This window comes from Notechis scutatus, chromosome 2 (assembly GCF_049901735.1).
Source record: "Notechis scutatus isolate UNSWTSFEM ecotype Mainland chromosome 2, rNotScu1.2, whole genome shotgun sequence".
NCBI classification, from domain to species: Eukaryota; Metazoa; Chordata; class Lepidosauria; order Squamata; family Elapidae; genus Notechis; species Notechis scutatus.
The window spans coordinates 212,682,457-212,754,545 of record NC_142010.1 but is presented as its reverse complement, the minus strand read 5'-3'; the positions used below and the strand labels follow the sequence as shown (position 1 = coordinate 212,754,545).

At 36.1% G+C, this 72,089-nt stretch overlaps 1 long non-coding RNA gene and 1 pseudogene across 1 annotated transcript; both read right to left on the bottom strand.

The window, feature by feature from the left end:
- Window positions 1-12,911: 12,911 nt before the first annotated feature.
- On the bottom strand, window positions 12,912-56,014 carry LOC148132502 (uncharacterized). The gene is made up of 4 exons (XR_015747354.1): window positions 55,843-56,014; window positions 16,222-16,367; window positions 14,156-14,213; window positions 12,912-12,978 (listed from the first exon to the last, which is right to left on the bottom strand). It is a non-coding gene; the product is annotated as an uncharacterized LOC148132502 (long non-coding RNA).
- A 7,610-nt stretch (window positions 56,015-63,624) lies between these two features.
- On the bottom strand, window positions 63,625-63,725 carry LOC113417707 (U6 spliceosomal RNA; annotated as a pseudogene).
- Window positions 63,726-72,089: the final 8,364 nt, after the last annotated feature.

Here is a 72,089-nt window from a genome sequence, read left to right as displayed (position 1 = left end):
TTCCAGGAGGGTCATTTTTTGCCTTCTCAAGAGTCCAGAGGCTTTCCTCGGGCCTCTGGAAGGGCGAAAATGGCCTCCTTGGCCTCTGGAAGCCCTCCAGAAGCCAGAAACAGGCCAATTTCCCAACTTCTGGAAGGCTTGTTTTTCCGCCTCCAAGAGCCTCGGTGTGGACCCTGCACTTGCATTGAAAATGGGCCACGTGGAGACTCTTGGAAGGGGAGGGGCAGGGTGGACAGGGATAGCTGGTCGGTTCAAATTCCAGTTCAGTGAACCAGATACAAATGTAACATCCGGTTTCCCCAAACCGGTCCGAACCAGGAGAATCCCCTGGTGTGACCTCATCTCCTTCAGTTTTTTGTGGATCTGAATTGTTTTTCGTATACCATGGCATGCAGTCTGTTCTCATTGGTTCAACTTGTCTGGCACTGGCAAACTATGCCATATGGCTGGGATAGCTCTGCCATGAATCCTGGCAAGTAACATAATTAAAGACCTGTCTGTGCTTATTTGAGTTAAACATATTGTTCCACAAATTACACAAATTACTTCTGCATGGAATAGGCAGAATTATAGAATTATAAGCAGATCTAAACTGATCCATACCTGGTTACTCTCAGGAGGATGTTGTCTGTGTCCTTGTTTAGATGACCTACTTAATTCTCAGCAACAAGACATACCTAAGCAGAAAATGTCTTGTGGTGATTGAATTTCATTTCTGAAAGTAGGAATGCTAGGAGTAGGATTACAGAAAAAGTACTGCTCTATATGTGTCAAGTTAGAAATCAGTCCAATTTAGTTCAGTAAGATTTATTTCAGGTGGGCATAAATTTACAGCCTCAGAAGTGGAAGCTTTTTTGTGGTTAATGGCTGACATACTTATCTAATATTGAAAATAAACAAGCAAATAATACTTACACTTAAAATTTGGGGGAACAGAGAGTTGCAAAAGACTGGCACCAGCTCTTTTTTATTTAAAAAGAAATCATACTTGATTTTTTTTTAAGTGACATAGTTTAAGGTCAGCACCATAGCATTTGCTCTTCACTTCAGAAAGGCAAGAGTTTTCATCTATCCATTTTCAACAGTTAAGACCAAAGGGACTTTAAAAACTGCAAAAAGGAAAGTCAATTGCAGACTATCTACATCAATCTAAAAAATAAATTGGACTTAGGTGAAATAAGATGGTACTTCTGAAGTGCTGGTTCAATTGATGTTTATTTCATGGACAGAGTTAAATAAATATATTTCTACTATCCTTGAAAATTATTGTCAAATATTATCTCAAAAAATAGGAAGACTATGAAAAGAATAGTTAGGCATTTAAAAGGTTATTAAAATCCTAAGCCTTGTAACCATTTGGATAAATATTGGCATCCTTTCAGTAATTATAGAAGTCTTTGAAAAACTAATCCGAACTCCATGTATTATGTTTATCCCGTACATTCATATTCTAGACAGTGATAGTTGGCAGAAGATGAAGGAATTTTAGTACAGAGCCAGAAGTTTATACTTCTTATGCTTTGACCTCACAAAATATTTTAAAACAGAGACCTTGGGGAAGAAACAGGTTATGCCAGACAAGCCCTTGCAAAAAGAAGTGCAGAAACATTAAACAAGCCAACAGTGGAGGGAAAAAAAGATGCTTCATAATGTTTCCATCTAAACATTTCAGCAGAGAAAACATACACTCATTGTACTAATAGGGGAAAATCAAATGAGAGAGTAATAATATATTTTACTTATGTTGTTATTTAATGGCATGCCAGTTTCTCAGATAATCATGTTAGTTGGAACAACATCGAACATCACCATATATTACTTTCTCCATATTTATAATTATTATCAGGGGTGGGATTCTACCAGTTCACACCTATTCGCTAGAACAGGTTGTTAACATTCTAAGCAGTTTGGAGAACTGGTTGTTAGAAGAAATTACTGGCCTAATCCTGTAAGGAAGGCAGGAAGGAAACATTCTGCTGTTGCTTATAGAAACTGCCTCTCCATTAACCCTTATTACATTCTTGGCAGGACTAGACTTCCTGTCTCAGGAACGTCTCTGGAGTTTTTCCCCCCTCCTTTGCTGGTACTTTGCTTGTGTGGAGTGACCATTCAAAGTTACAATGGCACTAAAAAAAGTAACTTATGACCATTTTTCACATTTATGACTGTTGCAGCATCCCCACAGTCATGAGAGGCCAGGTGAGGAGATGCATGCCTTGATGTGAGTGATATTGAGTTGGCCACATTCAGCCAATAACATGACCACCAAGCCACATGTCCAGTCACATGACCACCAAGCCACGCCCACCACCTAAGCCACGCCCACAGAACCAGTTGTTAAAAATGTGAATCCCACCCCTGATTATTATCCATGGTTTGTATGTGTGTGCTTATCAATAGCTATACCTATCTCCATGCATATACTGATGGATGTAGCTAGCAAGGTGTTATACAATCAGCAATGAGGTTTTTTTTGGTGGGGTATCACCATTTCAGTGGTTTCACATAGTTGTAACACTAAAAGCCAAGTCTGCTGAAAAGATTGATTATGAAGTTCATCTTCATTTTCCCAATGGGTTTAGATCTGAATAAAGTATAAGTAACACTATTTACTTAAAATAATCCCCAATCATTCATTTTGCTTTTATTCCAGCACATAATTAATTCTGGCACTGTAATAAATATTCAGAATAATAATAATAAATAATTATGAGGGCAGGTGGATTTTACTGAAGCAGGATTAATGTCAGCAGTGGCTTTATCTACCCCATGTTGGTCTTCTTTGAGGTAGAACCATGTGTGAATCTTGTTCTGTTGCCACATTTATCTTGAAACTGGAACTTAAATTATTGACATACCCCCATGATTATAATTAGAGTGCTATTTTCTTCCAAGAGCCCTTAGGATTTTTTCCCCAATTTTTTGTATGTGTATTCTTGGGAAATCATTATTTTGTTTATACAAATTCTAAAAACAATAACATCGTTTTTGTTGTAGTGATTATGTAGGCTATTTTCAAAGCTCTTACACAGAAATTCTGCACTGTTCACTTATTCGTACTCTGAAAAGACACTATTATTAAATTCAGAGATGTCTGCATTTCAAGTACCTTCTTTTACAAAGGCAAGTATCTTATTTTAGATGGCTTTTACACATTAATGTGATGAGTGATCAATGTTATATGCTTCAGAACACTGAAAAGACTAACCTCTTAATAAAAACACAGAAAACTAATTTAGCTGTCTTTTAATGATGTCTTATCTCCTCCCTACCCCCAACATATGGAAAATGCACAAACCTTCTCCCTGTCTCAGTACATGATTATATGTAATAAAGCTGTGCTTTATCAAACTGATGCTTTCAAGAAATCTGACAGTCATAACTCTGGCAAGATATATTCCTTACAAAAGCTTGCAATTCTCCATGTTTGCTATTACAAATGATTTATTTCTATCATAAACCATTACCCATCTCATGGTCCTCTGACATTACAATGCTTTAGCATTCAGCACATTGTGGGGGGTAGTGGTTTTTCTTCCTGGTAAATATGAAGATTGACAGGCAGATGACAGTGCTAATGAAAAAACTGAGACTAACTCTATGGCATGTCTTTCAGCTGAATGGTTCCTGCAAACAATGCAATGGCAGCTTTTTAAAGCAAAGCTCCCATCATGCAACAGAATCCTGAGGATGGTAGACCTCACAAGGTGACTAAGCATCTTACTAAAACTACATTTGCCAAAGGCAGGAATAAGGGTGTGGGAAGTGAATTGAATTACTGTTCAGAAATAATAATTGTAAACAAAGCAAGGATCATACAGCTATTTAAAATCTTAGTAATTACAATTAGAATTATAGCTGCAGGATAACAAATATAAATAGCTACGTAGGTTACCAATTCTCTGGAAAATGTTAGTTTGTAAATATCTCTGGGTTGGGGCCTGTTTATTGTTAGTTTGTAAAACACCATGCATTTGGATGGTATTGCATAAATGAATAAATAATTAACTTTGTCATTAGCAATGGAGGAGAGTCAAGTGAAGGGTTTGAATACAAATACTGAATATCCAAGTATCATAACCTTGTATTTCTTCATAATCTGTTCTCTAGAGTCATTCTTCAAAAAAAATTAAGAGAAAATGGATTCCATTTGCAACTCAGGGTGAAAGATAAAACAGCTTGTTCTCAGCTGCATTGCTTTGTGAATTAAAATGGAGTAATGAATTTATGGTGTGCAAGATGACCATGTAAGACCTTGACCTTAATATCACATTTAAGTACAAACAACCATAGGGCACAAATTAGAAAACTGAAGCTATTTCCTCATGTATCAAGGGAACCTCTTTTAATCTGATCTGATTGATTATACTACCCAGAATTTCTAAGAAAGAAATTGTCATCCAGTTGCAGCCCTATTTACAATGTAGTTAGAATTTAATCAATTTAAATCTAAACACATTGGCTTAATTTGGTGACTGAGTGGGGTTTGGAGTTCAGGCACCAGAATGTGATAGAATTTGGGGTTGTGGGTTATGATTTGGAAGCTACACAACTCACACATATGATTTCAATAGCGGGATGAACAAGAGAAGTATTAGAAATAAGACATGAAGATTAAGCTTCATGAAGACATGAATGTTAAGACATGAACATTAATCACCTAATAAGAGTAATTCACTCTAAGGCAAAATATTTCAATATAAAAAAAGATCTAAAAAACCTTCCAAACAGTTAAATTAAGATAATTAAAGTCTGTCATTGAATTCTAGGGCTATCCTAGGACTATGGCATTCTGATCCTACTTTACATCATTTCTCTTTTGTCCTTACCTGACCTTTACAGATCCTTGCACATATCTGACACGCCTCCAATTTACAGAATTACAGAGTTACATTTTAATTTTTATGCTACATTTATGTTGAGACTGTAGAATTTCATATCCCAATTAATTCAATATCTCTTGGCATTGTAAAGTAGCTGTCTTTTAGAAACTAGGAGTAGCTATATTCACAAATGCTTTGCAAGGAATTGAATCATTTGACAGACAGCCAATCCTGCATTATAAAATAAAATAATGAAAATAAAAACAATTGATCAACAACTAGTCTTTGGAAGCACAGGTACTGAAGCTGAAAGTCAAATACTTTGGCCACCTAACAAGGAGTCATTGGAAAAGACCCTGATATTGGGAAAGATGAAAGGCAAAAGGAAAAGGGGACAGCAGAGGATGAGATGGTTAGATTGTGACATTCACACAATGAACATGAATTTGGGCAAACTGCACGAGACCGTGAAGAACAGGGCAGCCTGGCATGCTGTAGTGCATAGGGTCATGAAGAGTTGGACATAACTTAATGACTCAACTTAGTGACTCAGCAACAATCTAGACCCACTATAGTTTATTTGGTACAATTCATATTAAAAAAAACACCACATTATATCTTCTGATGATATTCAGAATCACTCACTGATTCTAAGTCTGTATTACCAAGCATGAGTTAAAGCAGGGGTGTCCAACCTTGGCAACTTTAAGACTTGTGGACTTCAACTCCTAGAATTCCTCAACCAGCTTTGCTGGCTGAGGAATTCTGGGAGTTGAAGTCCACAAGTCTTAAAGTTGCCAAGGTTGGACACCCTTGAGTTAAAGCATGATTATCAAATTTTTCTGGCTCTATAGCAACTGAGTGGCACAGCATTTGTGAAAACCACATAGTTTTGTGCAAATGCAATAGCCATTTGTCCAGTTGCATTTTGTTCCTAATCCTATTTAGAGCAATTTGTTGTCAGTTGAAACTTCCATGCAGTCAAACCACAGACCCATTGGTAAACACACTTGGTTAAAGTAATGCTGGTTGTGTGTCCTTTCTATATGTAAGAACAGTTTTGAAGCTTGGTTGAAAAAGAAGACAAAAATTTCAGTAAAAATTAAAAAAAAGAATAATCATATTTGGGCCAGTTGCAAACTAAGAGGGGACCAACCTTGGAGTGTGTTGCAGAATACAGATACAGAAACAATTGGAGGCAAAGTAATTTGAATTCTGATTAGACAGTCACTTTATAGAGACATGAAAAACTCATCAAAATGCATAATTATAGATTTAAATGCAAGGCCAAGATATGTTTGATCTTGCATGTAGTTCTAATTTTAGCACAGCAGTTATCCTCACCAAGTTTTATGTTAACTTTCATAAATTGAAACTTCACAATATTTCAAACTGGATTAGAAATGTTAATGGGTTTAACACCTACATTTATCAGCTAAAAAATAAGAAAGGCACCACTGTACTATGTTACAGTGCTTTTCCTTGGGAAAGAGGGAATATCTCAGATAATCCATTTAAAATATGCTAGCATAGAACTGCTGTCAGAGCTTATTTGCCTAAGTGTTTAGTAAACTCTGCTTAATTGTCAACAGTATTTCAAAGAAGAAGAAGGAATTAACAAATATTAACAAAGTAGTTTAATCCCAATACATTACAAATGGAAAATGCATTTCCTCATTCATTTTCCTTCTAGATAATACTTTCTAGTAGTAACCACTATGTATGTGTCCTTTTAACTATAATGTTCCTATATTGTATGGGCAACTTTGAAACTAAAGCAAATAATTTAAAATATCCTCATGAAGCAGAAGTTTTATTTCTTTCCTAGCAAATGAATGTCTAATATAATAAGAGGACATCTTGAAAATGAAATACAAAAGTGTACAAGTTTGGAATAATTAGGGGGAAAATGATAAAGTAACACCACATATGCCATTTGTCTTTTTAATATTTGATTTTATAACGTCTGAATAAGAAAACTGAAATCTGGTTGTTGTAATAGTAATCATTTGTTTTGTCAACAAAACAGTATATCAAATGATTTATATAGTATATATTGAAGAATAAAGACAACATGCCACGTATAGTTTATTTAAGAAAGAAACAATACTTTTCATCCTGAAATGTATTTCAATTTATTTTATTTGTAATATACAGGTAAAATTCAAAAAATTCGAATATCGTGCAAAAGTTCATTTATTTCAGTAATGCAACTTAAAAGGTGAAACTAATATATAAGATAGACTCATTATATGCAAAGCAAGATAGTTCAAGCAGTGATTTGTCATAATTGCGATGATTATGGCTTACAAGTCATGAAAACCCCAAATCCACAATCTCAGAAAATTAGAATATTACATGCAATCAATAAAACAAGGATTCTACATAGAACAATATCGGACCTCTGAAAAGTATAAGCATGCATATGTACTCAGTACTTGGTTTGGGCCCCTTTTGCAGCAAATACTGCCTCAATGCGGCGTGGCATGGAAGCTATCAGCCTATGGCACTGCTGAGGTTTTATGGAAGACCAGGATGCTTCAATAGCGGCCTTCAGCTCTTCTGCATTGTTCAGTCTCATGTCTCTCATCTTTCTCTTGGCAATGCCCCATAGATTCTCTATGGGGTTCAGGTCAGGCAAGTTTGCTGGCCAATCAAGCACAGTAATCCTACGGTCATTGAACCAGGTTTTGGTGCTTTTAGCAGTGTGGGCAGGTGCCAAGTCCTGCTGGAAAATGAAATCAGCATCCCCATAAAGCTCATCTGCAGAAGGAAGCATGAAGTGCTCCAAAAATCCCCTGGTAGATGGCTGCATTGACCCTGGACTTAATGAAGCACAGTGGACCAACACCAGCAGATGACATGGCTCCCCAAATCAACACAGACTGTGGAAACTTCACACTGGACTTCAAGCATCTTGCAGTGTGTGTCTCTCCATTCTTCCTCCAGACTCTGGGTCCTTGGTTTCCAAATGAGATGCAAAAGTTGTTTTCATCAGAAAAGAGGACTTTGGACCACTGAGCAACAGACCAGTTCTGTTTTTCTTTAGCCCAGGTAAGACGCTTCTGACCTTGTTTGTTGTTCAGGAGCGGCTTGACAAGAGGAATACAACATTTGAAGCCCATGTCCAGGATCTGTCTATGTGTGGTGGCTCTTGATGCACTGACTCCAGCCTCAGTCCACTCCTTGTGAAAATCCCCAACACTTTTGATTGGCCTTTTCCTGACAATCCTCTCCAGGCTGCGATCATCCCTGCTGCTTGTGCACCATTTTCTTCCACATTGTTCCCTTCCACAAAACTTTCTATTAATGTGCTTTGATACAGCACTTTGGGAACATCCAACTTCTTTTGCAATTACCTTTTGAGGCTGTCCCTCCTTATGGAGGGTGTCAATGATGGTTTTCTGCACAACTGTCAGGTCAGCACATGATTGTGATTCCTACTGAACCAGACTGAGAGGCCATTTAAAGGCTCAGGAACCCTTTGCAGGTGTTAAGGCTTAATTAGCTGATTAGAGTGGGACACTTTGAGCCTAGAATATTGAACCTTTTCAAAATATTCTAATTTTCTGAGATTGTGGATTTGGGGTTTTCATGAGCTGTAAGCCATAATCATCTCAATTATGACACATCACGGCTTGAACTATCTTGCTTTGCATGTAATGAGTCTATCTCATATATTAGTTTTACCTTTTAAGTTGCATTACTGAAATAAATGAACTTTTGCACGATATTCGAATTTTTCGAGTTTCACCTGCATCTACAACTCAAGATTCTTTAAACAATCACTGAGGTTTTGGTTTGCTAGGGGGAAAACCTGGTTGGTACATGGCCATTTATTTCTCTCACACAGATGGGGGATTCTTACATGTAGTAGTTCATATCTGTTCATCTGAGAACCTTCCAGCCAAATAACAATAGTTAATAAACCTCAAATTTTGGAAAGGAATGCTCACTTATTAAGAAATGGAGGAGTTATTGGTATAAGATTGCCATATGAAAGAATTCTGTTGTTCAATTTATCTGTGAACTTTATATAAAACTTGATGGACCTTCGTTCACTCAGAAATAGCATAAAGTAAAAGGGGTTTGGTTTTTCAATCACAATACTTTAAGAATTATTTATTTCTATCAAACATGAAACAGAATTGTTCTTAAAGCTTCTTATCTCCAATTATAAAGAGCTGTAAAGGAAAAAGAGAGAATTGAATTTCCAAGCTGAATTTTAAATTTCAGCCTTAAATTGTATCCAGGGCTGATGAAAGAGGCAGCGGTGGGGGTCGGGGGTCATGTATGTATGTTCTGAGATGAAGTGAACCATGTTCTGAATTGCTGAATGGAATCCTATTTGGTATATGAACATTTGTTCATAGCAGTGAAATTGTTATTGTGTCTGTAATGCTGATATTTCATAATGCTTAAGAGGATTTCAGAATTACTTTGGGAATTAGTATGTTGTTGCACAGAGTTGCAGGTATGGAAATTGCACTGTTTTTCAAGAAGCAGATGGACATTATATGAATTTAACCAAGTTTATCAGTGCCTTTTGAATCTGAAACTAACATTTCCCTACAGGAACGATAGCACGGCATTCTGTGATAGAAATAAGCACATTAAAAAACTCCTCAACATCCCTTCTGCCCTTGGTGACCTTGCCAATAAGAAAGCTTGACACAATGATTGGGATGAAAATATATTAAAGGTCATAACAACCCACTCCAGTGCTTCTGTTCGTGAGGTGATTATTTTATAAAAGAGCATCTACAATAATTCACTTTCTTTCATATAACAGCTTTCATATAACAAGTACATTGCTTTCTCAAGCAGCTGCACAATTACATGGACACTTAAGATCGTTGCTATTTTCCATTTCACCTGCACTAAATTACTTTGTCACTGCTGTTGAGTCAGGGCACTGCAAAAAAACCTGGCTTCATAATAGTGTGTATGCTCATTCAGAAATTAAACACCTCTTCACACGTTAAGCACGTATGCAGTTGATCGGAGCTATTATTTTATTTTTATATTATTCTGCCTTGAAATGTATGAAAATCAGGATGAAGTGTAAGAAATAAATAACTATCTCAGAATGCCTAGTCTCCCTATTGCTCTCATAACAACAGCTTGTTTTATCTACATAGACTTTTTCCATGCTGATGAACACCATGCAGGTGTTTTTAACTTCCTCTCCCAGAATTTCAATATATCTAGTGGGCATCAGGTTCTGAGACACTGTTTGGTATCACACCCTCAGGTTAATTTTACCTCGGATTGGACAGAAGTGGAGCAAAAAGTTGAAAGTCACAAAAGGAAAAAAAAACCTACCAATGAAAGTAGTGTGAAAATGGCACCAATTATCTAGAGAGGCAATGGGCTCCTTGCTACTGGATATATTCAGGGAGACAGGCAAGACAGTCATCTAACCTTAATTTAGATTTCTGCACAGAGCAGGGAACTGGACTCACTTGGCATAAAGAGCCTTTTCCAATTTGATAATTCCTTGACAATAGCTGTCTTGTGGGGAAAGTCGGAGAAAAAGTCTTTGCACAAAGTAGCTTGTCAAATGTAGCTTGTCAAATATAGCTTCAGCAGTGGCTCCTTAAGGGCTTTAATATTTATATCTGATATTTAACAACATAAAATGACGTGTTTTGCTTTTTTTCTAAACACTTTTGCTGGCTTTTCAAAATCTTATTGTTTCCCCAAGTGCGGGCTACAGAATGGAACATGTTATGCCAGCAGCAGCCCATCACTTATAGTAATGAAGGTGCCTTCAGGGGAATGAGATTCCAGTTAGGATCTCTCAGGGTATTTTGTGTTGGAGAGAGATATATTTGATTGGAAAAGTGTTCCTTGCCAAGCTTTTGTGCAAACCTCTTTTCTTTTCCAGCTGCTACATTTGAATTTTAATGTGATTGTTCTTGCCTCCATCCAACCAAAGTATAGGGTGTGAGGAAAAAAATCAGATCCAGATATCATATAAGATCAACCCATCAAAATTGCCCCAAAGCCGCCATAAATATGTGTTTGTTTTCAACCACTATAATGATGCAAGTCAACCAAAATCTAGCAAGTCTTATCAACCTTCAATTCCTATAACATTCAGTAAAAATGCACCGTGTTTTTAAAATAATTTTAAAAGTAGGGCAAATATGCTTCTCTTATTCTGTTATTTCTTTCAAGTCTGCAGCAATTCAGTAAAATGCACATTTTCTCCAATAAAAAGGCATAAGAAAAGAACCACTCTAATTATAAAAAGCTGAAACTCATGACTTTTCCTTTGTACCCCTGTAATCTCTGTGGTCATCAGACATCTTGATAAAGCTGAATTCTAGGCACCCAGCTGATGGATGAAGAAAAGATATTCTGTGCCTGATAAAGGCTGTACCACTCTGCTGGTAAATTGTGAATTCATGTTTGGAGGAGAATTTATATACTTGTAGCAGTATGGAAAGAAAGGCCCATGGGACTTGGGATGTCCTTAAATTGACAATTGAATTGTGAGAATAAAAATACTGGATATCCACTTGAACATCATGGTTTTGCTTCATAAAAAGCTGATATTGTTTAGTAGTGGAAAGTGCAGAGGTGACTCAAGCCAATTTTTATAAGATTTAGGATTCCATTTTTTAAAAGTAAATTCAAGTGGCATTATATCATCAAAGGGGCAGCCCCAAATTTCCAGATTTAATTGTGTTTAGATGAGGAGTGCTTGAAGTGGGTTGAGACAAAATACTACAATTGATTCAGCCAGCAGAATACTTTTAAATTTGTTAAAAATATCTTACAAACTACTACTTGATCTAAGATTGCCATAATGGTAGGATGATCTTGAGAAGTTTCAAGAAATGAAAAAAATAAGTCTGAAATCTTCGTGTGATCTGCAGATTCCCCACCTTTGCTCATATCCTAGAATGCCCAGCCCCCTACACACAGTTAAATATAAACTCATAAACTCATCCTCACATAAAAAAACCCACTCTGAAACTATGGTAATCATAATCCTCAATTTCCAATATTTATTGGCAAACAGTCAATGAGACAGTGCTAAAATCAGGAAATTAGCACTAAGGCCATCTTCACAGGGGATATCACCTGTGATTGTGCTATCCTTAAGAAAGACTTAGCTGTCTTTTCCAATGCTTCAATACAGGTGGAACATTTCTACTAATAGAAAAAGCTAAATTTGTCAGGAGAGTACTTCACTGTTTCTTTTCTCCACCAGAAACAAATGGCTATGTACTTTCCTAATGGTGAGAAAAGAATTGGGAACTAATCACTTTTCTGTTGCCAAATTTATTTTTCTTTAATGCTAAATGAAACCTGACACCAATTACACCTACTACTAGCAAATGCTCTCAGTCTATAAAGGCTCTCTTGAGACCAAATCTGCACTGCAAAGCTCATACCTGAAATATCCAGTCAATTTTTAAAGATCGTTTTGATTCACATTGTCTTCTCCTTGTCGGATGAAGAATTTTAGAGAATTCAAAAGTTTTCATGCTGTTTTGAATCATTTTGGGTGAGCTTAATAAGTATTTTATCTAATTATAGATTTGTATTGTATTTTGTGTGATGAAACAACATGACTATGACTTCTTAATATAGTTGAAGGAAGATTCTAAGCTTTACCAACTGTCACCACAGTTTAGCTGGAAAAATTAGCTGAATAAGTGAACTAGTAAGGAGCATCTTCTAGAAAAGTAGAAGTTTTAGTTCTAGTCCTGGCATACTTAATGGGTACCAATTAACTTTGCTATTCCCCAGACTTTTCAGTTGTATGGCTGTTGTAATATGATTCTTGGTTAAAACTCTGGAATTAAAATATACATTTCAATATACATTTTGAACATTTTAAAAATATATATATCAAAGTGGATATTCACTTCATTCTAAAATAAGTCAAATGTTTTGATGCTCAAAATCTTACTTCATCTGTTACCAGAATTTTTCTATTTTTTACAAAAAGAAAAAAAGAAAATTATCTCTCTCTCTCCCTCTCTTCCCTCCTTCCCTATAGTTAAGGATTTCTTTCTTTGTTTCCAGCATCAGAATAATGTGAAAATGTGTTATGATGGATGCAGCAGCCCTTGAGAAGCTCCCTGCAGGAGATCCAGAGCTGGTCTGATCCAGCACCAGGGACAGCAGGAGTCACCTGCAAAGACAGGGAGACAAAGAAGGCAGGGGAAAGGAAAAAGCTTTGTCTTTATTTTTAGTTTAAGAACACTGTTAATGTACGTATACAGGACTGTACATGAAAATAGTATTATTTTGTGATATCTGACCTGTATTTGACCCTGAATGTTTAGGGGGTTCCCTAAAACATGAAAAATATTTCAAGAGTTCCTCCAGGCTCAAAAGATTGCAAAAGTATAGTATGCATATAATTAATTTCCACAACAGCAATTTAGATCCCAAATCTAAGTGATTAGCAGAGCCTTGGAACAATCTGGACATTGGGAGTCCCAGAATACTCTGCAGGTGCCAAACATCCTGAGGATCTTTCATTATTGAGTTGTCTTCACTAAAACCAATAGCTGCCTAACAGCAGGTGGTATTCAGCAGGTTCTGACCAGTTCTGGAGAACCGGTAGTGGAAATTTTGACTAGTTTGGAGAACCGGCAAATACCACCTCTGACTGGAGATTTTACAGTATCCTTCCCCTGCCACCAAGCCACGCCCACAGAACCGGTAATAAACAAATTTGAATCCTACTACTGCTGCCTATGTGTCAGCCCTACACAGACTTGACTGTATCAGACTTGAACACCAAACTCATGAATATTAACTATAGTGTTACAGTAACAGAATCTTGCAACTTTGATTATGTCTCCTCACCCCCAGCCTTTATCATGATGAGAACTGTCAGAATATATTCATGAACTGGAATAGAGTATGGTAACAAGGTCAGCCAATGAATAGGCATAGCAACTAAGTCAGCCAATGAGGACTGTTTGGAAACTGAAACTAGAAGTAGCCTAGGCATGGCTCTATATTAAGCTCTGCAGCTCTGAAGCTATGTTAAGTTCCGAGTCTGTCTATTGAAATGAAACTGCTTCTCTCCTTTGCTTGCCTGCTGAACTAAAGTGAAAGAGAAACTTGCTTGTCTGCCTGCTTCTGTTTGAGTTTGCTCCATGTTGGAGAAATCTACAACTGGTATTGTAAAATTTACTTAATATGTTTATAAAGATGTTAAATGAAGTATCAGCCATCTGTGTTTATTTCTCTGGCGCTGAATTAATGCTGCAAAACTCTGAACAAGAACTAGGGAAGGTCAAGCCTGACATGGTTTTTTCAATTCCATTTCTACTTTGGACTGATATTTCCCTTACCTGAATGTTGACTATGGCTTTCCTGCTCTTCATCAGGTTATTGTCACAACCCTTCACACTAAAGCAACAAACCATAAATTAGTTTTAGACTCATAATTCTGTGTATTTTGTTGCAATTTTTCAGCTTTTCATAATCTCATCCCTGACAGGACCTTCATCTGCATCTTAATATGTGAACCGAATGCCTTTAGACTAAGATAACCATAAACAATAAATTGATTCTGGACTATTAAAATGCCACGATAGGATGTGACCAAATGTTGTCTGAACAGTGAGATTGCAGATTTATGTTTTTATGACACCAGAATATCACAAGCCCAGATAAATATGGCAAGTGACCATGACTGATTTGGTAGTATTCTAAGACAATATAGGGTTAAATGTTAATATAGAACATTTCGTTCTACCCTTTTTAGTCTTTTGTTATTAGCTTTACATACATTCTAATACAACAGATAACCATGCTGAGTATAATTCAGGATTATTGCCAATTTTGGGAAGAGGTGATCCTGGGTGGTTTTAGGAGTCCAAATAAAGAGATTAAATAAGAGACTGCATATATTTAATGATTCAGACATTGATCACCAGTATGCAATGGCACACCATCATTGCATTCTCTGTAACTGCTTTCATGAATGATGGCCGCTCCGAAAAATATTGCATGGCGCACCCTCTTTCAGGAGACCTTCTCTACCCAAAAGTTTATTTGTTAGCAATGGCAAATGGAAAACTACCCTTTTAAAGTATCTGATGGTATCCTAAAACTAGGATATAGCAAAAATGGAGTGATGGGATGGTAAGGAAAACTATAAAGAGTTCTGAAGAAACAAAGGGCCCTAAATAAGCTCAGGACCTTGAATACATATTTCCTATAGAACTTTGAGGTTTTGAGGTATTTAATGAAACTCACTTTTTCCTTCAGACATTCAAAATGGTGAACTGTAAGCCATCCAAAATGAGGAGGGGAGTCAGCAAAGGTAAACTCAGATGAGTTTTGCCTGAAGCTGCCATATGCCTGTGTCAGGACTGTATCTCAGCCAAATGGATTTTGCAGCAGCCAGCAGCTTGAAATTGTTATCAAAAACAGGATACAAAATCCACAATACAAAAGAGCTATCTAGAGCTCCCTAGTTGTGAATCCTATGCATAAGTCCCAGATGCAGATATTTAATCCTTGTTTGTAGCCAGTTTTCATCATTCTTGGCATGATGTCTAGATCCTGAAAATGTGTTGGCACCTGTTTGTGCCTAAGAACTGTGTAACTATTTCTTAATTTATGGACTGAATCAGTGTGTTCAGTCAGTGGCCTCACAATGAAAAACCCTGACAATGAGGCCCTGTCAGGTTTTTGGCAATAGCATCCTGAAAGACATAAAAACAAGTTTAAACACTATCATTTGTGCATAATTCTCTCTTGGCATCTCTCTCCTGCTGCCACAATTTGCAGCCTGAAACCACTTATTTCTCTTCTCCTGCCTCTAGAAATAGTCCAGCCTTAAGTGGATTTAATTCCAACCCAGAAGAGAAACAGCCTTGTCAGGGCTTGGTTGTATGTGTATGTTTGAAACAACAGGGCTTCCATTTGCTGCACAGCTGCATTACTTTGAATCTTGGGGCTGAGCCAGAACTCTGTACCCACAGAAAACTGTCTGGAATGATAAATACACAGCTGCCTGTGGAAAGGGCCACAAGCATAATAGATAGCCATGTCTCAACTAGACTTTGTCTGGGTCTACACAAACTATTAATCTGCTGTGTGTGCATGTGTGTGTTAAATATTGCAAAGCATTTGCAAAATGTGGATGGCCTGCAATGAGAGGATAGCAAGAAGCTGTAAATATTTTCCAAAGGTGTGTGCCAAGGCTGATTTACAGCCGTTAAGCCCTCTTGTTGCAAATAGTTCATAAAGCCTATGACCTAAGTACTTGCCCACAGGGCCACAATAACATTTATCTAGTATAAATTAATGTGTTTCAACCACTAATTCAATTTGGCTAACTAATTCTTATGGTTTTGGCAGAGCCTGGCCTCTGCAACAAAGCAGAATTCTTACAGAAATGACTCACCGTTCTGGCTGTTTTGTTTCAGTCTCCTAAGTGATATTTGAACAAAGAGGTCTGTCGGTGGAGCAGCCATAAAACTCTATCTTGAGAAAAGGTTGGGATCAGCACTAATTGAAACTTCCTTTTCATAGGTGACTGATCAAAACCAGCTGTGAACATGAACCAGAAACGTATTTAGATATACATTATATTACAAAACCAACAAAGCTCTGCAGCTGAAGCACTCATATTCATAGGGGATACAATCCTTCTAAACAACAAATGATTCAATTTGCTTCTTCTATTTCGAAGATATTTCATAATGCCTAATGACTCCAATCTGCATTATTATGTTAATCATAATTTTAATATTATATGAGAAAGACTGGATCTGACCTACACATTGGTATAAAAAAACAGTACACCAAATACGAGCTAGGTGGATATGACCTCATTGATGACCCTTACTCTGTCAAGAACCTTGGAGTACTCATATCAAATACCTAAGTGCCAGAGCTCACTGTAACAGCATTGCCCAAAAGGCATTAAGAGTTGTAAATCTAATCTTACAAAGCTTCTCCTCTGGTAATACTTAATTGCTAACTAGGGCGTACAAACCTTTGCTAGACCAATACTTGAATACAACTCATCTGTCTGGAATCTGCACTGTATAACGGACATCAATACAATTCAGTGAGTCCAGAAGTATTTCATGAGAAGAATACTACACTCCTCTGCTCACAACAGAATATCCTACATCACCTGGCTTGAAATTGTGGGCTTGGACAACCTAGAACTACACTGCCTACAGTTGGACTTAAGCGTAGTATACAGAATTATCTGCGACAATGTCCTACTAGTCAATGACTATTTCAGCTTCAACTGCAACAATACAAGAGCACACAACAGATACAAACTCAATGTAAACTGCTCCAAACTTGACTGCAGAAAGTACGACTTCAGCAACAGAGTGGTTAATGCCTTGAATGCACTAGCTGACTCTGTTATTACATCCTCTAATCCCCACTCTTTTAACCTTAAACTATCCACTATTTATTTATTTTATTTATTTATTTTTCTCAATTGCTTACAAGATAATAGATATAAGTAAAAACATAGTTATGAATACATGGATACATACAAGAAAAATAAAAATAAAATAAAAGAAACAATAGGACAGGGACAGTAGGCATGTTGGTGTGCTTATGCATGGCCCCTACAGACCTCTTAGGAAAGGGGTGAGGTCAATAGTAGACAGTCTAAGGTTAAAGTTTTTGGGGTTTGGGGAAGAAACCACAGAGTCAGGTAGAGTATTCCAGATATTGACCACTCTGTTGCTGAAGTCGTATTTCCTGCAATCAAGTTTGGTGCGATTAACCTTGAGTTTGTATCTATTGTTTGCTCTTGTGTTGTTATGGTTGAAGCTGAAGTATTCATTGACAGGTAGGACATTGCAATGTATTTTATATACCATACTTAGATCAGACTGAAGACGACGTAATTCAAGGTTTTCTAGGTCTAGAATTTCAAGTCTGGTGGCATAAGGTATTCTGCAACGAGTAGAGGATTGGAGAACTCTTCTTGTGAAATATTTCTGGACTTTCTCAACTGTGTTAATATCAGATACGTAATGCGGGTTCGAGACTGATGAGCTGTATTCAAGTATTGGTCTAGCAAATGTTTTGTATGCTCTAGTTCAGGGGTCCCCAACCACTGGTCCGCGGACCGGTACCGGTCCGTGGAACAAGTCCTACCGGGCCGCTGGCTTGCTGGGCGCCGCCATCTTGTTTTGATGAAAAAGTGCTTCCGGTAAGCTTTTCCGGGTAGAAAGCTCACCGGAAGCACTTTTTCATCAAAACAAGATGGCGGCGCCCAGCTGATGTCGGTACCGGGCCGCGCCATAAAAAGGTTGGGGATACCGGGCCGCGGCGAAAAAGGTTGGGGATCACTGCTCTAGTTAGTAGTGTGATATTACCAGAGAAAAAGCTACGTAAGATTAGGTTAACAACTCTTAACGCCTTTTTTGCTATGTAGTTACAGTGGGCTTTAGTACTTAGGTCATTTGAGATGAGTATTCCAAGATCCTTGACACAGTTTGGATCATCAGCAAGGTCTTGACTATTCAGCCTGTATTTTATTTTCTGATTTTTTTTGTAGGACAGAGCATTTATTTGTTGAGATTTGAAGTTGCCATTTTTTTGACCATTCTGATACATAGTCAAGGTCTTTTTGAAGGGTAGTAGTATTGTCTGTGGTGTTGAATAGCTTTACATCATTAGCAAAGAGAACATAGTTGGTCTTAATATGATCACAGAAGTCATTTATGTAGAGTATGAAAAGAGTTGGTCCTAGAACACTGCTTTTGGGGACACCACTGTTGACAGGTACATAATTTGATAGGACGCTCCCAATTTTGACCATTTGTTGTCTGTTTGACAGGGATGCTTCTATCCAGTTATGCAGGTGTCTAGAGATACCGTAAGATTTTAGTTTTAGGAGTAGTTTGCCATGTACCACTGAATCAAAGGCTTTACAGAAGTCTATGTAGATTGCGTATATTTCTTTGCCCTGATCGAGTTTTGTTGTCCATATGTTTTTGCAGTGTAAGAGTTGCAGATTACAGGATAGTTTTTTCCTGAAACCAAATTGTTTATTATAGAGTAGGTTGTTTGTCTCTAAGTGGAGGATGATGGATTGGTTAATAATTGGTTCCATGACTTTACAGGTGACGCAGCATAAAGAGATTGGTCTGTAATTTTCAACTAGGCTGGGGTCTCCCATTTTGAAGATGGGGATGACCGTGGCTTGTGACCGTAGTTTTGGCAAGGAGCTGGACCTGAAAGATTTTTCAAAGATTATGCTTAGAGGTTCGGCTATGGCAGTAGATAGCTTTTTTAAGAAGTAGGCACATATTCTGTCTGGTCCCATAGATAGAGTTGGTTTTAGATTGTGCAGTGCTTTTTCAACAATGTCTTCTGTAAAATCGATATGTATTAGATCATTGTAGTTGTCTGTGGTTCGACTAGGAAATACTGGGCATGATCCATTGCTGTTTACAAATACTGAGCCAAAGAATGTGTTAAAGAGGTTGGCTTTAATGGTGTCATCATTGAAGACTTTACCATTAAGTCCTTTCAGGGGTGGGATGGACCTTGAGTCTTTTAGTTTGTTGTTTATAAAATTGTAGAAAGTGCAGGTGGAATTGGTGCGTAGAAGGTTTTCCTGTTGTTTAATGTGATAGTCGGTGCATTCAGTTCTTATCTGGTGGCATAAATTTTTGTATTGGCTTTTGAAGTTGGCAACGTGACCAGATTTGTTTTTCCGGCAAAGTGATTTCTTTTTGGATTGAAGTTTCCTTATTGTTATGGGTAATTTGTTTTTTCTGGTTTTGGGAGTTGTTATTGGTACATATAGTTGATGACTCTTTTGACTTCAAGTAAAAATATGTTGTAATGGTCTTCTACAGTATTGCATCCAGTGAATAGCAGTTGCCAACCAAGAGATGAGAGATCGTTGTTTATAAGATCATAGTTGCCTTTTTTAAAGTTATAATTGGGGATTCCGTTGTTGTGATGATTTTTGTGTGTACATATGTTGAGACAAAAGTCAATCATGTTGTGGTCACTGTTGGAAAAGGGTTCTTTAATTTGTATTCCATAAATTGAATTCAAACTATTGCAGAAGATGAGATCGAGGCAGTTGTTAAGTCTAGTGTTGTTGGTTACTAGTTGTTCTAGTCCCAGATTTGTTACTGCATTGTAGAAGGTTGCATGTGTGGGCTCAGTTGTACATTTGTTAAGGGTCCAGTAAATATGAGGTAGATTGAAGTCACCAAGAAAGATAAAAGCGTGTGGGCAGGATGCTGCCCATGTTAGTAGTGTATTTAGTTTGTTTGAACATTCAATGTCATAATCATTTGTAACATAGTAAGAACCGAAATGTGATATTTAAGGACAGTTCACAGATGATGGTCTAAAGAATAGCAAGCTCCTGGGGTAACTTGGATGTTTTTTAGATGTAGGGACTTTTTATAGACAATAGCAACACCACGTCCTCTACGGATGTCATGATCTGATCAGTAAACATGATAGTCTATTTCTGTGGTAATGGAGTTAGGGAGACATGCGTTGAGCCATGTTTCACAGACAAATATAATGTTGAATTTAGCCATATTTAGTAAGAGGAGAAATTCAGGTTATTTATTTACAAGGCTTCTTGCATTGAGTAGCTTACATTTAAGGCCAGTTGTGGTTGGAATAGAGGTAGTTAGGGGCATGCGTGCCTAGTTTTGAATGATGTTGGATTGGATGGGATGCGGAGTTGTGGGTTATGTGACTTTCTTTTGATGCAATCAGCTCTGTAGTCAATGTATAGGTCCTTTTCTCCATTGTCTAGACAGTTTTTGAGTTCTTCACAGAGTTCACAGGAGCGGATTCTTTGCAGTATGGATAAGCCTGGTCTTGAGTGAAGTTTTTTTGTGGTTGGGATTGGTTTTTGCAATGGCGTTTATTGACCTCACCCCATTCCTAAGAGGTCTGTAAGGGGCACACATAAGTGCACAATCGTGCCTACTGTCCCTGTCCTATTGTCCTCATTTATTTGTACCCATTTCCTATATTCGTTCTCATGTTTATATTTATTCCTATTATCTTGTAAGCGATTAACAAATAAAATAAATAAAATAAAATCAATAAATAAATATAGGCTCTTTGTGCTTAACTGGCTTAGATCCAGTAGCATCTGCAGCAAACTTCAGGGTACAAAAATCGTACCCTGTGCACATCATGCCAAAGCCAACATTATGTGTGTGTTAAGGAGTTCTTTCATTTCAACTTCAATTATAATCAGATTTAAAATAAGTCTACTGGATAGCAACTATTAGTTATTCACCATTATAGGTGTGTCCCCAATCTACAGAACAAGAATTCTCTTTTGAGGAAAGGTGTGCAGGTTTGTAATTTAAGGAAGAGAGAGGTGTTCACCTTTAGTGATATAACTTATTTTTCTGAAAAATACCTTTCCTCCCGTATTTCAAGAATCCATTTGAAATTTAGACAGCTCCAGACAGATGAAGTCATAGATATGGGTAGAGAGAAGGGGGTGGAAGGACTTTGAAATATAATCAATGGTTTCTGTATGATCCAACAAGAGGGAGTCTGCAGAGAAAACAGAGCTTTTCTCTGTTTCTCAAATGTTCTCAGGCTCTGTTCTTTCATCTCATTTTGTGCCTCAAGTCTAAAATGTAGTTTAACTGGCACATCTTGCTCAATAGACCTGATTTAGAACTATTAAAAGGTAGGCACAATTAAAAGAAGTAGTGGCAGGCAAACCTTGATCTTTATTTTAGTCATTGTCAGGATGCTCTAAAGGCCACCAATAAAAAGATACCTCTGTCTTCTTATAAAAGTACAATTATAGGGCCCCCTTTCAGAGAATGCTTACATGTAGGAGAAAAGAGACAGGCACAAAAGAACAAAGATTTTTTTTAAAAAAAAGAAATTATATACTATGTATAATACAATACTTACAGGAAGAAAATAGCTTAGTTTTTAAATAACTCATTAGATCATAACCACACAAAATCATTAGACTGACTTTTCATTACATTGAAAAAAAATGGCAATATGAATCCATGACTTTCATCCAACATTAAAAAATATTTGATACATCCCATGCATGATAAAATTCAAAGTTTTTCATAAATTAGTAAGGATCATTTTAATAAATACAATATAACAATAGCATGGGCCTTATTGAAATAATTGAAATTCTATAGCATAGGGTATTTTCAAGGGAGGTTTAAAATAAATCAAGATGTAATACTGTAATTGACGGTTAACCTTTATTTATTTGTTTGCTTATTATATTGGAATGTTGCCACAATAAAAAATAACTCTGGCTGATAACATAAAAATAAAACAATTGCTGTTATAGACAACCTACAAGGAGACAAGGCTACAACAGATCTGAGTGACATCAGCCAAATGCTATGCAAACTGGTCGCACCAGCAGCTGAGGGATTGCAAGATGGATTTCTCCCCAGAAGAGAATTCACTGTTCTGTTCAGGGCCAATGAAGGACAGGTGTCTGATACTTTAAAAGATGAGAAGGAAGCATGCTTAGCTCCCTTATTGCCACACTATAACACAAACTTCAATCAAATTCTATTCTAAACATCCCCCATCCATGTTTGAGGCATCATTTCAGGTGCTTCATGTCCAGAAGGGCTTCAATAAACCAAGGTGCCTCATAAATAGGACATTGGACAACAATAACATCCAATGCCTGGCTTGCTTTTTGGTACCAGCCATTCCTAGAAATCCCTAAGCAATTCTAAAAACTGGTTGGATCCGTCAGATGCCTGGAGAAGAGCATCAAAATTAATCTCACTTCTCTGTGGAGCTCCCAGGGAGGCAATTAAATGCAACCTGACCAGGACATGTTTTCACCATGGAAATTCCTTCCATCTCCAGATCCTTCAACAGCTATTTGGATACTGCTCACATGTATTGGAGTTCAGATAGCCTGAAATAATTCCATGTTTGTTACTGTGGCATAAACTCCTGATCCTTATCCAAATCAGCCCCAGAAGCCAGCAGATTGAAGTCAGTCACCCAACACCAAAAGTCATGGATGTTCCACTACCAATCCCCAGAGCTCATCAAGCCATTCAAGGAGGGAATTTGTTTGGCAGCGGTAAGATTTCTATATAAGCAAGACTCCCTAACTATAGCATCTATTGTCCAGCATCAGAAATAGGCACTCACATTCAAATATCTTCACAGTAGTGCACCTGGTTACAATTTGATTGTTTTATTCAGCTGGAACTCAATCTAAATCCTATCACTAAGAGGAAAAAATCGCTAATGGGTGACTGAGAGAAAACTGTTTGATATCTCTAGCACAAACACAGAAGGCCTATCACAGAATCCGCATGTAGCAGATGGATTACTATATGATATCTAATAAATAGTAATTGTACACAAGAAGCATGATTCTGAGTCACATCCTCTTGAAAGGATAAGCTTATACAATTCTACCCAACTACATGGGATATTAGGATTCACTCATGTAGTCCATTTCATTGTTCCAGTGAACCAGTGTAAAATAGTTCCCTTCACAAGTAACCCAGACACTTCTTTGTAAATTGAAAAATAAAATGTCATTAATAAAAACAATTCTTTTTTCCCATTTAAACATGACTGAACTCTTGGAATTTCTCAAACTAGGTGGGGATTTTCCTTTGCAGCACAATTAATTCTAAATTTTCTTCTCTGTGTTAAGTGTAAGAGTGTGTTAATGCCACATTAGGACACATTTTATGAAATTAACACATTTCACCAATGGAGAAATTTAAAGAGTTTCCTCATCCTGGCTTGGTACATGACTAATGCAATTCCTCCAGCTTTTTTTTTGTTTTTGTTTGCTAATATAGAGAGTTTAATAATGAGGTAGTATATACATCTTGGATTCAGAAATACACACATATGAAAAAGAGACCCATCCATTCTTCCTTCCCTCCTTTCTTCATTTCTTCCTTCCTTTCTTCTTTTCTTCACAATTTAATTCCTGTTCAGAACACATTACAGAACTAAGTGAGAACTGTAGATTTCAAAATTTCCCAATTCCCAGTAGTGAACCGATTATACAACTAAGGGCATTGGTTGAGGTGTCCCTAATGGAGTAATCCTATTTCAGACAATTTTCTTCCCCTTTAATCTATTAGTCACTTAAAACATCACACAAAATTGTAAATGATTAAGAATTTGAACTAATGTGAGATATAAATATACAAAAAATATTCAAGGAAAAAAACAGCAATGTCAGTTGGCATTTATCCTGGCAAAAAAAAAAATGATTAAAAAATTGAGTGTGTACTTAGTTTGGGGAAAATAAATGTCCTTGTTTTGGATAATAACATTAAAATGGTAAACACCTTTGGTAAGTGTCAATATCTGAGAGGAGAAAACATGAAAAAATGGCTTTCACAGGCAGAAGAGGAAGGTTTCTATTTTTCTATTTTCCCCCATGCCCATCCCCAGCTTCTCTTATAATTGGCACTTTGCTCCAAAAACCTCAGAAGCAAAACTTAGAGGCCAGAATCATGAGGGAGAAAAGGGAAGCATCCAAAATCACCTCCCCCTTCATTTCAAAGATGGGTGTCTCTAGTTTTTTGTTAGTAATTGGATATTAATTGGGAAAGTCCAATAAAACCATTTAAAATAAAGTGGTTCAGTGAAAGCAACTATATTTATGCACACACAAGCACACATACAGTGTTTGCTGTCACCTATCCTAACCATTCTATACTGAGAGACTAATTAGGAATGGTTGCTTTTTCTAGAAAGGGATTATAGCATTTATTTCAGGAAAATCCAAATGTAATTAATTCTGTCATGTGTTTCCTAAAAAAAAAAAAAAAACCTTCAGATATTTATCTGAGCTATACAATATTGCAGAAGAAAATCAACCTCAGTGAGTTGTGACTGATTTCTTTTGCAGAAACTAAAATATTTCTCAAATTTGCCTTAGCCCTTGATGGAAAAAAGAATAGGTTTATTGATAGAAGGTTAAATGCAACAATCTAGCTCTATCATAATTAGTGTTTAGTTTAAACAACCCTCACTTGAAATAGTGTATTATATTATTATGCATGAAGCAGTCTTCTCTAATTATAGCCTCTGACATTATACACCACAATAATACAGAAACAGATGTATACAGCCCTTCACAGCTCCCTGCTTTTAAATAACAAAAGAAAATTGTTAGGAAGTTTTCAAATAAACGTTCATAAATGTTTATGAATTCTTCTATTGTGCTGGAGGAATGTATAGACCAAATGACTGTTGTGTCAGAACTACAGATAATAAACAGGTTTCCTGCTGTTTCACACCTAAATTAATTCTGCACGACTAGCATATATTACAGAAGAATAGACAATAACAGCAACAAATATAAACAACAATGCTCATATATGTATTTAGAATGACATGCCATGTCTTGATAGTTCCCCAAATTAATTATCTTGCAAGAAAAAAAAGCTTACCGTCAACAAAATCAGCTAATGGTTAAATATATTTACATCTTGATAACTTGAATTTTAATCCTAATCAGTAAGAATGCAATTGTACCTTTAGTGTACCTTCATGAGGTACAATGACAAAAGGTAAGTTACATATAAGAAAGGCACAAGCTTACAAGAACTCTACGAAGCAGTTAGCAACATACTCCTGCAAAATGATGCCCATTGCACTGCAAACTCTAGCATAAGTTCTAGAACCCACTGTAAGTACATCTCCAAAAAGGCATTAAGAGTTGTTAACCTAATCCTACATAGCTTTTTCTCTGGTACATAGCTTTTTCTCACACTACTAACTAGAGCATACAAAACATTTGCTAGACCAATACTAGAATACAGCTCATCAGTCTCGAACCCGCATTACGTATCTGATATTAGCACAGTTGAGAAAGTCCAGAAATATTTCACAAGAAGAGTTCTCCACTCCTCTACTCGTTGCAGAATACCTTATGCCACCAGACTTGAAATTCTAGATCCAGAAAACCTAGAACTATGTCGCCTTCAGTCTGATCTAACTATACTATATAAAATTATACATTGCAATGTCCTACCTGTCAATGAATACTTCAGCTTCAACCATAACAATAGAAGAGCACACAATAGATACAAACTCAAGGTAAACCATACCAAACTTGATTGCAGGAAATATGCAACAGAGTGGTCAGTGTCTGAATACGCTACCCAACTCTGTAGTTTCTTCCCCAAACCCCCAAATATTTAACCTTAGACTGTCTACTATTGACCACACCCTTTCCTAAGAGGTCTGTAGGGGGCATGCATAAGCGCACCAACGTTCCTACCATCCCTGTCCTATTATTTCTTTTTATTTTTCTTATATGTATCCATTTCATGTATTCATAACTATGTTTATACTTATACCTGTTATCTTATAATCGTTTGACAAATAAATAAATAAATAAATAAATAAATAAATAAACAAACAAACATCTTAATGCCTGAACTTTTGAAAAAGGGTTAAGGGATCCTACCTACTTTCTTTCCCATCTCCTTCCTTTGCTAATGTAGTTTCCAGCATCCAGACAGCCTACATGAGTGGTCTGGATTTGGGTTTGGCAAGAAGCGGGGTTATTACTACAAAAATTTAAACATTATTTAAAGGGTAAGCAGTTCTAGAAGGAGATTGTTTACCATGTAACCTAATTACATCAATCATTTGATTAGAGAAATGGTAGTTTAATTGTGAATAATCATTTGGCATCATTATAAAATTGGTATGAAAACCTCTGGAAATAACCAGTAACAGCAAGAAGAAAATTGGTGTTTAATATGTTCAAGATATAGAAGCTAGTTTATTTATTTAAGCTTTTAATGGATGTGAAAACTAGTTGGAAGAGATTGAGAGTGGAGAAGTCTCATAAGATGAATAAAAGAAAAAATGAAATATAAGTAGTTTGAAAATTATTGTAATAAATAAGTTTAAATGTTTGTTAAAGATCCAGGTGCTAACTGAAATTTTATTAATAAATGCCTTCCACCAGATCAGATCCTTTCTACCAGACAAGGTGCTATCTAACCAGCCAGGAAGGTTCATGGCTACGTCACAACGTGACGTAGCAATGGTAAATCACAGAAGTGATATCAACATATCTATATTGAAACATTCAGAAAAGAGACCTGGAAACTTATCTTACCTCACAGGCTTAAAAGGAGGCCTGGTGGTTCAGTGGCTTAATGACACTGGAGATGGTCTTTGCTCTAGAACTGTGTGGCAGGATTAATTCCTATGACTTTCCTCAGCTTCTGCCCACCTAGCCATTTGAAAGCATGTTCTATGTGAGTAGGCAAATAGGTAGCAGTTTGGTGAGGAGATGAGCTGGTGCCCCATGTAGGTGGTCAGATTCCTGATGGTTCTGAACCTTCCCAGTTGCAATGCCCATTTGCGAGGCTGCTTCAGTGGAGGAAGAGGGGCTTGGATGACGCTGCAGGAAGAGCTCCTTGTTTTTCTTTTTAGTGCAAAGCTATCTCACGCTCCTGTGGTGCACCTTGGGAAGTATGCAAGCACATACCACAACAGATAAATTGGCAAAGTACTACTCTGCATTTGCATTGTAGTGTCCTAGCTAATGTAACAATGCTACATACATACATTCATACGTACGTACGTACTTATGTACTTACGTATGTACATACCAGTGGTGGGATTCAATTTTTTTTACTACCGGTTCTGTGGGCGTGGCTTGGTGGGTGTGGCAGGGGGAGGATACTGTAAAATCTCCAGTCAGAGGTGGTATTTGCTGGTTCTCTGAACTATTCAAAATTTCTGCTACCAGTTCTCCCGAACTGGTCAAAACCTGTTGAATACCACCTCTGGTACATACGTACATACATACGTACGGACATACATACATACAGGCTTGGAATTGCAGACATCCTTCCTCTGGTGCATCTTCTGTTATTATTATGCTGATGGAACTCAGTTTTATTATTCTAAACCATCCAACACCAAGCAGAAATCACCAGAAGACTTGATTATTGTCTTATTTTGATAACAGAATTGATAAAGGAGAACAAGCTCTAATTTAATGCATTCATTATGGAGATATTTTTGGTAACCCGATGAAATGAGCCACAGCTAATGTCTGACAGCTAATGTCTTTTAATATAATGTATTAGTTGGAATAGGTGCAGTTCAGAGAAGCTGGTTTAAAATGCAGATTTTCTCTCCTTTAAACACTCTGGTTCCAATAAAATCTGCCTACTATTAAAAGGTGATCATCCTGGCAGCTCCCCAAATTTACTGTCCTTTCTTATTTAGTGCCAGTGAGATTTTTAAAAATGTTTGGTAATATTGCCATGAATTTAGTCTCTATTTACTGTGATCCTTTGTGCATCCCTAGTTCCCAGTTTTGAGCTTAACATTAGTAAATCAGCAACTTTATTTTCACTCTTCTTAGATATAGCTAGTAAATAATTCCAAAGGGAGTGTACAGAGATAAAACTTCAAGCCATACATCATAAGTTAGAACTGTAAAAGAAAGCTGTGTACATGTGTGCTTGCCAGTTGTGCAATTTTATAAAGAAGTACATTATTTTTTTAAAGCTATAAACCAACTGTTTCTCTGAGGAGAAAGATGGAGTATAAATAATCCCCCACATCCAGGTACCACTGAAAATAAAGAAGAGAGGGATTTTGTCTCCATAGGAAGCTCCAGCTGTCTTTGTCAACATTATACCACACAAAATCAGACATCTATTCCAGTAAACTTTTGATTGCTTGTAAATTGTCATTATTATAGTCAATGTATGTGACAGAAGCCTTTGGATACATTTAGTGTTACACTTGTCAGATCTATTTAAAATAAGAGTGACTGACTGTAACATGATTCAGAGATCTTAAATGAGGAAATCACTGCTATCTGGAAAATAAGATACAAAGCCATGTATCATTTTTTTAAAAATAATTCTATATAATGAAATTGTGGTCCATTTTTGGAGGAAGACTATTTTACCACCAGCACTCCAAACATACATAAATAACTACTACCTAGATTGTGGTTAATTTTTCATTCCAGGTGGTTTTGTTTTTTTGTTTTTATTGTTTGAGAAATAGAAGATATTTGTAGCTAAATATTTAGGACTCAGGGACTTTTTTTTCTTTTTTTTCTTCAGCCATGTGGTTTAGTAATGTCCTAACAATCCAAGTCCTCATTTTATTGATCTCAGAAGGATTGAAGGCTAAGTCAACTTTGAGTTGGTCAGGATCGAACTTCTGGCTGTGGGCAGAGTTAGTATACAATACATTCTAACCACCGTGCCATTATGGATCATATGACTCCTAAACCATGATGAGTAGTCATATTAATTATAAATAGTTTAATTTATTTTAAATTAAAATTAGTATTCTATGTGGACATATTCATTGTATTTCTCTATGCAAAATTTTGAAGTATAATCTCTGACACTGAAGCCCAGCTGAAGTTTTCAGTCTCCAAAATATAATATATTCTTGTTTTAAAAATTATTAGATTTAATGTGATTTACTTTCCATTGGATAGCTCACATAGCAGTTTCTTTTCCATTGTTATCTGCACAGAAAGAATCTTATGAAGTTAGGCTCATAAATAGTTCCTGCCCCAAAGTCAGCTAGTAATTTCTCAAAAGAAGGCAGACTTTAAGGAAGAGCTAAGTGGTTTTATAAGTCAAAACAAAGAAACTGTACATTATATCAGAATAAAGAACAGCCCACCTAAAATAGCTTTTTATTGTTCTTATTTTTTTTAAAATATACTACCTTATAGTCCAGAGATGCAGCCCTGCAGCAAACTTTAATAATAATTTTATAAATCATTTCTAAAGAAGCATAATTATGAGTGATCCCTGCCAAATATACATGTAGCAATCAATTTTTCCACACTTTTCTGTTTTAACTTGGGGCAAATTACTATCATTTAATCTAATTTTCTAATGAATCATGCCTTCTTAATCTGAAAATGTTTGTTTGCAGCTCTAAGAAGGCAAAGTTAGAATAAGGACACAGTAAAACTTATAAACCTATGCATAATGAATCAAAAGCAAATCACATTAAGTTCTACATTTAAGTAAGTGTACAATAAAAATGGGTAAGATCTGCACATTATTGTACATCTGTCATAGATAACATTTAATAGTAGTAAGGTGACCAACTTTTTTACAATGAAAAGGAGGACACAAATAAATTGAAGAAAAAACACAAATCCACTTGCATGCAGCACACTCTTGAGTGCAGCGCACTCTTGCATGTGGCACACTTTTCCGCACGGTGCACTCTTGCACGCAGCACACTCTCTCAAAACAATTCTCCTGTGCAGAGCGCATGCGTCTCATAATCGTGTCTCCTCGCACTGTACAGAGCCTTGATGAATCGTCATGTCGAATACAAATATGTCACATCACACACAACGGATCGGATCGGCATCGATCAAATACGGAGATTTACAGATTAGTCTTCAAATATCAAAAAGGAGGATATGTATGAGGACACTTTTTGAGGGAGGACAGAACTTACAAAAGGAGGACTGTCCTCCCTAAAGGAGGACAGTTGGTCACCTTATTAGTAGCCTAAAAGCTCTGAAATTCAAATAAGATTTAGGTTAATTGAGTGGGTGGGGGAGAGTAATTTGCATCTGTCCATATTGGGCCAGTTTCTAAGCCAATAAGGTTTCCAACTGGTATCTTATGATTTATCACTTGTTTATATTTTATGATTTATGATTATACCTTATCATTTATTATCTATGACTTATCACTTTATCATTTGTATATACAGTAAAAGTTTATGCACTGGAGACAAATTCCTTGTGTGCCCAATCACACTTGGCCACTAAAGAATTCCTATTTGTCAGCAATTTTAACTGGAATAATGGATCCTCATACTATCATTAAGTTATGACCAAACACCTCACCCCGCTTTCTTTTGTGAGTTGAAACTAGCCTGATGAAACAACAATCAAATATCAAACAGTTTCAACAAGCTTGTATTTGTAACTTCAATACCAACTCCCAAATCTCTAAATGTTTGAACTATTTATACTGCAGGGGAGGGGAACTTAGAATAAGGAGTATATTTCTATTTTACCAACTTCAACGTTGTAAACACCTATTGTTTCATTCTTCAGTCTCAACTCAAGCTGAGGCATATTCCCTTCCTGGCTTTTTGGTCTTCTGAGTGCGCCAGCTGTCTTGTTGAGCAGCAGGATTTATTTTTGCTGGCTGAGATACAAACCTTGAGTTATTAATATGGGAGAGAATTCTGCTAGCTGACAATTTAAGATAAAGTAAATTGGAAGTGACATAAAAGAGCGTGAGAGTGTTAATGTGCGTCACCAAGCTTCTTTTTCTGACATCCTGAAAGGTCTCGCCTGTATGGCCGACACTTGCAACCTTTATTAGTGACCCGATGTTATTAAAGGCTAGGCACTCCCATTGATTTGTAAAAGTGACAGGTGCAGCAAGAGTTGTAAATTAGCAATGAAAAGCGAACTCTCTGTGGATTTTCAAGCTTGTTCCTTCCCATGCACACTCCCCATTCTCTGTAATCATTTGCACACATTTATTTTACAAACTCCTTGCACAAAAACATTTAAATGTTTAACTACTGTAAATCTTCCGTGCACATAGAAAAAACAACTTCAGCTCCATTTCTGCTGAAAATGGGCTTTGCCGTATGGAAAAAAATAACTTTTTTTCCTTCTCCTATTAACTACACTGTTGAATTCTAGCAAGGTCACCTTGGGTTAAAGCATAAATCTCCTTTCATGCTGAACTCAGTGGATTTTATGTAGACTATTTCAAGTCTTGTTTGAAGAAGGGAAATATTTATGATGGTGAGGATTAAAATTTAACTTTCCACCAAATGTAACTTCTTTTCCATTGTACAGCAAGTCGAAGCTATACTAATTTCTATTGAGAAGTGATATTTGGTTTTATAAATCCAAACTTCTAAAAAAATAATGCTATTTGAAACACTTTCCCCCCATTCTAACTGTCTTCATGGTTATACACAAAAAATACTTTGTTTAAATAGCTTATAGCTAATGGTTGAATTAGTCAAGGGAAACAAAACTATTTCTACCTTGATGTAAAAACCTTTGCATGTAGCATGAGTTCTCACACAATCTCACAGAATAGCAGAATAGCAAGTTCATATTCCAAAACTAAACTGGGTGTTGGCAACCCACAGCTCCAGAGCCACATGCAGCTCTTTCATCCCTCTGCTGTGGCTCCCTGTCGCCCTGTCACAGCAGAGGAATGAAAAAGCTGACACTCTGTTGTGGTGGTGGCAATGGCCGAAGCCTTAGTGCAGGTGTGAAGTACCTCTGTACTTGCCAAAACAGCATTCTGCCTTTGTCGTGGTGCGTTTGCTGTTGCTGCTTCCATGACCTGCCTGCTGCTCACACAGCGCCTTCTGCAGCACAGTGAGATTTAGCATGCTTCACAATGGGAGAAATGGGTCCCCTCCTCCTGGAGCCCATTACAAGGCAGAGCATTGTCATCAGCTCATTCTCACCTCCCAGATGTCAGTTGCTTTTCCTGCAGAGTCGCCAGTGTTGTGATGTCCCGCCTCCCCACCAGCCAGCTGGTCTTTGAGTCTCCGCTGACCAGCTGATCTTTGGCACAGTGCTCCTGGGCTCGTCGACCTCCAGACATCAGATTCCCACCACCCAGTACTACTTCAGGGGTTCCTTCCCACCCCCGGGGACAGAGAGAGAGAAAGAGGGGGAAGAAAGGGAGAGAGAGACAGAGAGAGAGAGAGAGAGAGAGAGAGAGGGGGAGGGAGAAAGAGAGAGAAAATAACAGACACAGAGACACAGATAGAGAGGGGGACATGGGGAGAGAGAGAATGAGACAGAGAGATAGGGGAAAGAGGGAGAGGGAGGGAAAGAGACACACAGAGAGAAAGAGATAGAGATAGAGGAAAGAGAGAGAAAGAAAGGTAGACAGAGAAAGAGAGGAAGAGAGAGAGGAAGTGAACAAGAGAGACAGAGAGAGGGTGGGAGAGAGAGAGAGAGAGAGACAAGAGACACAGAGATAGACAGAGACAAAGAAAAAGAGAAAGGGAGGGAGGGAGGAGGGAGGGAGAGGGAGAGTCATGTGACTGGGAGTGACATCAAGTTGGCCACACCCACCCATGTTTTGTGGCTCCGGGTATTTAGTTTTCTGTTGAAAACGGGTCCAAATGGCTCTTTGAGTGTTTAAGTTTGCAGACCTCTGGCTTAAACATTACAAGATTTCACATGTTATGTGTTCAAGTGGAACTTGATTAAAACTTTTATTGCTGTAACTTTTTGAAAAGCAGATTATGACTTAAAGGCTAGATATTGCTTCAAAAAAGTAAAATGTGAGCATTGAAACAGGTGAGGTTTCTAGGATGTGTAGACCAGCTCCTTAGAACCTCTCTAAATAAGGAGAGAATGGGAGATTTCCCACATTACTCCACATGGCTGTTCCTCACATGGAGACCTCAGGAAGGTGGTTTTCCACAGGTTTGAGCATCAGGAGATATTGGGATCAGCAACCGCTGTTGACCTTTTGAAGGATACTAAATTCTTACTAATCACTTTTAGAAATTGACTATTAACCATCTTAAAACTATTGGAGACCTTTAAAAACTCATGTCTGAAAAATCTTCATCAGGTGAACTTTTCTTCAACTTTAAACAAAATTAAAATTGTAAACTTAAGAACTTATAGCAAACAGCATAATGCTAAACAAGATGTTGATCTAAGAAAGTTGTAAATGGTTTATAAACTTGGACTGTTGAATTTTACTATAAGATTTTGAAATTAATTATAAAAACCAATTTCTTGTGCAAAGCAGACTTGTTTGGTTATCCTGATTATTGTAAGTCATAACAAAGATAAGTGATGGAGACTAGAGGTCAGTTAATACAGGACTTGCAAATTGACACAAAATGTTGTAACACCAGAAATATTAAAGAAAATCTTTGAAGAATAGAAATTGTTGAGGAAGTTCCCCGTTAGGAGAATGAGCGCATACAGGGAGAGGTATTTGAGAGTAGTGTTTGAATAATACACATACAGAACACAGATACACTGTACAGTAAATGTAGGTTTTTACTTCCAGAAGGGTTTAAGCAAAGTTCAAAATAAGCAGTCCAAAGTCATTCACAGGTAAAATCAGTCAGTTTTCATCCAGGGATAATCCAAATATCAAATTCCAGTGTCAAAAACAGTTCAGTATCAGACTTACATTAAATCCAGTAATATCAGTCAATTAGAAGAAATGGAGCAACGGCAATACTTTCCAACAGAAGGAAACAGAGATACACTTACACTCTCTTCTGAGACTCAAACTAAACAACCCAGGTTTCTGGCTCCATCTTATGGCTGTTTGAAAAAACCACACCCAATTGCAGTTTTTGCAATCTCTTAAAGACATAGTACGAAAATGTTTATCCTGGTTTATATATTTCTAACCCAAATACCTGTTAGGTGACTTATATTCCTAACATTCTCCCCTTTTGGGTAAGGTAATATATATAACCTTACATTCTAAGTCCATAATCTTCACAGCTAGCCTTATGCTTTATAGAGCCTTGGGCCTTTGTAAAATGATCTGCTATATTGTTTTCTGACATACAGTATTCTAGCTTAATCATCTTACTTTGCACACATTGTCTCACATTTAAATATCTTAAATCTGTGTGTTTCGTTCTTGTTTTAACAGCAATATTTGAAGCCATCTGTATTGCTGATTGGTTGTCTTTGTAAACAACAATAGGATCTTTTACATCAGTTCCCATATCAATCAATAATTGTTTATACAAAACTAAATCTGTCCATAATAAAGACAAACATGAGAATTCAGCCTCCATTGTTGACAAACTTAGATGTTTCTGTCTAATAGATCTCCATCCAATCAATGCTTTTCCCAATAATACAGCAGTACCCGATGTATATTTTCGTGTATTTATGTCTGTAGCAAAACTTGCATCAGCATATGCAGTCAAATTCAGTTCATCTTTTGGCTCCAAATACAATGCATAATGCATTGTTTGTTTCAGGTATCTTAACACACATTTAGCAGCTTGCCAGTTGGCTCAGTGTAAAAATATCGCTAATTGATTAACACTGTATGCGATATCTGGCCTTGACCAATTACTGAGATAAGATAAACTACCAATCAAGGACTGATAAATGTTCTTATCAAAAACAGGACTTTGAACATCACTATGGCTAAACTCCTGGTTCATTGGTGTTTTAGCCGGCTTACAAAGTTCCATTTTAAAACTTTTTAGTAATTGGTTAATTTTATCTGCCTGTGAGATCTTGTATCCTCCCCTAGTTCTATCTATCTTTAAACCAAGATATTGTTTGATTTCTCCTAATTGTTTTATTTTAAATTTCTTTTCCAATAGTGAAATTATCTTAGTAGCTTCTTGTTCAGTTTTGGTGATTAATGCTATGTCATCAGTAAACAATAGCAACAATGAAATCATACCATTACTTTCTCTTTTAAACAAACATGGATCAGCCATGCCAGCTACAAAACCTATCTTAATTAATTCTTTAACTATACATTGGTTCCACTCATATCCTGATTGCTTTAAGCCATAAAGACTCTTTTTCAATTTCCAGCAATCATTATTATCAGTATTATCATTTTTGAGACCAAAGGTTTCTTTAAATATATAGTGTGTTGCAATGGTGCATGCAGATATGCCGTCTCTACATCCAAATGATTCACAATGTATTTCTCCTTAGCTTCCCACACTAATGCTGCCCTTAATGTAGTAGCCTTCAGACTAGGTGCAAACACCTCATCATAGTCATTTGCTGTATGATTAAATCCTTGTGCTACTAACCTGGCTTTATGGGTAACAGTCCCATCTACACCTGTCTTAAGCTTATATATCCATTTACATCCTATGGCATGTTTACCTGGTGGTAATTTAACATTTTCGTATACCTCCAGTCTTTTTAATGATTCCAGTTTCTTATCCATTGCTTTCTGCCAAGCAGCTTGATCCTTAGCAGGATACAGTGTTAGTTCACTATAGTTACTTGGAACTGTATTCATTGGCATACAACACTAGCCTGATATCTATCAGGTGGTCGTGTTACTCGGGTTGAACATCTTGGTAATACATGGCTAACTGATGGACTTTCCTGTGCCACCTGCTCCTGTTCTTCTATTTCTTCCTGTGCCTGTTCTACTACTTCCTCCTGTTCTTCCTCTTTAATGGCTATTCGTTGTTTACTGATATCATCTTTAGGGACTATTTGGGTGTCAATAATAATATCATTGCTGGATTCCTGTTCCAGTTTATCCCACCCAACGTGCTAGAGAAATTTTGCACTAGCACTACAATAAACATGAGCTGTGCCTTGATCCCAGAATCTAAATGATCTATGGTTGGCCTCGTAACCCACAAAAAACAATTTCTTAGCTCTATGTTGCCCTTTCAGTCTTACTTGTGAGGGAATATGCACCCATGCTGGAGCTCCAAATGCATGTAGGTAACTTAAATTTGGCTTTCTGCCATGCCAACGTGTGAATGGCAATTTTCCAGTTGTTGTGTTAACTACATTGTTTAAAACATGATTACTACACATTATGGCCTCACCCCATGGTGTTTCAGGCAAACCTGAATCAGATAACATAGTGCGAGCCATGGCTTGTAATGTTTGCCCTCTTTGTTCTACAAACGAGTTATGTAAGGTGAAGAACGTTTATGCTCAACACCAGCCAATTTTAACATAGTTTGGAATCTTTTGTTAACAAACTCAGTCCCATTATCAGTTACTAAAGTGGTTACTTTACTTTTCATTTTTCTCTCAGCAAACCTTAGCCAGTTAAAGAAATGTTGGAATGTTTCTGTTTTGTTTTTCATAAGATAGCAGAAACCATATCGTGAGTAATGGTCCATAATACTCAAAATATAACAGGCACCTCCTAAACTTGGTTTCTTAGGACCAATTATGTCAGCAAAAACAACCTCTAAAGATTCTTTGGTCTTAAACCCATTTAGTCTGTTTGCAGGAGTAACCTTACTTTTCTCCTGACTACAAGCATTACAGTGTAAATACTTGCTACAGGGTTTCAATTTTACTCCCTCTGACAATTCAACAGTTTGTTTGACCATTTTGAAATTAATGTGCCCTAGACATCTATGTGGTAAATGTATACATTCATCATGTGGCTTAACATTGTTATAAACTGAGTTAGCCATCTTCAGCTGATCATCATGTATTACATATAAATCATTCTTTAAAGTAGCAGTAACACTTTTACCCTCTTTCTCTATTATACAGTTATCTCCCCTAAAGGTTATTAAATAACCAAGATTAACTAAAGCCCTTACTGATAACAAATTAAATTTCAGTTTAGGTACATATAACATAGTTAAATGTTCGTTTATACAAGAACAACATGCAGTACCTTCACCTGATGCTTTAATCTTCCATCTATTTGCCAATGATACATGTTGTATACTCGTGGACATCTTTACAAACCTTTTTCTATCCTTAGTAATGCATTGTGATGCTCCACTATCAACAACCCACAAATCATGATTTACAGTTGAATTGCTAGACATAGCTAAACTAACATTCTTCTTAGCCTTCTGGTGTTTACTAGTATTCTGTTGTTTTCCTTTCTTACAGAATTTAGCTGTATGTCCCCTAGCCCCACAAGAAAAACATTTCCTAACATTATAGGAAGTTGAAAATAAATCCTCTTCTTGTAGTTGTTCCTTTCTCAGTTGGTCCCTATCCAGCCGTCTTCTTGCTTCTTCTAACAATCTTCCAGTTATTTCAGTCAATGTCAGTTTATCTCTGGGCAGTACTTCCAGTGAAGATACATAATCATCATAAGTTTCATCCAATAGGAAAGAATGATGTAAACTTGATGCAGCTCTGAAAATATCAGTTCTTTTTCATGTAGCTCTTGAAAAGTTCTTTTCATGAAATTTAAATGAGCTAACATATCTCCACCTTTCAGAAGACGTGCTCTAAACAGTTTATGTGTAAGATGTATGTGTGCACCTACACTGTCACGAACATAAATCCTCTTCAAATTCTCCCAACACCTACCAGCAGACTCTTCTCCACGAATATGGACTAGCTGCTGGTCACTCAGTGTTAGTCCAATTATACAAAGAGCTCGTTCGTTGTTCTGTTTAAAGTCAGCAAGCTTCTTGGCATCATCCTCATATTCTGGATCCCAAGCATTTACATCTGGTGGGTCTTGAACTACATTGCATAAACCTTCTCTACACAGAAGTAGAATGCATTTCATAGACCAGGAAACATAGTTTGTTCCATCCAACTGGGTTATCAGTGATAGACATGTTGAAGTGACTTGTGCCATCTTTACCAGGATAGTAAACCACAATTAAACAGTAAACAGCTGTCTGTATACAGTACTGTGTATTCACATTAACTCTCAGTTATCTGAGCCTGGTATGGCCTGGGCCCATAACCAGTGTTGAGGTAATTCCCCGTTAGGAGAATGAGCGCCTACAGGGAGAGATATTTGAGAGTAGTGTTTGAATAATACACATACAGAACACAGATACACTGTACAGTAAATGTAGGTTTTTACTTCCAGAAAGGTTTAAGCAAAGTTCAAAATAAGCAGTCCAAAGTCATTCACAGGTAAAATCAGTCAGTTTTCATCCAGGGTTAATCCAAATATCAAATTCCAGTGTCAAAAACAGTTCAGTATCAGACTCACATTAAATCCAGTAATATCAGTCAATTAGAAGAAATGGAGCAACGGCAATACTTTCCAACAGAAGGAAACAGAGATACACTTACACTCTCTTCTGAGACTCAGACTAAACAACCCAGGTTTCTGGCTCCATCTTATGGCCGTTTGAGAAACCACACCTAATTACAGTTTTGCATTTTCTTAAAGACATAGTACGAAAATGTTTATCCTGGTTTATATATTTCTAACCCAAATACCTGTTAGGTGACTTATATTCCTAACAGAAATTAGTCACTACAATATCAGTATTGTCAGTACTGTTGTTTGCTTCTATGGATAGACTATGTCTAAAAGATGTTAATGAAGGAATGAGAGTTGTGAAAAAAAATTATTTGACAAGATGGGAATATAGAATTACAAACACAAATCCAAGATAATGCTTTGGAAAAGAAGGCTATAATGGACCTACAAAGGAAACCAACTGAATTTTTAAAATCAAAAGGTAAATACAAATGATAAACTGAAAGAATGGCTTTGAAAATGTTTTTATTGGCTCTACAAAAGAAGCTTGTTAAAAACCTAAAGAAATCTATATGATAGAATAAAAAGGAATGGAAAAGAAATCAAATCCTATAACAACATTTGATTAAATAAAAGACTATTAGAAATAAAAGGAAGTAATATAAAGTTGGTTTATTTGATCAAATTCAAAATATAACATTGTTTGCAAATATTTGCAAACCCCTCATGAACATTTTGCTGACACCAGGATTGAAAAATTGCTGTTTTATGGATTAGTTTATAGATAAGGGATGTGATATAGGATGACAAGATACCTGTGTGCAATCTTATAGAAGGTGATTATTAAATTTGTTTATACTTGAGTGATAAAAGTTGGAAGTCATTTCATTATGTATTTCTTTTATTTTTCTGTTATGTTTGTTGTGTTGTGAAGTGAAGTGATGTTTTTTTCTTCTTTTTCTTTTTGTCTGTACTTTTGAATCTTTCTTTTACCCTCTTGGTTTTCTATAAGTTTAATTGCATTAGCTTTTACTAATGTAATTAAAATTCTTAATAAAAAAGTTAAGAATGTTTTTTTAAAAATAAAGATGCATGCACCTTCCACACAACTACCATTTTATTTTTCTCATCCAATTACTTTGAATTATGTGTGATAAGGGCGGTTTGTGGGCTGGGAATATCTTAGCTTTTTTTCTGAAAATCTCCAAGCTAAACAGACAACATTCCACTGAAAGTGAACGGTTTTGTATTTTCCACACTAAGCCACTGGTCCTCTGCTTTTCCCACCATTATTTTCCTTTTGGAAGTGGCACTCTGTTTTTTTTTTTTTGCTTTTCCCCATTAACATTGATTCTGCTGAGAAACGTCAAGCCAACAGTTCCACCAGACATTGTGATTCAGTCTTTCACCAGCCGGATGATTCAACAAAGAGGTCACAGCTTTGACATTTTTTTTCCCTTTGGCTTTCACAGAATACAACACTTTCCTTTTTAAAGCACTGCTGCTGTTTGATCGCAGAGCCATCCATTGAGTTTATGCCATCTTAGTTGTTATAATGTATGTTACTCATACATTCTATGTGCAACAAAGCCAGGTTTTACACTGCTGTTATCATGCTCATTAAAGCTTGCTACTGACAGGCTTTACTTAAATAAGCAAAAGCAGGCAGAATCTTAAATTGTGATTCCCCACCCCCACCCCTTATTCCAGGAAAAGAAAACCAGCATTTAAGGAAACACAAATTTCTCAAGATACCAGAGCAACATCATTAACAAATTTATCCTGCAATCCATACCAAATCAGATATTTCTGTTTCCGATGACCACTTTCAATTATCCCAGTCTTTAATTTTGTTTTATATTTAACAAGCTTTCCATGAATAATTGTTTTAACCTTATTACTCATGCACTTGTTCCCAAAGTACTCTACGATTCTCTACTCCACCCTTCACCTCCTTTTCAAAGTCCAGAATTGACTGTTTCTATGGAAACAGGCACATATGCAACATCTGCTATTCACAAGAAAGAGCAAGAAGAGGGGGGAAATGTATCAAAAAGTGTCACTTGCATTATGTAAAATTTCATAGCTCTGAGTTACATGCTGCGAAAGAGATCCTCTGTGAATGTAGAAAATTAGAAAGGTCACTTTCACGTTAGAAAAATATTTCCTATACTTCTAAACGAATTGTCTTGAAAGTATCAGGGGAAAAAAAAATGTAAGGCTGTTAAGTCTTTGATTTTTTAAAAAATAAATACAATACCAAAATTATTTTTATTGTGTTATTTAGTTTTTTTTAAAAAATATTACTAAACAAGATACTTAATTTGTACTCTTTATTTTAATGGCTTTTCCTTCAACAACCCCTCAACAAAATAATAAATAAATTATTTATTTACCACTCTTATAGAAAATAATCTGTCTCTATGTCTGTGGGACTGGAAAAGAATATAGAGATTAACCCTCCAGATGGTCATCAGGTAGAGAAAATTAGAGGAAATTCTCCAGGATTTTTTCTTTCTCCTGTTTTCATATCATTTGATGAAAGAGAATTTGCACATTTATAATAGGTAGAACTTCCATCATATGGTCATAGTTTCTACCTTTTGAGACACATCCTTCACAGAAGCCCTTATTTATTTTTTTATTTCAAAGAAGAATTTCATATTCATGGTTAAAGGATAATATTCTACTTATAATTGCTGAGAGGTACCAGTATGTATGCCTATATAAATATCCTGAATCTCAGATAGCGGATGACTGTTTTAAGTGAAAAGCATGTACTTTATCCATTTGTTTCTTTCAGTTATTTTATTAGCATAATTTATGATTTACAGCACAATAGCTCCTCTTCTGAACAGATAGATGTAGGACTGCAGTATAAGAGTCACAAATATAGACCAGCTAATCCTCATGGAGAAGAGTTTTCTCACCAGAGAAAGCAGTGATGGAAAATATATTTCAACTACTGGATTTCCTCTAGTTGAGAAAAAACAAAACAAAACAAAAAACAACCTGAAACCCCAGCTGGTGTTCAAAGCAGCTTGGGAAATTAGAAACTTTAGCTGAACATAAGATAATATTGAAACAGAATGCTTACAATTCAGCTTATGTAAACTCATTATTTCAAGATGATCTTAATTGGCTGATCAGGCTTAGCAACAGTGAATGGTCAAATTAATGCTGAACTGTTCAGTAAAATTTTGATGAATATACTGAACATTAGTTTTGCTTAAATAACCATAAACAACACAAGTCTATCCAGGGGGTGGGATTCTATCAGTTCGCACCTATTCACTAGAACCGGTTGTTAACATTCTGAGAAGTTCAGAGAACTGGTTGTTAGAAGAAATTACTGGCCTAATCCTGTAAGGAAGGCAGGAAGGAAACATTCTGATGTTGCTTACAGAAACTGCCTCTCCGTTAACCCTTGTTACATTCTTGGCAGGACTAGACTTCCTGTCTCTGGAACTTCTCTGGAGGTTTTTTTTTCCCTCCTTTGCTGGTACTTTGCTTGTGTGGAGTGACCATTCAAAGTTACAATGGCACTGAAAAAAGTGACCTATGACCCTTTTTCACACTTACGACTGTTGCAGCATCCCCACAGTCACGAGAGGCCAGGCGAGGAGATGCGTGCCTCGATGTGAGTGATGTTGAGTTGGCCACGCCCACCGAGTCACATGACCAACAAGCCACACCCACCAAATAAGCCACGCCCACAGAACCGGTTGTTAAAAAATTTGAATCCCACCCCTGAGTCTATCCATCTTATTTGTTCTAAGTTTTGATTTTTACCTGTTTTGTCTTAATTACCTTTAGGACTCTTGGACAAATAATACTGATGCTAGTCTAAGAAAAACCAATTATTTACTCAGAAGCTATAGAAAACAAACAAAAATACAAATTTTTAATAATATTAATTACATGGAAGCAAAGAATAAGGTAGAGCTAACGTCTATTTATTTGCCTGCTTTGGGAACAGATTTTCCATATGGAGTGTTTTCCTTTCCTCTGTATTTTGCTGAAAAATTTGGAAAAAATTTTGCTAACCAATTAGGGGGGGGAAGGATTATACCTTTTTTTGTACAGATATACATTCCAGAGATTTTACATTGCAATTATTTTTCTATAAAATTGCACAACAGCATAAAGGGTGCCATTCCCATTGCTGTCCCTTGTCTGGCTATAGTACTGTATTTGCAGGGGCATCTGAAGTTGGCAAAAGGGAATCAGTAATGAAAGGTATGTCATGATATCAACCACAAACTCTGTGATTAATGGACTTCTAAGATCAGGACACAAGTGTCAAATGGTATAGTCATGAATTTTGCAGTGCATATTTCATCTTAGCAGTGAACATCACATGTTCCTTCCTAGAAGTGCTACAGAAAAAATAGTCAGTTTTTTTTTTTTACTGTAAAAGATTCCTGGTATGTTACATAAATAATAACAGTGGCTCTATTTTTTTTAAAAGGAAAAAATCAAATTCACTGGATCATGGTGTTAAATCTCCCGATGGATGCCTAGAAGTGAAGCACACAAATTCACTCCAAGCAGAAACTATTGTGAAAAAATGTTACATTCCTAAGTTTATCCTATTGCCTCAAAACACAAAGTACAAAGTACAGCTCTTCAACGTTTTTCCAAAAGATGCTGACAAAGTGCAATGTTCAATTTCACAGAAGGGAAAAATTAATAAATAGATTGGGGAATAATCATGTTAAAGGCATTTGTTTAATTTCATTGTAATTGAATTTAGATTTCCTCATAAATCTTTTATTCTGGCTCCACCTCCTTAGATGTGTGATGTTCAGTAAATTATTCTGCTTTACCACTCCATTTTCTTCAACTGTGCTTAGTTTAAATCATTCCAGATACAATCCCCAGTTTTTCTAATTAAAGAGAACATATGGTTGCAAATGTAACAATTTCTCTTTGAGATATTATTTGACAAGATATGATTGTTTATTTTAAACAAATCTCTTACTCATATAACCTAATTCCTAAGTTTCATATTGCTGGTCAATACATCATAACTTAAATCAAATCTATCAACAATGTCCTGATATATAAAGTCCTACACATTATCTGCTTTAAACAGCACGTTTCACCTGATTTCAGCCTAGGACAGAAATTCAGATTTAGAATCCCTACTACAGTTTCAAAGTAGACTTATTTTTTAAAACATAAACATAAACACAAGAGGTCAAAGAGCAACATTCTGAAGCTATTAGAAGTATATATCACACAAACAAGGAACAAAAGGAACAAAAATAGCAGGTGCTTCTTAAGAGTCACACAGCCACATGCAGTTAGCTGATCAAATATTCAACAAGGGATTTTCCCAGTTTAACTTAACTCATAGTAAAGTCATATAGTGTGCAAGTCAGTCTTAGAATTAATTCTGCAGTTCAGTTTGTTTAGCTAGTTTTTATTTAACACATTTTTAAACTGCTCATCTCCATCACAGAGGGACTGTGTGTGGATACTGGGCAGTGTTTAACATTGTTTGACTCTTCCAGGGGGCCAATAAAATTTGAGCTCTCCCTTCAATCTGGCATTTATAAAATGATGTTGATGCAACTTCTGGTGTTGTAATTTTGATCAAAACAGCTTCAAAGGTTTATTTACTCCTTTCTCCTCTCTCATCTTCTCTAGCTCCTAAAGCTGCTACTTTTTGTCCTGCAGCATACAGAGATACTGAATCTCTCTCTGTGTGTATTCCCACATGATAGGGGATAGCAGAAGGTACAGTTTAATAAGAGAAAATAGCATGTGAGGGAGATAACTAATATCTCTCTCTGAATGCTGTTTATCCCATTAGATCAGACTTTGCACAATAGTTTGCTTTTAACTTTTTTGAAAAACAAATATAGAGATCTTCCACACTAGTCTTTTAAAACAACGCCCAGACATGATGCTGTATATCACTGATACAAGATGATCATTAATCATTGTGATGGCTAGGTGGAACTCTAAATTGCAAGCAAGGAAGTCTTCATCATTGCCTTGCATCTCATCTGATTTCCTGTGATCTGTGGTAATTTTATTATCAGTTCAGAATTAAAACCCACATTTTCTTTCCACTAATGAGTTCCACATTTCAGCCACTTGCTAGTCTGCTTCCTTGGCAAAGGAAAATTAACAAAAAATCTTTAGTATTTTTGCCAAATTCACTAGATGGAAATTCTGTGTAAAAATCAATATAAATTATTGTTGTGCAATACAAATGTGGATTAGGGATGCCTTCACCATGGATTACTGTCAGCTATAACCAGGGGTGGGATTCTATTGGTTCTGTCCGGCTCTGTAGAACCAGTAGCTCTGAAGAGCAGCAGACACAGAACCAGTTCTGTGTCTGCTGCTGTTTTGGTCCACCCGCACGCCCAGGCTCTTACCTAACCTTTATTTCCTGATTTTTCAACCTCAGCTGCTCTGCGTGGCACAGCTGCGGTTGAAAAAGCAGGAAAAAGTGCTTTTTCAAATGCCGTGCACCCACGTGCAGCGCTGCTGAGCTGTCCAGGCAGCAACCTGATGATGTTTCACACGCGTAAATCACCACAAAACATAAATCACCGAACTGGTAGTTACACCGGTCGGATCCCACCCCTGACTATAACTGCTATAAAAGAAACTGCTTACACATTTCTTAAACTACAGTCCAAAGCAATTTAACTGTTCTGGAAAGGATGACTTCGGAATCAGGGATTCTCAATCTCAGCAACATTTTAATGTGTAGACTTAACTCCCAGAATTCCTAGTCAGCACCTTGGCTGGAGAATTCGATCTAACCTATAGAACTATTTCTGATTCCATTTCTGAAGCCTCAGGAGCCTCCATGTTTCTTTTTTAAAACACCAGAAGTCCCAGATGCCTCTGGAGATGTAAGGCTTGCATGCTGTCAAACTGCTTGATGAGCTTTCTACAGCATTGTAGAAAGCCATCTTGATCAGTGAGGGGAGTCCCATTTCCTTCGACCCCTTTTCATTTTTGCCAGTCTGTAAGTCAATATCTCCTCCCCTCTCCTTCCTTCTCACCAGGAGAGGAGAAAATATAGCCAGGACAGTTTTTCCCTTTTCTGTGCATTGACCTACATATCACATTATGTAAAACTGAATAATAACTAACGACTGGCCTAATTTTTGTTAGTTCAAAATTAAAGAAATGCTAAAAGATGTAAAGTTATTTATAGACATAATAAAGGCAGGTTAAAAATGTGGTATAAATAAGACATGAAATAATTGGGAGTTTTCCATGTTGTAGCTCCTAAGAATTTTTGGAAGTAGAAAGAAAATAAAAAGTTTCTTAGCTCTTTCTTAAGTCTTGTTCTGGATTTCTTAAATCTTTCCTTTTTTCAAACAATTGAAGAAACACTTAATTATTTTCATAGAAATAATTCACTCAAAAAATAGTTCCATGAAAAGGACTCTAAAAAGGCCTCAAGTTGCTAGGCATACATTAAAGCAAAATTACAAATATGGCCTGAGAACTAAACCATGGCTAACAACGAATTGTAACATACATTAAGCCTGTTTTTCTTTTTTGTTACCATTAAAAGCATCACAGAGTGGGAATGATATTCCAAAGGGAGGTATAAGATATCATGCATCATTCATCAGGATGCATCAATCCTTCACCAAAATCCCTACTGCATCATCTCACAATTCCTAAGGTGACCCTATTCAGCAGTGATGCTATACAGTATGTTTCATGGATATCCATCTGTGCTTCCTGAACCAGTATTAGAAAAAGATGCTTCTAGATTTCTCCTGAATGACGAAGACAAGGCAAAATAAGGCTGTTGATTCACATTATAAAGACTTACTTTAGAAGAATGGTTGAATGGATGCTCAGAGTTTGATTTTTATGAGCCCACTAATCGGCCCGCTAATGAAACTGAAATGATATGTTAACATGAAGATGTGAGGTAAACTTTCTTTTAACTTTTTGTGGTTTGAAACTCATGAGATGGCATTCATCCCAATTCACTACAAGAAACAGTGTTGCATTAAAATTAGATTTTTAAAACAGCTTCCTTTCATATTAATGGAGAATATTTTTATACTTGCCTGCAGTGTAGAAAGCAATATTTTGAGAAGCTGGTGGAAATGGAAAGCTACCAAAAAGCAGCCTTATAAACAATTCTTCTCAGATGTGGAGGCAATCCCGAAGGAAGGTGGGAAAACCCAGCATGGAATGGGAAGGACTAGCCCTTTATTTCCCAATGGAGTCCCTTTATAGCAATTAAAACAGCCAGAATTATCCTAATTGGAGAGCAAGGGAAACTTTTTATTTCTGAACAGCTGCTGATTGTAAATAAGATTTTTCCTTGTACCGCTTAAAGAAAAAAAAAGATCCTTGGGAAGAACCTTGTTGGCTGAAGATTTTGCCATGTTTTACATAAGTGTTTGTAATTATTGAGTCACTGGATCACAACAAAATATATCCTATGTTCCAAAAGAGTAGACTCTTAAATACTACATTTATGGAGAGGCCATTAGTACCATCTACTGTACTTATTTTAATTACAGTTGTAGTTTTTTTATTAGATAATTATCAGTAGTTTTGCTGAAATATTGTAGATGGAGCAGACCACTCCTTTACCTTAGCTACTGGGGACATATGCATTGATTTCCCTCACTAACATTTTTATATCTCATTTATCCAGCTACGTATTCAACATATACATGTGTCTTCTTAGATCTTGTGCACATATTCTCTTAGTGTATAACTAAACCCTGTTCCCATGGTATGCCTACATTTAATTGGTTCATTGGGGAGATAGCATGTTATATGAACACACAATTACAGTAGTTGGGTTATCCCTAAGGTGTTTAATTAACCCAAAACAGAGACAGACATTCCAAAAGAAGCAAATATCTATAGCTCCGGCTTGGACAATTGAGTCCTTGGTGCTCTCTGGGCTCTCACCAAGAACTCCACAGATCCAGACATGCACAGTATTAAATTAATTCTACACAATTAGTCGTAGAGTTGGATATGATTGAATGGATATCCTCATTATCATCATCATCATCATCATCATCATCATCATCATCATCATCATCACATCATCATCATCACATCATCAGTAAGCCTCCAGGAAATTGCTGAAAAAAATAGTACAGAATGAAACAAACCTTAGCAGAACACATGCTAAGTTTTGGCAATACAGAACACTACATCCCAAACTCTACAGAGTCTAAGTCATGCTTACTGCTGCCTACTTAATATAACCAGGCTTAAGCACTCATGGCATCTGAAACATTAACTGGAGAAAGTAGGTAATGGTTCTCCATTCACCAAATGATGGCTTTTTAAATATATTTGTCTCAAATCAATTCCCAAAAGAGTGTTGAAGAAATTCTCCATTTTGTTTCATGAAACCAAATCATGATACCATGGCTCTGCACTGGAATGGTTCTTTCTCTTGCTTGTTTTGTCCCAAATCCAGTTTCCTGTTTGCTATTCTTGCAGTAAAAAATGTTTATTTTTTTTTTAATCCTGAATGTGCACTCACAGAGGTTGCCAGGTTTGAGGCATGAAGATAAAGCAGTGCTCTTTATATTGCCTTGCAGCAGAGCAGTAATACATACCACACACTGTGTTTAAATCCTTGGTTTATGAAAGTAAGAATAATTTCTACTTTGTGGTTCTTTTGACATTCAAGTGGTGTTTCCTGAGGGAATGAACCAGCCAGCAGAACATTTTCTCAGCTTCTCATGGTTTCACAAACTATACACAGCTCTCAGGGAAAATTGCTAGTGGTGTAAAAGAGAGGCGAAAAATGGACTAAAATTGCTAGAAAGAAGCATAGTTCATTTGACTCTGCTGGCTGCCATAAAGGCACCATATATTTATGAAAATAACTGCTTGAGTGTTGTGATCCATAAACAAAACAAAATCCATACCCACAGTAATTGGCTGAATGCAAAATTAAATGCTGTAGTCCAAATGAGAAGCCATAAATTGGTTTTCTAATAAAAGGAAAGAGCAAATAAAGAAGAATTACCAAGTCTGTTTTAAATAATTACAGCAGAAATGCACCGACCACAAATTGAATCTTACTATACTTGTACTTCACTGAAAATGTCAAGTTCTGATACAGAGCAAACCAAATTCATATTATGTAGCTGGTTAGCATATAATGTTGTAATGATTTCATATTTCTGAATAGAGGGTTGGAAAGAAGGAGTTATTTAAAACATGGAGGATGTAATCAAAGCTCTGTCCATTTTTATGCACTTATGAGATCTCCAGACCAAGGAGGGATATGCTATGTGAGATTACTGAATTTATTTCCTGTAAAATATATTTGTGTGCTTTGTTTTGAGTCATCCCAACTTCCTACATTTTTTAAAAAATCAATATATTACTGAATTAATCCAGAATACAAATATAGAAAGGATCCTTTGGATATTTCTGTATCCATAGAAGATGATGTGTTTTAACATGAAAAATCATGTAGCCAATTTAATACATTTTTATCCAGTTTAGGCACCCTCAATTGGGATTTGAATTCCCAATTGTTAGAAATCATGGAACTGAAACTTGGAAGTCATTCAGTTTGAAGATGATTCTGGTTAGGGTTTGTTGGAGAACCTTGACTTTGGAAAGCTCTAATAAGAACTTTGGGTTACTTTGCACATCTATTAATTTAACTTTTTAATTAATTAAATGCTGATCGCATTAACTGAGTCCTTGGAGTCATATAACAAGGTTAATTTTGCTTACACAACAACCATAAAATAATTCTTCAGAATTCCAATTATTGATTGGATCTTTGTAGTGTTTTGGATTGATGAATTGGTTAAAACCTAGTATTTGCTCCAGCAGAAATGGGAATTTATATTTGAAAGCCTTTGGATATTTTAATTGACGATGGTTCATCTTTTACTTATGAAAAGAAAAAAGTAGAGAGTTTGAAAATTACTCTGAATTCTAAAGTCCAAAATCACATTCACTTTTGCACCTAGTAAAGATTCACTGTTCATTTTAGGCTTAATACAAAATGATTATTTTCCATTGTACTGATTTGAGATATGAAACATGAGCTGAAGAATTTTCACTTCTGATCTTAGCTTAGTCATGAGCTTATTGGATTGCCTAATGCAAATTTCTGTATTTCTACTTCTGACTCATATTTGCAAATTATGACTATAATAGTAATTCTTGCAGTAAATGACTAAATGAAGTCTATTAAGGTCAGATCAAATGTGTTCACAATGAAAACTAATTTCAAAGAGGATATAAACAATATGATTATATTACAGTACAACAACAAGACACTGACTGAATGCAGACATTCATCTTAGATGACCAACCAAGCAGATAAGATAGATATGTATGAATGTGTATGAAAGAGAAGACAGGTAGATATAGATCTCATCTGACCTGCCTTTGCCTTCCAATTTTTTCATAATGTCTAAAGTAGAACTGTACTTGCCTTTATCTAAGCTTTTCTTGCCTTTTTCTTCCTCACCTCTTTCTGTCCCCTTCCTTCCTTCTTTCCTCCTCCCATGCCTCCCACCTTTAAGCATTTCTTTAGATCACATGGCAGACAGAATTTGCCTAATCTATTTTTCACAATATTGGTTAATTCTGTTGTCCACCGCTTTTAAAAAAAATACCTCTGAATAGGAAATGAAGTGGTTCAAAGAGAGAGTTAGATTTTTTTTTTATGTGCAAGTGTAAATCTGAACTGCATTACTATGTTTAAAATCTTCATAGTCAGCTGCACAGTACAATTGAAACACAGCAGTTATGGCCAGCTGTTAGAACACGAAAAGACAAGATAACTTGTTTGCACTTAGGGAGCTAAATGCTGAGAACATGGAGAAGGGAAGCAGAGAAACAACTAATTGAACATTTAGAAACCCAAGCAATGTCAGAACAATAATTTGGTGTGATGCCTGAATAGCACTGTCATCTTTCATTTGAGGAGTGAAAGGAGGCATGTGATAACTGCAGAATAGGGCAAGCTGATTTAGACAGCAGCAAAGTACTGTTGCCATAATAATAGCCAACTGCAAGCCATCTCAGTAAGGAGAGTCGTCTATGAAAGAAAGCATTCAAGTGCTGGCCTAGTTTTTGCCAGCTGGCTTATGTGTACCTGTCATCACAAAATTATATATAACACTCAGAAATATTGGAAGTATGGATTTTTCTATATACTGTCGAGTGGTAGCTATACGTGACTAGTTTGCCAACCCATGCCTAAGGAGGTGGAGTATTTTTTTGTTTTGATTTGGGATTTTTGGTGCCTTCAAACTTCTGTTCACTCCTGATGACTATCTGGACAACTTTGTAGGGGTTTTGTGGCAAGATTTAAGAAGTGGCTTGTCATTACCTGTTTCTTAAGGTTAAGAAGAGGAACTGGACCAAGGTTCATCTTGGCTTTGTACTTAGGGCAAGACTAGAACTCACAGTGTCTCAATCAAACTATGCCAAATTGTTGAAAGTGACATTAGAAAATGAAAATGAGCAGATGCATAGAATCACAGGATGTATAAAATGGTAGGGACAAATTTATATCAACTTTGGAGAATTCAGGGATATACACATAGTACACTTAGTATCTCTTTTAAAAACAGTGACTTTTCCAGGTCTCACTTATTAGTCCTGTGGACTTAGGAAAATATGGATTTGACTGAGTAATTTAGTAGATCTATTTTTTAAAAAAATGTGCCTAATTTTATAGTTTAGTTTTATAGTTTAGTTATGATGTCTGAAATTACGGGCATTTTTGGAATTCAAATACTTGCTCTATTTTATTTTTTCCAATTTGTTTAGAATAACTTTTAATGGTTTTTGATCTGTTCTATAATCTATAATTCTATAATCCCGGAACACAACTGTATGTAATATTGGTTAGTGACTATTAATAAACATATTCATTTATTTGTTTGCATTTGCATTGAAAAGGCAATAGGAATGATGATTTTGTTATTTGGATTTCTGTCCTCTCCTCTAAAGCAATCAACCAATGGAACAGCTTGCCTTCAGAAGTGGGAGCTTCATCACTAGAAGCTTTCAAGAAGAGACTGGACTACCATCTGTCAGAAATGGTGTATGGTCTCCTGCTTACATAAATAACATTAAGCAAAATGGTTTGGTTGAGATCAGCATATGTAGGATTGATGGGGTAGATTGTAGGGATGACACCGAGAAATAATTTTATCATATTTTATTTATTTATACATTATTGTATTTTATTCCAATTTCATTTTAAACTGTATTTTATCCAATTCCATTTTAATTGTTTTTATCATATTTTAGTAACAATTTGTGTCTGGAACTCTGCACTTTGATATGGCCCAAGGGCTAATCAATAAAGTTAAAAAAATACACACCAAAATATGACATAAAAGACCTTGTCAATTTTTTTTCAATTATGCCAGGAAGGTATCTTGAAGAAAGATTAAAAGAAGTTTTTAAGGAATTGCACGTCCTTCCTTTTTACTTTTACTACACACACTTATTTTCTGTACAATAGCCCAATACCACTTTGACATTTATTTTGCTTTTACTGTACTCCTACCCAAATCCTCCTTGTTCTGTTCTGCATTATTCACAAGTCTCATTATGAATTTTAGCTGTTCTGATGTCATCTCTACAGATCTCAGATTGTTCTCTTTGGATATAAGCCCCTGTTTTCATTTCCCATCCATTTCCTTTAGGCTTTTAATTTTGATGGTAGTTTCAGCCGTACAGGCTTCTAAAATCTTTTCTCATTATTTCTTTTCCTGAATATTATTTGTGATTGTGGTTTGGGTACTTTGTTTTTCGGAATATCCCATTGCTCTTTGTTTCATTTATTCTTTGGAATATTATGTATCATGTTTGAAGTTTCCTTGTTGTGCAATTATTATTTTTTCTATCAACTGTGATTTATAAGATAAAGTTAAGTCTCTAATTGATAAACAGTAGTTGATTAAAATTATGACTTATTCACAAGTAATGTTACAAAACATGGTACAATTCTTGTTTCAATGATGAATAGTTTAACCTTAAACACAGTTGAATTTTATGACAGCCTTTGAACAATATTATGGTAACAGCTATAAAAACATTTTTCAAAAGGTAATATACCCAATATTGAATATAATAGAGTCAGGATTTCACCCTCTTGAGAAACAGATTTGATTTCTTTTTTAAAGGTTTGAATAGTATCGGTATTTTCTCTGTGACTATTACTTACTATTGTTTTCAGGATATATTAGTTAAAGCAATAATATTATTTTTCATGATTAGTAGAGGGCCAGATGAAATTTAACACACAGCAAAACAATTGGTTAGCATTTGTAAGTAATGACAGCAGAGGGATACATAAACTTAGAGTTACATTTTTCCAAGAGGGGGTGAAATTGATGGTTTAGGTTACATAGTTCCAAATATTTAATCTAAAAAAATTATTGGAAGGCAAAATAGGAAAATCAGGAAAAAATATTGTGTGTATGTGTGTGTGTGTGGGGGGGGGGTGGAGTGGCATGACTCTATATAAATATTTTTCCCTCTGTTGATTCTCATTTGCCTGTAACCCTGCAGTCTGAGTTTATCTTGGCCTAAAATGTTACAGTAATTTCTCACTCACTGCTCCTTAGAGGCACAGGCAGCTGTCTAGCCAGCAATTTGAAGGAAAAAAGTGCAATATAGAATATGCACTTGAGCCTGCTGAGCAAAAGAATCTCAGAACTAACCTCCTGCAAGTTCATCTCTTTGTCAGCAATCTTAGCCAGCAGTCTGACAGATCAGCATCCCTTATACATTTGTCCTATATATCTGATTGTATGCCATTTACAACATTATAGAAATGGTGATTGATCCATACTTGGGCACCTCTATATACTCAGCCACTTTCAATTAATGGCAATACTGGTTTTCAAGTGGCAGACTGACTCTTCAACCTATATGTACTGGAAGTGCCATAGGTTCGCCATCACGGCCCTAAGCATTACAGCAAATTAACTGTACTAGCATTAAAAATGTCTATGTTTTTCATGTCACTTTTATTCAATGCCCAAGTCTTGCCACAGGAAAGACCATATGGTTTTCATCATTGTTGTCATAAAAGTATCCTTATCCTTTGTTATCATTGCCTTCCTTTTCAAGATTACCTCCTTTGTTTGCTCCAGCACTCTGTATATAATTATCTTTTTTTTTTCTATCATCTTTACTTCTTTTTCAATAAAGAAACATGCAATGGTAAACATGCTATTTTTACCATTGTCCTTTTGATATTTAATGTTAACTTGTTTTTTTTTTTACTTTTTCTTTTGATATTTATGAGTTCTCCTAAGATTTCATTATCTTTTGACTAACAAAGTGGTTTTGTCTGTTTATCTCAAGTCAGCTTTCCAATCTTCTATTTTGATTTCATTTGTTGTCTTTTTCAAACTTGCAATTATTGTAATAAATTTGCTGTAGTTATATGGATAATATGCATGCTTGTCTTACTCCCTTTCCTATTCTGCACTATTGTTTCTCCTTTTTAAGTTCTTATGCTATCTTTGGTTTTATAGAAGGTTAATTCAGTTATACTCATTCACCTTTGTATGTTTCACATTCTTTTATGATCTACATAATCAAAGGCTTTGCTGCAGTCAATAAACCAAAGGCAAAACTCACACTTTGTTGTTCTCTCTATTACCTGTTTTATGCTATTATCTTATCTTCTACCTGACTACCTTTTTTTGAAATCTGTCTTTTCATTTAGCATTTCCCTCGCCATATAGAGCTGTAAGGCTTTTCATAACATCTTAAGTAAAACTTTGTCGGCATGAGGGATTGATGCAATGGTTTTATACTGTAATTTGGAATTCTCTTGCATCTCACTCTTCAGTTTAAGTTTCAACACCAGTCTTTTCCAACCTCTAAGCCACATATTCTTTAATATATTTGTTGATGTAAACCTGTGGGCACTTTAGTTACCTCTCCTCCTGCGGCTTTGTATAGTTCAATGGACATTTCACCTTAACTCTTTTCTATCTGATAGCTGGCATTTTACCTGAAGGACATTATTTTCTAACAGAGTCTTTATAAATGCTTTTTCTTCCTCCCAGTGTTCTTGTTAGTCTATTCCATATGACAAGTATTTGACAATAATTTTTAAATGTTTGTTTTTATTAGGTCTCCTCCATGTTTGGATATTCCACCGTAGCTGTACCTGTTTCTACGATTTCTCTAATCTTGGTAAATGCCATTTGTGGTTTTCTTTTTCTTGTTATTTCCTTTACATGTTCATATTCTCAATTGATTTATCATTTCTTCTCATTTGATGCAGGATATTTGCATTCCATTGTCAGATGTTCTCCTTCCCCAAGGCTTTAATTCTCTGTGTTTCTTTGGCTATTTTGATAGCTTGTGCTGAAATTCATCTATCTTTTTTCATAGGCTCTGTTTCTTTTCCTCTAGGCCTCAAGGTCTCTTTTACATAGGTCAAGTTGCTTAAATACATCTTATATTCTGATTGTATCTTCTTCTGGGTTATTCATTCATTCTGTTTGTATACCAACTGGTAAATTTGTTGAGATTCCCAATGTTTAATATTATTATACACATAATATTAAAAAAACAACATAAACAAATAAAATATATTTAACTAGAATATTAAAACAATTGATTAATATATAACAACATCATCAACCACAAAAATTCAATCTAGATAACATTCTACCAGTGCACAATTGTCCACATTTAACCCATGTATTTAGCTCCAATAATGCATGGGCTATGCCACCATTTTTTCCTGGAAGTCCTTGACTCTGGATTACTGTTCTCTAACTTCTGTTTCCTAATATGTAGTCAACTTGATTTAATTGCCAGGGAATCCAATTTCCTGCTATATATCATCCATAAAAAACAGACACCTGAGTGATTAATACCACAGAAGCGAATCAAATAAATAGTTTTATTGTTACAACCCATTCACCTGCCTTGTCCAGGAATTACAGATACAGACCTGAGAATTCATTGAACGAAATACAGCATGTCTATTTAGGATTTGGTTCTTTATTAGCAGGTTGGCAAGCACTTCCTTCAGTGGCTCTTAAACCTATCTTATAAGGCAGAGCTTCAAATCTGCTCCCAAATCTTCCCTGGTGGGAAAGGTTTTTGGGGGAGGCAAGTTCCCTTATTTGTGGAGTTGGATTTCTACTTGTGAACATTTTCAACATTTTAACTATATTGTCAGGAAATACAAACAGTATTATACAGGAGCATTAATAACTGTAAACAATGCTAAACTATTGAACTCAATGGGATGTGTCTCTTAGTATCCTGCATGAAGGCTTATTCAGAATAGCAATCCATTCTGCCCAGTACATGCAACATACTTTAGGTTCATAAAGATATCTTACATTTAAAAAGCATATTACCTGTTTAAATAAAATCACCTGTACCCTTTGCTCCCCTGGCAGCAAAAACTCTCTGATAATTACTTATCTGGCTGCTTGATCTTGCCTTATGAGTACAGTAGGGCCTTCCTTCTACTTTTCCTCTTCTCATTCTTTTCCTGGATTCTTAAAGCTGCCTGTCCCCCAAAGCTGATTCCCTTGGATGCCTTCTGTCAGATGATACTTGCCAGCTATTTGTACATTGGCCAAGCTGATAACCTACCCTCCTAAAACCTTTGGACACATCCTAAGATGGTATTTTTAGCACAGTAAGGAATGGGACTTAAGATGAGCTGCAGAGGTCTGCAGAGTTAGCCCTCATATATATTGAGCTTTTTTTCCTTTACCACTTGCTAAATCACAAACAGTCTTTCTGCCAAAAGTGGATGGTGGCCTCTATCTTTGGGTATAATTTCCTGCTACGGAAGCTTAACAGAGTAGTCGCAGACTGTTTATGTGTATTGCCTTTTAGTTGCACTTCTAGGATCTGTTACCTATTGGTCCACTCTATTTAAAATTATATTTTACTCTGCTAGTTAAGGATGGACAGTGCCAGCATATAACCCTTAGTGCCCAGAAATGAAAGTTATATTCAAGAAATTAGAAATCTTCTGAAAATATACTTTTTTCCCAGAACCAACTTCTAGAATCAGTTGCCCATTGATTAACTGAACTTTAAATATTTTTCACTCCATAAAGTTAGCTTCTGATGGTCAAAAGTGAATTATATTCAAGTCATGAGAAAATCTCTAGGAATTGTAACTTTCGCCATAAGCAAAGAAAAATTCTGATCAAAGCTGGACAGCATTCAAGAGCACACTTCTTGGAGAGCTCAAATTTTGTAATTCCTATAATAGGCTTGCAGAAATGTGCTCTAATTAACAATCCTTAATCCTCTAATTAATCCTACCAAAAATCTCCTAGATGTTGCTTTTATATCTTTGTAAAGGTCTGATAATCCTATCTTTTTATTCCTGATTGACCCAGGATTCATAATATGCTGACACTTAATATTAAGATTCTCACTCTTAAAAACCACCACCTATTATAGTATTCCAGGCTGACAATTGACTTTTCTCTCTGAAACTGTCTAGGATCAGTATGCAAAGATACTGTTAAAGCCCTTAGATCACATCTCTACAGTTTGATTCTCATTGGTGATAATTACTGATGAGAGGTTCAGGGTCCCATCCAATCTCTATAAATTCAATCCATCAACCTCTGATTCTTCCACAAAGTTTTACTAAGCAGTTGACACCATCTTACATGTTATAATTAATACTGCTGTAGTATTTTTATGAAGCAAGAATCTATGTTCAAGCATTCATTTTATTCTTCATTCTTCATTTTTTATCTTAATTATATGCAGTGCCAAGAGTTAATAGATATATAGTGTTCTATATTAGAAGTTCCCAATATCTGGTCCACGGACTGGTACCAGTCTACAGCCTGTTGGGAACTGGATCACACAAGCAGTGGGTTCGTGCATGAAACCATCCCTCCCACTACTACTGCTGCTGTCAATGCTAACTATCCACACAGCCAGAAAGGTTGGGGACCACTGTTCTATAGCAATTCAGAGCAATGTGTAAAGTGTGTAACTATCATGGGCATCTTATATCCTGCTTTTCTTTTCATTTATCTTTTTCTCACTGAGGAATCTGAGGGAAACTTTAATATAGTTTTCTAAACTAACTCTGCTTTTTCCAAACTAGTTCTTTCCTTCTTAATCTTAGCAGCTAGTAACCTTGATGCCAGAAGTTCTATCAGCAAAAAAATTTGTATCCAGTTATTATTTCCCACACCCTGTAATTTAGTTCTGTCTAGCAGGCCCTGGGAGCAGAACCATTACTAAAAGATTCCTTAGTCCAGGAAAATGAAGAAACATAAGAAAAAAGATTCAGAATAGCTCTGCCTTCATTATGCTAGGTACAAGTTGATTTGGAGAACTGTTTTGGCAGGCTTTCAAAATTCTGTAACATTACCCTACCAGCAAAAAAGATTGTTCCAGAAATCTAAGTGTTTCTTGAATCTGCCAGCCTTGCACAGCTTGACAATTTGAAACCAACTGGGTTTCACACATGTGACCATTCTTTTCAGAAAATGATTCATATTTTTTGGGCAAATGTAATATCAGTTGGCTCATAAAAATTGCTTCAGTCTATTCATACAATCTTTGGTAGCATAAAAATCAGGACTTTATTGGCATCAGATGTTCCCAATCACAATAGAAGATCTAATAATGTCATTTTTCCTGGAGAGCCTCGCACGGGAAGGACCATTTAACTGCCTGCACATCACGGAAATGCTATGTACACCAGTCACTCTGTTTTTCAGGTAATATCTGAAAGGTATCTGAGGATAAAAAATTGCGTGGATTTGCCCAAGTGAACCTAAACTAAGTATCTGTGACAGTACTGATTAGATTATTAACTGCAAACACCAAACTACAGCAGGTTTGGGAGATTATGTCCACGAAATACCTTGTAAAATTGTTGCAGCAAACAAGGCAGATTTCAGCATCCAAATATATATTTGGTTTAGCTTTTCAAATATAAGCTAAATAGCTTCTCTCTGTGTGTCCAATCCTGTAATTCCCATTTTTGAGGCAGATTTCAGCTCAAAAACTTACAAATACATGGGACTTATTCCCAGAGATTTTCAAGTATGCCAAATCTGCTGTCAGGGAAGTATATTTATAGAACAGAAATCCAGTTCTCCCACATCTCTCTTCATAATCCTATAACCTCTAATTTACTCAATGAGGTTCAGAAAGAGACAAATGATATAAATTGTTAAACAAGGCAGAGTTCCAAAAAAAATGAAATGCTATGATAACAGTGAGCAGATTGTTAACTCTCCTAAGAGATGTTAAATGGATTACATTCCATGCAAATCAGGAATCTACAGATGCTGACATATCAATCAATCTTGCTGAGGCATTATGGTCATGAAAATCCTGTTTATTGTAAACATCAAGATTATTTTACTGTATTTTAAATAAATACCCACCTGAGTGCCCCAGGGTAGAAAGGCATGGTACAATTTTAAATAACATAGAAATTTATGACCCACCTCCTATAGTTAGTTGACTTTATGTAAATCTTGATATTCCTTTCCTCAGATACAGAATGTTGTACATGATCTGCATATATTTACAGATACATGCATTAGATTGTAATCCAGATACTCCTTTTGATTGGGTTCACACAAGCTGTGCTAGTTTTAGCCAAGTGGAGGTAAATAGCTGTGGAATTATGGCTAAAAATGTTGCCATAAAGCAGGTTATTTTCTTGAAATTTCTTCTGCCTTCTTCTAATATATATTGTAAAAATCTCAAAAGAGGGATATTAAAATATAGCAATGGGGTAACAATAACAACATCCTCGATGTTGCATGAATAAATATCCCTTGAATAAAAAGTAGGAGGAGACTTATTTTAATGTTATAAGTCTAAAATATGATAATGTTTTGAAAACAGTTTGATGGTCTCATGTGAAATTATCCCAAATAAAAGGCTATCTTGATTCCTATGCTGTTTATTTTAACAAATCCTTGTTAAGTAGTTAAATATAATAAATCCACCTGAAGGTACAATTTTCACCACAATTCAATAAAAATAAGCCCTAGACATGAACATACTCTCATTATCTAGCATCCAGGAACAGGTTTGTATAATAATAATAATACAAAGAAGCCTAGAGAGGTAGGAAATATGGCAAGGATGTAACAAATGAGCACTTCAGTTTTGGATGTTAGAGAATGCTGGCTAATATGCCTAGGAAAAATGCAATATAAAACAAAGATCAATTCAATCAAAATGAAACTTTTGCAAAATAATAATGTTGAACTATCCTGAAGTCTTGCAGAACACATTGCTCTACTGGAGTATCCTTTACTTAAGAAGTCATTATTTTGCAAAGGATAGGAAGGACATTTATCAATAGAGGAAGGACATTAAAACATAAGTGCTTGTTTTAGGTCAACTGGGGATAATTTTCCTAACTTGTGTGGGAAGAATAGAACTATAGTACCCATACATCTGGTATGAGCAATTTGAAATTATCTGATGCCATTGGTGGAAAATGGTCCTATCAATATGTTTAAATGAAATAAATGAAAATGATTATCTTAGATAATTTGAATATAGTTGAAAGAAGAATATGTTATGTGGTTTTCACAAGTTTGCACTAAAATTCTTTTAGTCACTTGCCATTTGAAATGCTGACTAAAATTAACATTCAAACATCTCAAGGCTGGGCACTTACTTCTTACAATGGATATCTTCTTAATGAGTAAATTCTAATTAGATATACCCAAAATCAAAGGATAAAATACTTTTACTTCACTTTATTTGCTTATATTTGAAAATTTTCCCTTTATTTTTATTGTATCCCAGATCTATCCTTTATTATTTGCCAAAGAAAAGCAGCACAGAAAATATTGAAAAATAACCATGTCGTGGTGGCACAATGGTTAAAATGCAGTATTGCAGGATACTTCTGCTGACGGCTGGCTGCCAGTAGTTCAGCAGTTCGATTCTCACTGGCTAAAAGTTGACTCAGCCTTCCATCCTTCCAAGGTTGGTAAAATAAGGACCCAGATTTTGGGGGCAATATGCTGATTCTACAAACCCCTTAGAGAGGACTGTAAAGCATTGTGAGATGGCATATAAGTCTAAGCGCTATTGCTATAATAGATATTAAAAATAGTGAAAAGAAATATATATTAAACCACATGAAAGAATATTGAAAGTTTTTTTTTAATCAATTAAAAATGGAATCAGATTTCTAGAGATGATTCCAAATTTGTGGCCATAAAAGAAATGGTTCTGGTATTAACTAATTTTACACAAATGAAAGAATAATGTTGCAGGATCAAATCTGGGTCAGTCACCAGAACCAGAGGTTTTATCTTCCAAGCTTTCAGGCTTGTACTGGAGGCCATCTTCAGGAAACTTCTCTTCAGCAGAATGTGTGCTATATGGTATTTATAGTGCCTTTTGTAGGTGGCTTTTTGGACGTTTATTGGGGCATGTTGATGGCTGACTTTTAAGCTGTCATTTGTGTGTGGTTCCCAACCCTCACCTTCTAAAGTACTTGATAGGGTGATAGTAAATTAACACTCCTTTTGACTGACAAGAGGCCTGTTTCCCTGGCTTCAATCATTTCCCTGGCTGTTTTTGTGCCTGCTAATCCAACAATCTTGATAACTGCAAAATTGAATGTTTGTCCTTGTGCATTGCAGTGAACAAGCCTCACGCACTCTGCTAGAGAGAAGTTCCCTGAAGATGGCCTCCAGCATGAGTCCAAAAGTTTGAAAGACAAAATATCTGGTCCCAGTGATTGACCCATATTGAATCCTGCAACCAATTTTACAGTTGAGGGGTCCTTGATACCCTCTGAACTCAGTTGTTTTCTTGCAGACCCAAACTAGGTAACAATATTAGTGCTAGTAAAGATGGGTCTCAATTTATATTTGGTCTCAATTTATATTTAGTGACTTGCCATGTCAATATAAAATGAGAGCGAACCCCACTCCTTAATAGCACTGATGGTGTTACATAGTTTGGATAATGAAAAGTCTGCAAGAAAACAACCAAGCTTAGAGAGCACCAGGGACCCTTCATTTCCAACTGGAGCTACAACTTTTCCTTTATTGGAATCTTACAGTTCTTATCTTTTCCCAAAATATTTAAATATGTATATATGAATATGTATACACTATATTAGACTTCATATTTGGTCTTTTACATTACATAAAAATAACTCTATACTTATAAATGCAGTGCAAATAGCCTTGCTTCAAATCAAGCAGATGTATTAATCAATGTATCCAAATATCAATTTTCTATCTGAGAAAGCCTGCAAAGGATCTTGAATCTTTTCCTAGAGCAGCTGCATTTTAGAATTAGAGACCATCCTTGGACTTTGCAAAATAAATCCAATCCCTAACATTTCAAGGTAAAGCCAGCTCAGAAAGAAAAGCACTGCTGCCAATCAGCATAAACAGGTACATAATAGAGGAATTGCTAGTATCGTTCAGTATAAAGTGGCTTTCCATATGATCATATCAGGGGATTTTCAATATCCATTAAACATAGCGATTCATAACTTCCCTTAATATTGTAACTTTGAAAAGACAGTGCAAGGAGAAGAGTGAGGAAGCATCTATACGTAAGCAGGGAAAGCCAAGCATAGTATCTAAACAAGGAGCATTTCCTTCATATGACTACGAAGAAGGGGGAAATGAATGTAGAATTTGAATGGGAGAGGAAGAGGGAAAACCGATTGGGAAGTCACTTGTCTGAAATGACATAGGTTGAACTAGAAGACCTCCAAAAGACCTTCCAACTCTATTCTGATTGAATCAGACCTGCTTGACAGGGAAAGGCCTAGCCCCGTGGATATATGGGAGAGGTCAAATATCCACACTTGGACAAGGAGAAAGGTCAAATTTACACAGTGGACAGATGACAAAGAAGTCCAATACATAGGGTGTGGCTGGGAGAGATCAGCCACACATGTTAAGGAAGAAAGAGGAAATGGGTTTTGTATAAATGCTGAGAGAGGGGGAAAATAATTTAATAGCTCACTTAAATAGCCTGTATTGATTATATTTAATTGATAGTGAATGAAATAAAGTCTAATTTGATACTTGGGTTAGCTTCAGATGTACTTTTCTGGAACATTTTTCAGATCCAAATTTGATCCCTTTAAAAGTTGCAATCCAACTTTTTAAAAAAGTGCCGCTACTGTACTGAAGGATAAGGACATTCTACTCATTTTTAGCAGCAATTGAATTAAACAAGTACATTCCCCATCATTGCTGCCATTCCTTCTTCCTATTTTCCTGGACTAGATTAAATCAGCTCTGACATTTTTGTTCACGTGAACTTACACAAGTATTCAATGGTGAAATATTCTGGAAAAGAAAAGAACAAAGTGTAAGTACAAAGGCACAAAGAGGGCAGTAGATATATTGACGTGAAAGACAAATTTAAATACAAGAACATCTTCATTCCCTCAAAGTCTGAAGAGGCATAATGACGGAATAAAAAGATACTAGTTAGTTGGAAACTTCTTTGAATGTTTTAATCCCTATAGTCCATTTAAGGGGAAATGACCTGACTGTTCCACATCTGTTTGTGATTGGAGACAAATAAAAATCATTGTGTGATTTTCGGCTCAAGCAGGGCATATAGCATGCAGTGCTATTATGAAAGCAAATACAGCAATTTCTCAATTGACCTCCACTGACTAATAAACCCTGTGATGATTTTAGCATATGGTATACAGAATCAAAAAGGAATAAACAGAGCCACAGCCAAGCACACACACTTCTTTTCTCTTTTAAAAAAAGAGAGGAAAATTTACTGCCAAACCTGCATTCAGATGAAGAAGTGCAATTCCCCAATCATCCCTAATAGTTTGTTACAATGAAAACCAAGAAAAAGAGCATTTAAAATGGAAACATACGACAGCCTTTCACATCAAAAATCCTGCTGCAAATTGGTAACCCCAAACAGGATTTAAGTGATTGTTTATGTATTGATTGTGCACAACATGAACCCAAATATAATGTTTGGAAATGGGAAATATTGAAATCCAGCAGTTCTTTGTGTGCAGTTCTGGAAAGGTTCCCACTTAGTTCTACAGTATAATGTGTTTTGAACAAGAACTAAATTGTGATGGATAGATGGATGGATGAGAGGAAGGGAGAGAAGAAGAAAGGGAGAGAGGGAAGGAGGGAGGGAGGGAGGAAGGAAGGAAGGAAGGACTTATAATTTTGTTCCTTGCACAGGGACCATGCTAATCTTCTCTGTATCGTTCCAATTTTAGTATATGTGCTGCCGAAGCGAGCACGGAAGGACTTATAATTTAATGTGGGAGAAATAGATATGGCAAACATTTCTTTACACAAAAAGAGCAGCACAAAAAGATATAAAATGCTGGCCATAGAATTAATCCCTCTAGGGATGTGGTCCCTGCCTGCATTCCATTGTCATGACACATTTGTCATGTGTTTATGTGCTTTTTCCAGTTATGAAACTAGCATCACTAAGGGGAATAGCTGCAAGTTGTTCTGTGGCTCTGAAAGGAAATGATCTTTGACTCTAGTTCCCAGGATGATATAAAGTTGCTGATAAGAAGGGATTATGCATTCCTACAACTCATATGCAACTAGTGACTTTTTATTATCTCCCATGTGTTCTACTGAGCCTAACTGCATACTTTTAAATGAAGAAGGGTTAGGAATCTGGGATGCATGGAAGAACAAGAGCACAGTATTTCATAGAGCAAGAAATTCCCTGGGGGTATTATACTGTATATTTATAACATTCTGGGTTCTCCATTACTAGTTGCTCTCTTTTTCAAAGTCTCCACCTGTTGAAATGGGAGAGCAAGAGCAGAGAAAAAGAATGATTAGTTGGGGAGAGAACTGTTTGGTACTTTGCATCTTAATGCCACATTCATTCCAACAACACTACTAGAAGCATCTGAAGTTGGAGATAGTTGGAGAAAAATGAATTGCTTATTTCAGTGTTTCTCAATCTTGGCTACTTGAAGACATGTAGACTTTAACTCACAGAAGAAATTCTCCCAGAACTCCCAGAAGAAATTCTGGGAGTTGAAGTATAGACATCTTCATGTAGCCATAGTTGAGAAACACTGGCTTATTTCATACAACAATGGGGGATCATTAGGTCTAACCAGCCTGCTTACCTAAATCAAAAGATGCTACTGTCCATCAGCAAAATCTTCAGGATTCAATTACACAACATTACCTCCACTTCCCACAATTCCACCCACAACAGTCCAAACAAATACCACACGCCCAATCATGCAAGCAAAAAAGTGGTGAAACAAGGAATTTTAAATTTTCTCCTGCAGCAGATTATAAAACTACAGAATTCAAATACATGACTTGTAATCTGCTTTAGAATGATAATCTTTACCATTTTGCAAAACAGAGTTTGGTAATCATGTCTCTCTCTCCCTCCTTCCCGCCACCCCTCTCACTCTCACTCTGTGTGTGTGTGTGTGTTTGTGTGTGTGTGTGTGTGTGTGTGTGTTGTATATTCTCTTTTAAATATGCGTAAGTAATTTGAAAGGAAAAGGAAACAGAAGAACCCCTCCAACCTTCTGCTTAGAATATCTAAATATGAAATTTCCAGTGTTTCTAGCAGAGGGTTGATTTCTCAAGACCTCTTTTATTGACTCTTGGGATCCGCTGTCAGTTCTTCTCTAGCAGACTGAATGAGTCTGCCTAACGATTGGTCTAAGAGCAGCAGTAAGAATAAAAAGGGATTTGTAATGTTAATTTTTACCTTGTATTGAATTCAAATGCCTGCTGAATTATTTTGCATAGGCTCCAAGCTGCTATTCTAGCTCTTGGCAGTGCTCAGAACTATTCCCTCACTCCTTCATGCTGCTTTGTTTCCTACAAATCTGCCGACAACATCTTTACAAATGTCTCCAAAGGAAACAAAACAGCAAGGCTGAAAAGTTAAAATCCTTTTAAGCTAGACTTTCAAACACATGCCAAGATGGTGTGTGGGGAAACAATTCATTGAAGTCTAGCTCTGACACAGAAAAGACCTTTGCAACAAGGGTTGGGAAGAGAAACAAAGGATTTAATCAAAATGCACTAGTAAAATGAATGCAAGAGTGGAATGGGAGGGGCATCAGAACTATGGGTCATTGACTACAAGCCTCTACTTTTGAGGAAGGATGATTTAACTGAAAATAAAGTAGAATAAAGGTAAGCCTAGTTTCATCATTTTCAACAGGATTAGAATAGAAATGAAATATTCATGGTAAGAAACTGTGCAAGGAGTAACTTAGCTAATTAGACAAATAAGGCCACCAAATTAATAAAGTTGTCAGTATCCATATTTGTTTGGCGTAAGGAACAACCTTAGATGATAGATAGATAGATATGTGGAAAGGGAACTTCATGAGGACAGTGGTGACACCCAAGCAGGAAAAGCCCGAGGGGAACATCAGGCCAGCCATAAAACAAAATTGCATAGGAAAAGGAATCAAATAAAAGGTATTAAAGAAGCCCCTTAGACAAAAGCCCAAATAATTAAGAAAACTAAGGAAACAAGAAAAGAAAACCCTTACAAACACAAGACATGCCAAATCAGCTAAACAAACAGACAAAAGACACAAAATATATTGCAAAGGAGACAGACAGGAGATTGCCACAAAACAAATATAAGAAAACATTAGGAAACTGATAATCCAATCAAACTACCCTGCAAAGCTTGCCTTCTGCACCCCACGGAGTTACCCTCCAGCGGAAATGACAGGGTTTAAAACATTAAGAAATACAAACACAAGCACTCACACACAAAAGGAGAAAAAGGTATAAAAATCAGGGTTTTTATTATACAAAGAGAGCTAGCTCCAGGAACGCAAACTTCTTGCTATCTCTCGCCTTCCTGAAAAATAAAAAAAAACCGGCTTCCAAGTAGTTGTCTGAATCCTTGCACTGGAGTGCTCCCAGCAGGAAAACCGAACCCCCAGAAGAAAGGCATTTTCCAGCCTTTCAACAGATAGATAGATAGATAGATAGATAGATAGATAGATAGATAGATAGATAGATAGATAGATAGATAGATAGATAGATAGATAGATCCCTAAATAAATACATATAATCCCAAAACAGCATTAAGAATGCCTTAAATTCACAGCTTAAGAAGAAGTCCAGTGTTCACTTTCAGAGTCTTTGGTCTTTTTCTTCCTCTTACTTCTGATTCACATCACTTCTTCAAGAAGAGTGATAAAAATATGACTTTCCCATGCCTGTTTTCTTCTTTGGGGTAGCTGAGCAATTGGGCTGTGAGCAACTGGCAATGATAAGACAGGCAAGGATGATATGTAACTCAGGGAGATAGAATTCACCATAGGGGATAAAGCAAGACTCTACATGGATATTTAAAAGCAATATCTCATCATGTCAGCTCCATTCCACCAATATCATATTGATATTATAATAGGGGACCAGCATGATGGAAAGCAAGAAAAGGAGTTTGAGCAAAGGATAAATGGAAAGTAGAATCAGAGCAGATGGGACAAGGCTGTCATTTATATCTAAAGGTGAAAGGCTTCGTGTATTTGTCTCAAGGGTTTTTCTATTCTGAGCACACACTGATGCTGCAGATATTGTGTTGTCTTGAAAGAGACAAATATTCACTAAGTGAAAACAAGCCATAGCAGATGAATATATTAAATCTGGCAATTTCAGATATCATAGTTGATCAGTAAACCTTTTTTTAATTAGCATGTTTGCTTCTCTTCAATAAGAGGACTCTCAGAACAATTTAAAAATATTTTTTTAAAAAAACTAAACCTACAAACAAGCACATTTATCATTCAGTAAGGCTATAAAGCAACATTAGTAGGTAAATGGCAGATAGTGGAATAATTGTACAAATTTTTGCTGTTGTGCTGAAAAGCCATAAAAAAAACTTGACCCCAGTAGGAGAAAACTTCATATTTGATACACCATAAAAAAGGAACCTTTTGATCAGGATTCACTGAATGTCAAAAAGGTGACTCAGTAGATGTATATGTAGTGTGCAACTTGTATTGAAAAATAAGTTTCATTATATTCATATACTCTAAAATAATCGTGTATAAAATTGCAGATTCAATAAAGAAACACAAATGGAAGTTTAGGGATCGGATGATCTGTGTACTTTCTGTTACATTCCTATAGAGCAGAGGTGGTATTCAGCAGATTCTGACCAGTTCTGGAGAACGAGTAGCGAAAATTTGGAGTAGTTTGGAAAACTGGCAAATTCCACCACTGACTCGAAATTTTACAGTATCCTTCCCCTGCCACGCCCACCAAGCCACGCCCACAGAACCAGTTAAAAAATTTTTAATCCCACCACTGCTATAGAGCATTTCCCGCCTTTCTTTCCCAATTTTCTTTACCCAATTTTCCTAAGGTCCAACGTATACAAATTATCACCCTCAAAACAGAAAAGACAGTAAGGGATGGTGTGAAGTGAAATGTGGAGGACTAAAAAAAGGCCATAGTGCAGTGACATTCCAGATTGTTAAATTGTAATTGAATTGGACCCATTTATTTCAATGATTAATATTATTGAAGAAGTCAGCTAGGGTGTCTTGACTGCCAAGCTGCATGATTCACCATGGCTTCTGAATAGAGAAGAAAGAACATATATATAATAACTAAAATACTAAGTAGCTCTATAACAAAGTGGTTTAGATATACTGTCCATCTTCAATTTATTTAATTTTGATGGCAACAAGTATATCATTCTAAAATCAATTTTGTGAAAATGACTTTAAATAAAATCCTAGTCATATGTTTATCCCAGAACAGAATGGGAAGCCTTAAACCAGAGTAGAAAATATTATTTCTTGATTTATTTAAAAATATATTGTTTGCAACAATAGAAATGTACTCATCATGGAGATATGTTACCTCAAAGTAAGGATATAAAATAGTACTTGAAAAACTTTCTGCATATTGTGAACTGCCCCTTAAAAGCAGAGAGCTACCATAGAAATTACCAAACAGAAATATTGTCATAGGACTATTAGAGCAGATTCATTCTGCTTCATCAGTTTAGCATATCCACACAACCTGGCATGCAGAGAAGAAGCAGAGGAGATCTTTATAAGATAATGGAAAAGCTATACATATATATTTCCACAGAAAATTTACCCTCCTTTTAGTTCAAATGTCTCAAGAGTTAGATAATTTATAAGAAACAGAGATGGGAGGCTAGGAAATTGTAGGAAATTGGATACAACAAATCAACATGAATATATATTATTAATATCCTGTGCACTACATAAGTTACACATTGAAATGGACCCAATTGATGTTGGTTTAGTTTTACAAGCATTTCTGGATTCAAGTTGAAAAATAAAGAGGAAGACCATATTAAAGGACTTAGGGTAGGTCTTATTCCTAAAATGAATACACATATGTGTAATAGAATGATAAATACAGCAATATGACTTTTGATTAGCTGAGAAAGGTTGTCTCTCTGACAGTGTTATTTTAACTGAAACTACTATTTACAATGTAGGAAAATACCACTATCATCAGATTTTTGGTGACTCCTATCCTTTGGAAATGGCAAGTCTTGATTTGGTAACACCTATATAGATGCTGTTCTTCCTCAGTCCCTTTTCCTTTCTTTACCATATTGGTTTTAATGTGAGCTTATAGTTTTCATCAGTATAGCTTCTTAAACTATAAACTTAAATTTAACTTAAACTAATAATGATAAATGCAAATGCCAATAGAAGAAAGTGCTCAATGCATATAAATGCACAAAATTTAAATAAAAGAATGCATTTAATTAAAAATCCATTATTAAGAATGCATATAAAATAAATGCAAATGAATAAGACAACTCACATAAATGTATAAAATAATCAGGTACATGTATTAGTAGAGGGTCAAAACAGACAAGATGGTGGTTGTGACACTGCAGTTCAAACCTTCTCCTGTTGTAAATGCATCAACAATGCATATATGTATAAAAGGTGTGGTTTTGATCATAACATTGCATTATTTGTTTTTTTATTTGTTTGTATCCCACCTTTATTATTCTTACATATAACTAAAGGTACAAACCTACATAATATTCTTTTGTCTTTCTATATTTCCCACAACAACAAATGTGATGTATGTTATCTTCTCTATTTTGATCTCCTCCTGCAGTTGCTATTGAAAAAGATGGATTAAGCAAAATGATCACCTATATTAGTCCACATATAATAGTACGTCTATATTTTGCACAGATTTATTAATTAGTTAACTTTTTTTTCAAAATACACCATGCATTCATTTGAAGTATACAGCTTTCTTTTTCTTTTTCATACGAACGTCTATTAATGTTAAATCAGTTCACTAAGATTAAACTGAAAGAAAAGATACTGGATTTTTGTGCAGCTGGATTCACCACTCCTCCTCCCTTCTTTAGGCCTAATTTTTGGAAACAATTAACATTTTAAAAACATTACATAAATGTTTATTGGTTCAATTGGAACAAATAATTTTCCAGACAAGCTCTTGAAATCATTGAAGAAAATGTAATATAACCACGTCTAGGTTGGGAAAAGAATACACAGTTATTAACACATTTTTCTTAGGACTAAAGGTCAGTAGTCTTTACTCTTTCTCTTAACAAAATCCTCAACAACACAATACATCAAACAATGTCATAGTTTCCCATTAAGGATGATATTGTTTTGGCTATGATTCATAACATTGAAGAGTGGGCTATGTGTGATACGGAGCCAATGCTGGCAAGAAGTTTAATCCCTGTAAAAGGGGATGACTTTTTATCTTAATAGCCTTCACAAGGAAATGATAGATGGCCAACAGGAATAAGGAATGAGGCAAGGGAAGAAAGCCAATGTAATAACACTACAAGCGTCAGAAAAATGCCCACTGAAGGAGCTATAAGAAAAGGACAACGCCAGATAAGAGTTTGGGGAATATAATATAATTTGTTTAGATGTACTCACACAGGACTCATTTGACTCTTATTATCTAAAGATTGTCTGTGGGGACTGAACACTAATGTTCTCAAGGAATAGACAAATTGCTCGGTTAAAGCACCGTGGCTTACTCATGGCTTTAGCATCTGACTTTTTTTTATAAACGTAGAGTAAATGTAGAGGAGAAATACAAGAGAGAAAATATATTTTCTCAGTCTGTGAACCAGAGGTGGTATTCAGCAGGTTCTGACCAGTTCTGGAGAACAGGTAGCAGAAATTTTGAGTAGTTCGGAGAACCGGTAGTGGAAATTTTGAGTAGTTCAGAATACCACTTCTGACTGGCCCCGCCCCCATCTATTCTCTGCCTCCCAAGTCCCAGCTGTTCGGTTGGGTCTTCTTTTGTTGCCCTGCACAGGAGAACAGAGATGGAAAGCCGGTTAGTGTGGTGGGGAGGGAATGGGATTTTGCAGTAACCTTTCCCCAGGAGTGGGGAGGGAGTGGAGATTTTGCAGTATCCTTCCCCTACCACGCCCACCAAGCCAAGCTACGGCCACCAAGCCACACCACAGAACTGGTAGTAAAAAAATTTGAATTCCACCACTGCTGTGAACAGATAATTATCTTTGTCTTTGTAGCAAGACACAATAGACCTGGGACAGGTACTTCAATATATGTTTTCTGTAATAGAAAAGAGACTTGAAAGTAACATGTTAACATTTTAATTTTTTTTTTTTTTTGACAAAGATTTGCTCCCAGTAGCCATTGGATTGGCATAGACAACAATGGAAAAAGTAGGAAAATATAATTTCCCCCTGAAAACAATTTTAAAGATATCAATACGACTTTGTACCTGTACTGAAACTCAGATCACATGAGGACAATTGGGTGTTTCAGTTTTAGTACTGTTTTCAGATTTCTTTCAAACCATTATCTGCCAAAAGATAAGATATTGGTTCAAATGAATCTCTAATCTAACATGGCAAGGCTTTTCTTATATACTTATATTAAACAGCAATAATCATTTACAAGTTCAGGGTTGCACTTGGCATGTCAGGTGTATGCTTTAAGTTTAGGTAGGATGAACCTAAAAAAGTAAACAAGGCTGTGTAATATTATGTCCAATCTCTTCAGAAATCCAAATAAATTGACTTTACTGTAAAGTGTAAGCATATGAAGAACAAATATAAACAAATTGCTTTTGGTGATTCATCCATGTAAGAAGTAGTTGATGCTTTCCAAAAACAAATTGCAGATCTTCGAAAGTATTCATGATGGTGCACTTTCATTATAAAACTATTGGGAGCCAAACTCTGCCAAGCTGTGGTCCTTCCAAGAAATGTCTGGCTTGTCTTGCTAAAATGGAGAAAGGCACAAAAATATCACTTATCTTTGCTTTAAACATAATCAGAGCAGACTATTGTGGAAAAGTGAAGTAACGGGAACATTCTTCTGCATCTATTCCTTCCCCAATCACATATGATTGTGGTCCTTTTGTTCCTCTGCTGTGTTTAGTAGAATAAGAGAGGGGAATGGAGTCGTGTGTGTTTGTAAGAAGGAAAATGATTGGCATGTGCAGATGGGCATTAATTAATTTTGTAAATGGTGAATTTGACAGGTAATTATTTTTACTGTGTCATTATTAATTCAATTAATATACATTTATTTTTATATCCTCTTCCTGTTTTTGTTTATTTCTTTCTTGGGGGGGGGTTAGTTATGGAGGAG